Source organism: Nuphar pumila, chromosome 9 (assembly GCF_984573655.1).
Source record: "Nuphar pumila chromosome 9, dmNupPumi1.hap1.1, whole genome shotgun sequence".
In the NCBI taxonomy this organism is placed as follows: domain Eukaryota; kingdom Viridiplantae; phylum Streptophyta; class Magnoliopsida; order Nymphaeales; family Nymphaeaceae; genus Nuphar; species Nuphar pumila.
In genome coordinates this window covers 114,984,926-115,057,014 of record NC_143257.1, presented here as the reverse complement: position 1 = coordinate 115,057,014, position 72,089 = coordinate 114,984,926, and the positions used below count along the sequence as shown (strand labels likewise).

At 37.0% G+C, this 72,089-nt stretch overlaps 1 protein-coding gene and 1 long non-coding RNA gene across 2 annotated transcripts; both read left to right on the top strand.

Annotated features, from left to right (window-relative positions):
- Positions 1-1,741: 1,741 nt before the first annotated feature.
- On the top strand, positions 1,742-10,503 carry LOC149828958 (large ribosomal subunit protein eL31). The gene is made up of 2 exons (XM_090017821.1): positions 1,742-1,898; positions 9,969-10,503. Exons 1-2 carry the CDS (start codon positions 1,813-1,815, stop codon positions 10,246-10,248), a joined length of 366 nt encoding a protein of 121 aa, XP_089873947.1. The 5' UTR covers positions 1,742-1,812; the 3' UTR covers positions 10,249-10,503.
- A 7,040-nt stretch (positions 10,504-17,543) lies between these two features.
- On the top strand, positions 17,544-51,230 carry LOC149828957 (uncharacterized). Its single transcript, XR_016434095.1, has 3 exons — positions 17,544-17,785; positions 18,945-19,139; positions 50,919-51,230. It is a non-coding gene; the product is annotated as an uncharacterized LOC149828957 (long non-coding RNA).
- Positions 51,231-72,089: the final 20,859 nt, after the last annotated feature.

Genomic DNA, 72,089 nt, shown 5'->3' with positions numbered 1-72,089 from the left:
GATGGAGGGCTAGGGTGCTCCACACCCCCCTCCTAGATGTCCACGCCCAATGCATGTTGAGCTTTCAAATTCTTTTGGAAAGATTTACAAACATGCCATTTAAGAAAGCCTTTAATGTTTCTAAAATTTACAATGAGGTGCCCCAAGGTACCGCCCCCTATGCCCAACCGGTTTTCACTATTTGAAAAAGTTCAAAAACATTTCAAAATTGCCATGGAGCGTCATCCCCATTCTCCTTTTTATAAAAAGTCGCCCCTCATGATGGACTTTGAGCTCCATCATGAGGACTTTGAAAAGAACAAGGGTCAATCATGACCTTCTTTTTAAAACACCATGCAAAACATTTCAAAATCGCCACCCAACTGGTCAAACCTTGACCAGCTGGTCAACCATAGTCACATACGTCCTCTAGAGAGGACGCCCAATGGGTTTGGGTCCTCTACTAGTGATCCAGATCCAAATCCAAAATCGCCATGCATTATGTTTCAAAAAAATGCTTAAATAATACATTAAAATACTAAATTAATTCAAATAAATCATTTAGTTTTCTTTAAAACCTCAATTAACATGAAATGCTCAATGCCTTTCAAGAAAATTATCTTTCGTTTGCAAGAATTAAGCGTATTACGATTCGTGTCCAATCGTAGATCAAAACTCGTAATTCACATGCACTGACGAGGTTTTTACATCGTATAGGTCCAAAATTCATGGACAAACTATAAAAATATATTATAAATTAACCCTTAAAATTTCAAAGATTAACTCGTCCAGAATTAAGCACTTCTTACTTACACAGTGTATTTACGCGATTTTCGGGTCGTGCGTGTAAAGCTCAAACACAAGGCATAGTCAAAATATACTTAATTATGCGATATAACCTCGTAAATATACGAAAGCATACATATCAACACTAAGTATGCAGTAAATTCCTCAAAAAATTCGCGGGTGTTACAGTGCGCATGGAGTTGCAATACGCTTCATTACACGCAAGGCTAAAGCAAAGTTTGTGCCTCTTTCGAAAGTGATAGTTGGTATGAGACGACTATGCACTAAGCGGCATAGACTACATGAAATGCGCATTTGAAAATGCGTTTGATCAGCTTTCGTTAGTCAATTGTGCACGGGGTGGTGCACAGGGCCAATGAAAATGATTCAACACATGAAAACATGTTAGTATGCAGCATTTGGCCGTTAGGCTAGCTAGCTTGGTGCGTCGCGGGTTTGCGAAACATTCTATGCCAGTGATAGAGAGGCTTGCGACAGTAAGGAAGGATCATCGCGCCACACTGACTTATTGATAAAAGTAAGTGTGTGACAAATACAACCAAATACTTTAATACATCTGCGTTATACAGGCGCAAACCCCAATCCAACTCAAAAACCCATCCGATTACATTTTAATCCATATCCGATCAGGCTTTATAGCCCAATTGGATCATCCTTCCGGACCAAGTCCGTCTCTGAATCCTAATATTCCCGACCAGCATCCAACCCGAGTCCGATCCGTGTAGTTGCAAAGCTGAAATGGAGTTTTGCATATCCCGTGAATACCCTCGTGAATGTTTGTTATAGACGTATTTAAAACAATGAGAGACACGGCAAAGTAAAGTTAGGGCTAAACGTTGTTATATAACGCTAGGTATAGGGTATGAATGTACTCCGATAAAACAAGGACATTCCCGTTATATTACAGAAACCGTGGGACTAATGTTTAAGTACTGTCCCCTTTTTGTATAAGTTTGTTTGGGCGACGAATGGCAAACTTAGGGTTAGGGTTTTTGGAGAAGAGGAGGAGGAGCAGCCGCAGCAGCCATGGTGGAGAAGGGAGGGAAGGGAAGGAGGGAGGAGGTGGTTACCAGAGAGTACACCATTAACCTCCACAAGCGTCTCCATGGATGGTGCCCTCTCTCTCTCTCTCTGTCTTTAGAATGTCTGTCCAATTACATTAGGCGTAGAATTTTCCTGTGGCTGATCGAATGCAGTGTTGCTTGTTTTTCTTTGTTAAAGTGATTAACTTTTGCATTGTTTTGGTGAGAATGAATTTGGGGGAGAGTGATGAATTTGCGTAAATTTATGGTTGCCTCTGTTGTTCTGGTTCTCGATCATGTTGTAGCGAACACGGTTGTATTGCATCACATCTGTTTTTCTTGTGGGTGTATTTGGAAGCTAAGAAGCATCGGTTGGTTTTGGTGAGATTTTGTAAAAATGATTATTGGCGCTGCGAATGGAGTAAATAACCTGATTTAGAACTCAAAGAATGGTATGATGTATCTCAGATGAACCTTCTTGTGTGTTTTAAGATAGAATGGTAGGATGGATCTCAGGTGAACCTTCTCTTGTGGTTCAAGATGAGACCCTGTATTTTTGGTGGTTATCCTTGATTGCAGCCATGCCTCTTCGAGATGCCCTCTGGACTCTGGAGGCACCTCTTTTCATCAGGCAGTTGCCGTGATCGGTCATCTATCAGACGTATCTCTGCGGTGCATGTCAATACAGCTATCAACCTTCTAAGTATTGAGAAAGGATCATCCCTACCGGATGAGTTAAATGTGAGATCACCAAGAGAATAGGCTCGAGGCCTGGGAGGGAGAAAATCCCAATCATAGGAACTCCAATCTCTTTTTAAGACTCGTCAAGGGAATTAAGATGGAGGAGGGGTAATACCATTCCAACAGCCTGATCGTTAAGATCAATGCATGTCGCCCTCTGGCCCTTGTGTGTGTAGCATAACCAAAGCCCAGTTTCCCAAGTGTTGGAACCTAATCCTTCTTTATGTCATCTCTCTTACCCAATGTTTTTAGAACCAATTTTCTTAAAAAAATGTGCCAATGAGAGGAAGAATATCAAATCAAGTAAATTATTTGTGAAATTTGAGTTATGAGGTGATTTTATACTAAGTTGTGGCAAGAAGGCCTAAACGCTGGCCATGACTGACCACTGAGCCGAAACAACTTCTTAGCCTGGTCCTGTGTTATGGTATTCTAGTTACCATTCTTTAGATATGCAGACATTGGCTTTGGCATGCTATTCCCTTAATCTGGGTCGTGTTGCATGCCCAAAGTTAGATTCCAAGATTGTTTTTTAGCTTTAGGGCAACCTGTTCAAGTGGTAGACCTCTTAAATGTCTCCAGGAAGTTTTAATTGAAAATTTGTTTCTGAATGTTATGAATAAGATGCACTAGAGTCAAAAACTTTGTTAGTATATCTTTTTGAAGTTGACATCATGCTAGGACTACTTTTCTAGTTGGCAGGCAGTATTCTATAACTGCCTTATGGATTCCGTGGTGTCATAGTCATACAAGATGTACCAAGTCAAAGACATGTGAGTTAAGAACTATCAAGCTTGCTGGAGCCAATTCATAATGCGTCGACCACATGGGGGATCTACTTTTGAGATTTTACAACTTCTGGTGTTTTTGATGCATTTATATCTGGCTAGTAGCCTGTTTCTGTTTTGTCCCATGGATACCACGTTCACTGGTTGCTGATTGTAGCCACCACGGCTCAAACACCCCAGTATACCAGGGTAACAATGATTTTATGAAAAAGTGATTCTGGTAAACTTAAAACTTCATATCATTGGTCACAGATTACTGCCCAAAGTAGGGAACTTTGTAAATATGATTTTCCTTGTTTTCATGCATGTGTTTTCCTTGGCTAGAGTTGCTTAACCACTAGTGTAATATGAGTTTCCTAGTGCTATGATCTGGACCATGTGTGATCATCCTGATTGGAGGTTTTTCACTTTATAGGAGTTTATTATGACATGTTGATCTGTCGATTTTTTGCTGTACTGTTTGAAAAGCGCATAATTGTATGTCTGCCATACATTCTGAGGTTATCACTATTTTTGTGGGATAGCTTAACCATTTTGAAAAGATCATGCCTAGTAACAGGACAATTGGTCATTTTGATCATAATTGCATCAACCATGTTCTCATTCTTCTTTGCTATTCATCCTTAACCAGGTCAGCATCAACCTTGATGCTTTAGAGTTTAGACAGGATTTTTCTGGAAGTTATATTTTTTTGGGCAAGTCACAATAATCTTGTTCTGTGGTCATGCTGAACTTTATCACCTACTCCATGGGAAAGGTACATCTTTGTCAAAGGCTTGCTTATCTTCAAAGATTGTCATCCCCTCTCTGAGGAAGCTTTGTCTCATTGGTGTTTCAAAAATTTAAGCCTTTGGAGAAATGGGTCGTTCATAAACACATCTTGATGCATAGTTTTCTTTAGTTACTGCAGTCATGGTATGCTCTCACTGCATGAACAGCATTGTTGATTGTTGGAGGAGTTCAGGACATTCATAAGCATCACCTGAGATTTGAAAATGTCATGATGCTTTTGCTATATTTCAAAATACTTCTATTTTCATGTTTTAATTTTCAGTGACGTCAAGTTTTTATTTTTTATGCCTGTACATTGGAAGCTTTTCTTCCTTTTTCCATTAACTTCTTCTCAAGAAGAAAACCTAAAATCTTGGCCATTGATTTTCAAGCACCAAAAGACCTGCTTGTGGTCGTAATAGGACGATCTGATATCTCTCTCTCTCTCTCTATATATATATATATATATGTCAAGGTTGTCATATTAGGAAGCGGAAGCGGGAAACAATACGGGAAGTGAGAAGCGATGCATTTTTAAATGTATAGGAAGCGGGAATCGAGAAATAAAAAACATATAAGAATTGAATGGGAATCAAAATGAAGCACAAATAACAACTAAAATAAAAGTGACTAATATTAAATTTCATAATTTTTTAGTGTAAGAATTAAATTTTTAACAAAATTTAAAAATGATGACTACCAATTTGGAGAAAGCACATGAAAGTGAGTGAGAAGAGTGAGAGAAAACACATAAAAACATGAAAAGTTGAGTAAGAGAACATATAAGAAGAATGGATGAAGTGTTTGAAAAGTATAGGAGAAGCGTGGGGGAATCAAAGTTCTCATCAAGTTCTGCCCTTTCAAAGTGAGTTTCCAGGAACCCAGCTTCCCACCTATCTAATAAGCTTCTTAGAGTAATGGGTCGGTGCTAAACCCATTTGGTGCTTAACAACATGCTAAATAGGTTTTTTGGGCTTTTTTCATTTTATTTATAAATTCTGACCGTAAAGATGTGATCTATGTACTTGATTTTATAGGGATCAACTCTTGAAGCGTTTGATTCCAACACAGGTGGTTTTTTATAAAGTTCTAAAAATCAACTGTCCAAAATCTTTGTAAGTTTTTTAGGCTCCAAACATTTTTCATCGAAAAGACATGATTCAAGTGTGGAATCTTAGTAAATCGACTATGCCCAACACATTTATAAGGCCGAAACTGCATAAAAAGCACCAGACAGGCTGAAAAATCCATTTAGCATGCGGTTTAGCACCAAATTGGTTTAGCACAGACCCATTACTCTCTTGCTATATATATATGTGAGAGAGAGAGGTACTATTCAATTTATTATTTGCAGGTTTATAGTTGTATAGCACATTCATGAATGTGGTTAGTGGATGGTGAAAAACATAGAAGTTAAAGACTTTCTTGTGAAGAAAAACCCTACTTCACATATATATATATATATTATATATATACAACAAACAACAACAACAACTACGCCTTCATCCCAAAACAATTGGAGTCAGCGATATGAATCAAAAAAGAAAATCATTTTGGGTCTTCCACATGAATCCTTCTCCTCCAATCATTTTTATCCAATGCCATGTCCTTGGTGAGGTTCAAAGCATTCATATCCTTTCCTATCATCTTCATCCATGTCTTCCTAGGCCTACCCCGACCTCTTTTAACTAATATATTTTTCCATTTCTCCATCCTTCTAACTGGAGCATCATTAGGCCTTCATCGAATATGTCCAAACCACCGTAAACGATTCTCTCTCATCTTATTTTCAATGGGTGCAACACCTAACTTCTTATGTATCTCCTCGTTTCGAATCTTATCTTTTATTGTATTTTCACACATCCATCTAAGCATACGCATCTCAGCTACATTTATTTTTTTAATATGATGTCTCTTGGCAGCGCAACATTCCATACCATATAGTAAAGCGGGCCTAATAGTCGTCCTATAAAACTTTCCCTTCAACCGCAATGGCATTCTACGATCGCACAACACTCCAGTTGCACTTTTCCATTTCATCCACCCAACCTTTATCCTATGATTTACATCTCCATCTATTTCTCCATACTTTTGAAGGATATATCCCAAATATTTGAAACAATCATCCACCGGTATTTCTTGCTCACCAAGCTTCACTACACTCCTATCACTACTTCGTTGCTTACTAAACCGACATTCCATATATTCTGTCTTACTCTTACTCAACTTAAAACCTCTTGCTTTCAATGTCTGTCTCCATAATTCTAACTTAGCATTAACCCCAGCTCTAGACTCATCAATCAAAACAATATCATCAACAAACAACATACGCCACAACACATTTTCTTGAATTGATCTCTTAAGCTCATCCATCACTATAGCAAATAGGAAAGGGCTTAAAGCAGATCCTTGATGTAACCCAACCGTTATAGGAAAATTGGTTGTCACCCCTCCACAAGTGTGGACATTGGTTACTACTCCTTCATACATATCTTTAATTATACTAATGTACTTGAGAGAAACACCTTTCTTCATCATTGTCCACCAGAAAACGTCCCTAGGTACTCCATCGTATGTCTTCTCCAAATCAATAAAAACCATATGCAAATCTTTGTTCCTCTCTATTTTTCTCAATAAGTTGTCTAAGATGTATAGCTTCCATAGTTGATCTTCTAGGCATAAAACCAAATTGATTCTCCGATATCATGACAACCTTCCTCAACCTAGATTCAATCACCCTCTCCCAAAGTTTCATAGTATGACTCATGAGTTTTATACCACGATAGTTTGTGCAATCTTGTATATCACCCTTATTCTTATATAGAGGCACCAAAGTACTCTTCCTCCACTCATTAGGCATCTTATTTGTCTGCCAAATCTTGTTAAAAAGATTTGTCAACCATTCTAAACCTTTCTCTCCCAAGCATTTCCAAGACTCGATAGGTATACCATTTGGGCTAACTGCCCTTCTTGATTTAATTTTCTTCAAAGCCTTTGCAATTTCTTTCTTTTGAATCTTGCGCATGAAGTCACGATTCATCTCATGAAAAGGAATGGAGAAGTCTCCAAGATCCTGAGCATGGCTTCAATTAAATAGCTTATCAAAATAATATTTTCATCTTTCCTTAATCTCCTCATCTTTGACTAAAACCCTTTGCGTTTCATCTTTGATACATCTAACCATACCCAGATCCCTCGATTTCTTATCTCTCATCTTTGCAAGCCTATAAATATCCTTCTTGCCCTCTTTGGTATCCAACTTGTCATAAACCTCCTTATATACCTTATCCCTCGCGTTTCAAACTACTTTTTTAGCTTCCTTCTTTGCTATCATATACTTCTCCAAATTTTCATTATCATGACTCTTACTTAAATTTCTATAACACTCTCTTTTAACCTTAATAGCGAATTTGACATCCTCGTTCCACCATGATGTAACCTTACCTAGCGGTGCATTGCCTTTAGACTCACCCAATACCTCCTTAGCCACCTTTCTCATGCCACCCGCTATCTTATTCCACATTGATTCTGAATCCTCCTCGAGACACTAATCAGCTTCCTTAACTACCTGCTCTACAAACATTCCTTGTTTAGCTCTTTTCAGTGCCCACCACTTAATTTTAGGATCTATCCTATGTCTATCCTTTTTGCGACATTGTCTAATTCTAAGATTTAAAATTAAGGCTCTATGTTGTGTAACTACACTTTCTCCCGATATAACCTTACAATCGATGCAACAACCCCTATCTCTTTTTCTAAGTAGGAAAAAATCTATCTGACTCGTATTAACCTCACTTTTAAATGTTACTAGGTGAGACTCCATCGTTCTAAACCAAGTGTTTGCTAAGATCATATCATAGGACAAACCAAAATCTAAAATCCTTTCTCCACTTTCGTTTATTTCTCCTATACCATAGCCTTTATGGATACTCTCAAATCCATCCCTACTAATGCCTACATGTCCATTAAAGTCACCGCCGATGGAAATCTTTTCTCCATAAGATATCCCTTGTACTACTCCATCTAAATCTTCCCAAAATTGACGCTTAATGGAATCATCTAAACCTACATAAGGTGCATAAACACTAATAATATTAATAATATCTGTATCTAATACTAATTTAATAAGTAAAACGGACCTCAACTACATTATCTATAAACTCACGATTCATAACAATCTCTACTCCATTCCTATTCCTATTTATTCCTGTATACCAAATCTTATATCCCCAAGGTTCTATCGCTTTTGCTTTCTCACCTACCCATTGGGTCTCTTGTAGACATAAAATATCAATCTTTCTCCTGCACATAACATCTACTAACTCTACCAACTTACCAGTTAAAGACCCTATGTTTCAAGTGGCTAACCTAATTTTATGGTCTTGGACTAACTTCTTTGCCCCCACCCATCCAACAAAGTGAGGGAACCCTTGCCTATTTGACACTACACCCGGGCGCCGGTGTGACGCGTCGCTTCCGGGCGACGACCTAGCAACCCTTGCCCATTTATCACTGCCTCTGGGCCTATAGAGTACAGTGCGTCACTCAGTAGGGAACACCCCAATGAAATTCTCATATTGGTTCATATTCATAGGGTATGACTAAGTTTTTATGCTGGCTGTCACTGGCCTACCACAACCCTCCTCCTTTATCCGGGCTTGGGACTAGCAGTGTATAACTAAACAGTTATACACAAGCGGAGTTTTATATATGTATATATATATATATATATATATATATATAGAGAGAGAGAGAGAGAGAGAGAGAGAGAGAGAGAGAGAGAGAGAGAGAGAGAGAGAGAGAGAGTTTGAATATGAGAATCTGAGTTTGTTAATTTTGGAGAGAGAGAGAGTTTGAATATGAGAATCTGAGTTTGTTAATTTTGGTAAACTGGTTTGCTGATGACCTCAATCTGACATGCAAACAAGCTTGTGCTTTGCTGGCTGGTCCTGTAGACTGTGTGACCGTGAACTGTTTAGTGGAGCTTATTGGCATAATCCCTCCCATTGTCAAAACCTAGATTCCCTGTGTTTCATATGTCATCCGTCCATTGTTGTTATTATCCGCTTCTCTTCATGCTCTCAAATATGCTATGGGGAACTATGCACTGGAAATCTCCGTGCACAGATGGCCCTGTTGAAAAGTTAAGCTCTGGCTTTATGTGCATTTGATTGACACCCCTGATGTAAAACAGTTCCTAGGATCCTGTGAATCAATACCTATCAATGGCAACTTGCTCTGCTGTAGGCTGCCTCTGCCCTGCAAAGTTTTGATAACTTCTCTGTTTTACTGCGTCCCTTTTCATCCTCTAATCACTATAACTTGCATTTGAAGGACACGTATTTTCCTGTGTATGATTTGTTGTATTTCTTCTTTCCTGAGGCTCTGTTGAATGTTATTTTTCATTTTCATTTGAAGCGTTGAGAGTTTGGATTTTCATTCATAGGCTGCAATCTGTTACTCTACTCTGTATTAACTGAGCTTTTATAAGTGGTTTTTCAATAACCTGTGTATTACTATTTATTAAGTTGAAGATTTTAAATATGGAGATCAATAGGCAATATTGGAGTTTCCTTCAAGAAACGAAAAACTTACTGTTGGGATTTACAGAAGATCCTTTTCAATGATAATTTGACAGCCTTGTCCATCCCTCAGAAAGTGCAAGTTCCCTTTAGCTTTTAAATTTAACTTTTTCCTGCTTTCATATTTTTCTGCAACAATTGTTAAAATGGGTGTCACTTTTCCTTTTTATTCTTTTGTCTATTTTTTCATTTTTCTTTCCATGTATTTGATTTCATTATCAAGGAAAGGAGTATTTTGTTTTTTGGAATACCATAAATGACTCATGGTTTCTTAACAGCACTTTTAAGAAGATGGCTCCCAAAGCTATCAAAGAGATCAGGAAATTCGCACAGAAGGCAATGGGGACCACAGATGTGAGAGTGGATGTGAAGCTTAACAAGCACATATGGAGTCGTGGGATCCGAAGTGTGCCTAGGCGGGTGCGAGTGCAGATTTCACGCAAGAGGAACGACGAGGAAGATGCTAAAGAAGAGCTCTACTCACTGGTCACGGTGGCAGAGATCCCTCCTGAAGGATTGAGAGGGTTGGGGACCAAGGTTGTTGAGGAAGGCGATTGAACTCCACACTTTTCACTTAACTAGGTACTTCAGCATTACAGAAAAGCGGCAGTGTTTTGAGTCGTTCAGAAAAATTTCATAAGCACCATATTATTGGATATTTTAAACATTTAGTTATTTTGTTTATCAGAATTTTGCCTACATATAATCCTTAGTAGTTTGAACTTTGGGTTAATGTATGGTATTTTCCTTGTCTTAATGCATCTTTCGAACATAACCCAAATGTGATAACTTTTCTTGGGTCGTTGGCAACCATTTCTTGTTTGTTACATACACGCTCTTATACTGTTATCAACAGCCCACAAGGGTTGATAGGATGTCGCGGTTTCGAAACCTGAGGCAACTCTTTTTTTTATAGGCAAGCTGGTGTTAGGCAGACCATTGGGATTTGAACTTGCAAGGTCCAAACACAAGTTTACCTGCAGTAACAGCTCCTACCAAACAAGTGGAGCTGCTGTTTTTTTTTTCTGAAAGGCGAAGTCTGAGTTTTACATCACCAGGACAGCGACCGTATCTCTGGTCTCGGTTCAGGATATAAATAAAAAGAAAAACTGTATTTGGATCCAAACTTGCAAACCAGTTGGGATCGAATGTGTAAGCTCTTGACAAAACAAGAGTTTTAAACAGCAATGTAAGTATGACATTTAATCATCTTAGACTCCAAGCCACAGCTGCGGGCCTCTCTGCTAAAGTTTGTTTAGGTCAACGTGGATCTGCCAAACACACCACCATGCAGACAATAGCCACCATTTCGATGCAGCACACCACTTTTTAGTTCGATTAATTTTGTCCGAGCCTAAAACCAATTGTCTGAAGCTGGCCAACGGTTCTACCTTGAAAGAGAGATCCCGCCATGTGATACTGAAGAGAGGAAGAAAGTGCATGAGCAAAGCAAATGTGTAGCCATTTCCAAATCACATGTACAGATAGGGCAGCAATTGGCCAAGCGACATCCCATTTTTTGTATGTGATCTTAAAGAATTGATCCAGATTGCTAGGAGTAACCATGCAAAGAACGGGGTTCTGGGTGAAGGGCCCTACTCCATAAGGCATGTTTGGGAAACCATGAAGCACCTTCTTCTAAACAGGCATGTGTGGATTTGTTGTGGAAAATTGTGGGCAGAAGATTGAATAAATTGCATAAAAAGATCAAAAGATTTAGCAGTACCTTTCCACACTGCTGAACCTCTCTGCCATGAGTTGTTCTGTTGCCAATTATAAAAAATGCATGTTCCTTTCAACAAATATAACATATCAAGGAAATGGTGAACTATGTTATGTGAATTGGATTTATGAAGGAAACCCTTGGGACCATGAAAATCAGTTCCAGACAAGCAAAAAAGCTTAGGAAGTATAAGCATGTCAGCTAAGAAGACCCAACACACTGCTAGATACGTTCTTAAGCTAGCAACTACTCATAGTTGTGGAACAGTAGGGACTTTATAACTGGCAAAGTGGCAGTAGGTGTTATGGGATCTTATTGGTTATGGTTTGAGAATCTTGATTCTTTTAGCCATTCATTCTAATTTCAAGATAAGAGCTAGAAATGCTAATCAGTTGGAATTCTAGTCTGCTATGATGAAGATGATGACATTCCTGCCAAGTGGGTTTTTATTATTGAATCACAGATGGATCTCTTACTCGCAGATGGAAAGGAGGCATTTTTGTATCTACTGGGCTAGAAAGAGTTGATTTTTGCCACCACCTGTAAGGTTACATGTACTTTTTCAGAAGTTACATTATTCTTTTTGTTGATTTTCTTACTGCCATTTTATATTGTATGCATGCAAAATCCACGATGTGTGAATTGAATCTCTTGCATTTTTTAAGCCTAGAAATAAAAAAATATTAGATGACTGCCCTGTCATGTTGGAGGGAAATTGCAAATGTTTTTTTGTTAAAACATGTAAATTGTTGTACATTTTCTGATAGCTTTCTTCCCCTCTTTCGTGCAAGTACCAGAGCTCTCTCTTTGTCTGCTGATCATGATTCATGACCCAGTATCCGTTTGATCCAAGATGTACTGGGCCCCTCCAAGTGAGCATTATAATTTAACCAAGCATGAGTTTGCAATTTTTCAAACTCATTGCACAATAGATGAAACAAATTCGATGTAAATACAGTTTTCTCAAGTTAGAATTCAGAATAACCAAGATTTATGCAAATCAATAATGGCACTTCATGTAGGATCAAGACTGATGTGTGTGCAGATGAAGAAGCTGTTAGGGATGTATACGGTCTTCTTTAGGAGAGGATTTGCTTTCACAGGTTCGTTCTGAGTAAACCCTCTCTCCTTTTATATAAGGGAGATAAAGTTGCTGGAGATTTACACCCTCCTAGGTAGCCGATAACCCAGCGTAAAGTGGGACTTGCTGATTTTCTCTCTAAAGAGAAAAAATTGGCAATCGTTTAACAGTTCTGAGCTTATCCAAAATAAAGCACGCTTCATTTTGTATAAAGCTCTATTCTGGACGGTTTTACACGTTGGAGAGAAAGTGAGCCCACCTCTCTCCTCAATGCGAGAGACCCTCCATGAAACATGGCCACGGAGGTCACGTATGACCAACATCTCCCACTTGACCATAAGAAACTAATCATGATTCTGGATTTTACCTCACACTATTGGAGTATTTCATTTGCATTAACATTCCTGGAATGAGTTATATCCTTTAGTTTCTCATTCAGCTATATGTCTTTATTAGACATATCTTAATCCCATACAGGATACATGTTTCGAAAATATTTCATTTGATATGCCCTTTGTCAAGGGATCAACAATCATATCAGATGTATTAAGTAACTGGCTTTGATTTCATTCATATCATGAATATAATTATACTTTACTATTATATGTTTACTTTTAGAATTATCCGCTCCACTCTTCATAAGAGAGATGACAACCTGATTATCACAATAAATTTGGACTGGCCCATTGGTTATATCCCGCTTCAAATCATTAATGAAATGGCTTATCCAAATGGCAAATATAGCAGCTGCATTTTATGCAATATATTCAGCTTCTTGAGTATGTTGAGCTGCGCATCCTTGTTTCTTATAAGACCAAGAAACTGCACTTCCTTCGAGGAAAAAAATATATCTAGAACTTGATTTATTATCATCTCTGCTGCCTGCAAAGTCAACATCAGAATACCCAGTTAATTCTAAAGAATCAGCTTGAAAACATAATTTCAAGTTTATAATCCCTTTTAAATATCAAAATATTCTTTTTACTGCTTGCCAGTGAAGCCAACCAGGATTACTTTGGTAGCGACTAACGAGGCTAATAGCAAAGCTGATATCAGGCCTTGTGCATAACCTAACATACATCATGCTTCCAATAGCTTGTGCATAAAGGACATTAAGCCTTTCTTGTCCATCACCAGGACTATCATTCTTACTCATTTTGACACCTTTTACCACAAGTGTCCCAACATGCTTGCTATCATTCATTTTAAATTTTTTTAGTATATGATTTATATACCTTTTTTGACTCAAACTTAAAAGCTTTGAGTTCCTATCTCGAGTGATTTTAATTTCAAGAACATAGGATGCTTCTCCCATGTCTTTCATTTCGAACTGAAAATTCAACCATTACTTGGTTTTGACAACATATCATTATCGTTTTCAGTCAAAAAAATGTCATCTACATATAGTGAGAGAATAACAAATTTACTCTCACTTTTTCAGACATAAACACAGTGGTCAAATTTATTTGCCACAAACCCTAATGATGTAATTGCCTTATAAAACTTTAAGTATTACTAACGTGTTAATTGTTTGAGTCCGTATAGGGATTTTTTCAACCTATATACTTTATCTTCTTTGTCTTTTATTATATCACCTTCAGGTTGATTCATGTATATGGTTTTTTTAAGCTCACCATTAAGAAAGGTGGTTTTAACATCCATTTGATGCAAATCTAGATTAAAATGGGCTACAATAGCAAGTATTATTCTAATTGAGGAAAACTTTGCAACTGAGGAATATGTGTCAACATAATCTAATCCTTTTTTCTAAAAAAAACCTTTAGCAACTAATCTTGCTTTAAATTTATCAATACAACCATCAGACTTGAATTTTTTTTTTAAATCTATTTACATCCAATGGCTTTCCTTTTCTCAGGTAAATCAGTCAATTCTTAGACCTGGTTTTTCTCAATGAACTCAATTTTCTCGTTCATAGCTTTTACCCAGTCTATTGACTATCGTGAGTTTATTGCCTCATCATATAATAGGTTATCTTCCATATCATCTATATCTAAAGTATAACATAGTTTCTCCGATAGGTAGACATAATAGTCATCTAAGTAAGACGGAGGAGCTCTCGACCTTTTGTGCCCAACCTGAGACTGATTAGAAGAAGATGGAGAGTTTGCAGGGGGTTCATCATTACTTAAATGTTCTTACGTGTCATCATAGTCATAATAAACATCAAGAGGATCGTCTCTGCTTATTTCATGAATGATTTCTTCCATATTTTGATCTTACAAGAAGATAATATCTCTATTTTCGATTAAACTCTTATCTGGGTGGTAAAATCTATAGCTTTTGGATCCTTTAGGATATCCAATAAAGATACACTTTATAGATCTGATATCAAGTTTATTTCTAAATCGCTCTATAACCTTTATATGAGTTACTGAACCCCATCTACGAAGGTGGCTTGATTAGTTTTTTTTCTTGTCCATAATTTATAAGGTGTAGAGACAATAGCCTTACAATGAACCCTATTTAAAACATATGTTGTATATATTGCTTTTCTCCAAAATAATTTGGGTAATGAAGCATTAGATAACATACATCTAACCATATAAAAAAGAGTCATATTAAGTCTTTTAGCCACACTATTTTATTGAAGTGTGCCAGGAGTTGTAGTTTGCGGTCTGATCCCATTAGCTTTGCAATATACAACAAATTCATTTGAGGTGTATTTTCCTCTTCGATCAGGCCGTAAAACTTTAATTTTTATACTAAGTTGGTTTTCGACCTCTTGACCATAAATGTCAGTGTGTATGATTTCCAATAATTTAGATGTTCTAATAATATTATATGAGAAATATTTTCTTGTCATTTTTTCATAAATACAAGGTTCACATCTATGAAATGAAGATTCATTAAAGTCAGGTATTATTTTTAATTCAATAAGTTTCTTTATCTTCTTTAAGTTAATGTGTCCAAGTCTTTGATGTCACACATTTACATCCACATTAAAGACAACATCAATATAAATAGATATTGAAGAATTTTTATTCATATCAGAATCATCAATTTTGAACAATCCATGATGTTTATAAAAAATCTCATCAAATAGGACTCAACCATGTTTTCCCATAGTAACTTTCCCTGAAAGAAATCTAACTTCAAAACCTTTGGCATCCAGGGCCGGGACAGATACTAAATTATGCCTCATAGATGGTACAAACAGGACATTAGTCAACAATACATTGTTTCTAGAAGTTTCAATGCTATAAGTCTCAACACCCATAACATCAGAGTAGGCGTTATTGCCCATGTACACCCGATGTTCACCAGGCTTATACTCGACTATGTCTATCATCCTTTCCTTGCTCATTTCTATATGATGTGTCATCTTAGAGTCTACCCACCATCTAGAAAGTGCCTGGTCTACATAAGAGCATTCTGATATCACATAGATTATATCTCACCTCTCATTTTGTTGGCGATTCTTGTTATTTCTTTCATTATTGTTGTTTTTCTGACTCCATCAATCTTTCTTGAAGTGTCTAGGTTTTCCCCACTTGAAGCACTTGACCTGGGAGACAACTGCCTGCGGCTTGCAGAATGTTGGACCTTTCCTCTTATCAAATTTGCCATTACCTTTAAAAAAAATCTTCTTAAAAGGTGGACGTGAAGTAGGGATATGACTGTGATTGGGAGCATCCTTCGCGAAATGTAATTCACTTTTCGTATCTTGTTGCATATGTTGCTGCTCAATTTTCAATTGAGTTGAAAGCTCTTCTAGGGTTAGATTTTTTGAATTCAGTTTAAGGGCCGTTTGCACCATCTTTTATGAAGATGAGAGACTATACAAAATAATGGATATCTGCATACGATCAGGGATAATATTCTCAACTATCACCAGGTCCTTTGCCATTACAAATATTTTGTTTACATGATCAACAACATTAGTATTTTCTTGCATCCGACATAAATTATATTATTCTAGTAGTAATTGTATGTGTGTTTCAGAAGTAGTATCATATTTCTTGGACATGGCATCAAAAATTGACTTAGTTATAGGGTAATCTTTGAACACCCTAATAAGGTCATCATCCATATAAGTGAGAATGATGGTTCTAACCAACATGTTATCCTTTTTATATTTTTTAAAAGCTGATTTGACCTCTTCGGTAGCTTCGACACTAGAGTCTTTCATTTCAGTAGTGAGGGCATTCTCGATGCCCTTTAAAGTTAAAACAAGAGAGATCCTCCTATTCCAAATATAGAAATTGGTGCCATTAAGTTTGTCAATTTTGGCTAATTCGGTTGCATAAACTCTACTTATTATTTTTTAAAATTTAGATATTTTAAGATGGAAAAGTATGATAAAAGTAAATCCAACATTCAACAAGTAGATGAATAAGAGAACATTAGCCATAAACTCATGAAATATAGCAATTTCATGAAGAACTACTTTGCTATTTCATGCAAGTACTAAATAAATAAATAAATAAATAAATAAATAAATAAATATATATATATATATATACACACACACGATAATCAATTGCTTGATTTTCAAAGAAAATAAGCAAATATGTACTTTTTGAGCACTTTTCTGTAATTTTAGAAAAAAAATCAGAGAGTACTGCTAAAAATATTATCCGAAAGAAAAAAATAGGATTTAAAGAAAACAGAAGGTTTTCTGCAAAAAATAAAAAACCTAAGTCTGTTTTGGATAATATTTTAGAGTTCAGGCCCCTTTCTGGAATTACCAAAAAAACTGAGGACCTCTTTCATAATTTAGAGATATAGATGTCAAAAATAGAAAAGTGCAAGGCCAATGCAGTAAATTTATTACAGAAGGATAGAACAAATAATTAAATTAAATGCAGGGTCAAAGAAGTAATTTAACCAAGTAGGGGGGGACTTGACTGGTAATACAAGAAAAGACCAGGGGTAACAAGTAATTTTGCTTGGCAGGGATATGACTGGCATTACCAGAGAAGAGCAGGGGATTTTCTGTAATTTCGCCTATAAATGCATATAAAAGGGGCTCGATATTTCTGGAGAAAAATAGAAGCTTGATTTTTTTTTGAGTTAGTGTGTAAAAAAATGATAGATCTCCTAGTTCATTCGCTTGAAAAAGAGATCGATGTTTAATGCCCTATTACCAGAGGGCTTCGATGCTGCCAGAGGTCACCAGAGCGACCCTGCTCGTTGTTTCAGCGATAGAGGATCGAGAAAGAAAAAAAAATCTTAGTTTTCCCCTTTTTTTTATGATAAACCCCTTTGGGTTCGATCGCCTTGTCGAATGGGTCGCCGGAAGAGGAATGAACCGACAGAAAAAAAAATAGGTAACCCTCCCAGTTTTTGTTTTTCCCAATTTTCTATATTTTTTTGTGTTTTTTTTAGTAAGGTTGCCAGATGCCGACAACCTCTTACTAAATGTTTAATGAAGGGAGGTCGCTGGTAGCATAAGACTCCCCCATAAAAAACTTTGCTATTCCAAGGAGCAAAAAAAAAAGACGTTCATGTTTTTCTTTTATGATCTGATGGAAACAGACGTAGGCCCCGATTCGGGGTCTGTGATCTTCTTCCTCCTCTTATATTTCCCTCCTATTCCCCGATTCAGGGTCTCCTCTTTTTTTTTTATATTATGGTCGCCAAAAGGAAACTAAGAAGCGGAGGTTGCCGGTTATTGGCTACCTTCCAAAAAAAAATTTGATTTAGCCAAAACAAAAAAAAATCATTTTTGTTTTGTTTTGTGTGACCCTGTGATATCTGTTGCAGACCTCAGATGGGGTTCGAGCCTTATATCAGAGATCTTAAAAGAAAACCAAGTGAGGTTTTTTTTTATTATTTTATTTTAACTTGCAGGTAGGGGTGGCAATCGGGTCGGGTTGGCGGGTCAGCATACCTCAACCCGAACCCGACCCGTTTATTAAATGGGTCGACTGTGGCAAACACTAACCCGACCCATTTAATAAACAGGTAACCCGACATGACCCACCAACCCGTTTAATAAATGGGTTGGGTCGGGAAAACGGGTTGGTGGGTAGCGGGCGGGTTGGGTTGGTGGGCGGGTTGGCAGGTCGGTTTGGCGGGTTGACCCACCGGCCTAACCCGTTTATTAAACGGGTCAGCCGGGTTGGTGGGTTGGCATACCCCCAACCCGAACTCGACCTGTTTAATAAACGGGTTAGGCGGGTCGTCCCATTTATTAAACGGGTTGGCTTAAGCCCAACCCGAACCTGCCTAAGAGTAAGAGGTGGGTTGGCGGGTCGGGTTGGCGGGTCGTGTCAGGTTTAGCCACCCCTACTTGCAGGGGATGTTTTCGAATAATAAAAAAAATGATGGAAAAAAATCGTTAGGTAGACCCGATTCAGCACTGTTTCCTCTCTATTATATATAATGCTCAGAGCCACGAGACAGGGGTCGCTGGAATCCAACGACTTGTCTGATATGCCTAATCAACGAAGCACATTGACCTTTTCTATTGATTTTGTTTTTCAGTGACCGTTGATCGATGACTCGTGGCTCTAAGCATCAAACGACGATCCAGAGATGACACTGTACACACCACCAACTTGAAGCTCCGGTACCACTATAGGATCGAGACTGATGTGCGTGCATATGAAGAAGCTGATAGGGATGTATACAACCTTCTTCAGGAGGGGATTTGATTTCATAGGTTTGTTCTTTTTCTAAGTAAGCCCTCTCTCCCTTTATATAGGTCCATGGTTTATATTCACATGTTTCTCTTCCTTTACATACAATTGCATCATCTATTGTTTCACTTTGAAGTCAACATCAATTAAGGAGTTAGAAAATGGTGCAATGACCGTTGTGCTGCACTTGGAATATCTTTGAAGGACCATCAATTTTTTTTCTAGTGGAAGCAATACTTGCAAAGTGATGAGATATCACCCGACAAACAAAATAGAGGAAGAAACCATTGATCACTACAAGAATGAGGGTCAATAGCCGCTATTGCTCTCTTTGTCGTTGCTATAGGTCTATAACGGCGACAAAAAGTGATCGTCTAGTTTTGGCCTCTGTTGAGAAATAACAACAATATTTATAGGCCGTCGTTAAAGGGTACACCCCAATATTGGTGACTTATCCTATAATGGCAACACCCCTATAAGGGCGACTAACCTATAACGGCAACAATTAAGTCGTTGTTATAAAAGATAACAACAATAAATAACTAGTGGTTATATGATATTAAGTTGCCATTAATGGCCTATAGTGATGACTTATGGTTGTCGTTGTTGGCTTATAGCGGTGACTTAAGGTCGCTGTTATTGGCCTATAGTGGTGACATTTTTGTCGCTGCTATAGGCTTTAGTAGCAAAAATATATATATCTTATTGCCTTAGCAGTAGCACAAGAGAAAGAAAAAGATCATAAAGGCAAGAACCCCAAGTATTGCCTTTGACTTGTCAGTGGCTATAATTTAGATATTGTTGCTTCACAAAATAAGCTATTTAGCTAGCATTGATTGTTCTCTCCACCTATTCTTGTTCTCCAAATGGTTAGCCTTTTCACAACCACTACCATCATCTGAATCAGTTCCTTGCTTCTCGATTGACTACAAGTTGTTATCATCACGTGGACTTTCACAAAGCATATGTCCAGGCTACTGCCCAATTCGATGATTCTACACCATAAAAAGAATAACTGCAAACAAGTGCCAAGCGGTGCAAGACATCTTCGAACACCATATTTCTCCTTTCTTTCAATGATCAAACCAAGTGATACATAATTTATATATAAACTTTGGAAATGAAGTTTAGTTGGTGGATTGATTCTGGTGCTACGATGCACATTGCCAACTCTTTTCAAGCATTTTTTAACAAAAGGGAACCAACAAAGCATGAAAGATACATTTTCTCAGGAAATAAGATGTGTTCGCATGTCAAGAACGTTGGGATCTGTAGAGTTGTGTTGGAATCCGTATTTATTTTGGATTTGGTTGATACATTTTATGTTCTATTCTATAGTCGAAACCTGATTTCAATTTTGAAACTTGATAAGTTTAGTTTTATTTTCAAATTTGAAAACTCCAAGTTATTATTATTAAGAAATCTTATATTCTTAAGGTTCTTAAAAGATATGGGATGGAGAATTGTTCTCCTAGTTTGACACCCATAGTGAAAGGGGATAAATTGAGCCTAAAAGACTATCCTCAAGATGATAATGAAAAGGCTCAGATGGCAACTGTCCCATATGCTTCAGCGGTTGGAAGTTTGGAGTATGTGCAGACCTAATATTATATTTGTTGTGGGAATGCTTGGTATATATCAATCAAATCCAGGCATTACACACTAGAAGGCAACAAAGAAGGTCATACACTATTTGCAAGGAACGAAGGACTATATGTTGACTTACATAAAAGTTGACCACCTAGAGGTCATTGGATACTCTAATGCAAACTTAGAAGGATGTCTCGATAGTAGAAAGTCTACTACTGGATACATCTTTCTACTAACAGGTGGTGTTGTCTCATGAAGAAGTGGAATGCAGTCTATAATTGTTGCTCATACCATGGAGGCAAAATTTATTGCTCTATAGGAGACTTCATCTCAGGCCATTTGGATATGAAACTTCATTATGGGTCTTGGGATTGTGGACTCTATTGAGAGACCACTAAAGATCGTTTGTGATAATGAAGTAGTTGTGTCCTTCTCAAATAACAACAAGAGTTCAACCTCATGTCGACACATGGAGTTAAAGTACTTGTTGTTAAATAAAGGACTACAGATCCCCTTACTAAAGGGCTAGCACTGGGATTGTATTTCTAACATGTAAAGGGGATGGATTTGTTTGATTTCTTCTGATGTATGACAATACATTATAGTTATATGTGATCACATTTGTGAAACTGAATTGATTTTCTATGGCTTCGTGTATTATTGATTTTGCATAAAGGATCTCTCATTTGGTTAGAGAGAATAGCAGAATAACAATATTAAAAGGACTAATAGAATGGGTTAGAGACCAACCTATTAATAAAGGTAATCTTAACATGCTAAAACACTGAAAGTGAATTATACTGCAGTATATAAAAATGTGATATTTCATAAAGAGGTGATCATCTCCATGACTCATATGATTCATTCTTGTGATACAGGATAACATGTGAACCCACATAAAGAATTAAGTCGAGATAATAATATAAACTTCGCTTTAGTACCCTTTTAGTGTCAATGGGTCAAGTGGGAGAATGTTGAACATTTGGGTTTGGGTCCAACCCATAGTGTGATCCGATTTGACACTAATGAGACAATTAGTGGGATTTAGTGGGGTAGGGGTTATGTAAATGTGAAGGGGTTCACATCCTGTAACCCCCTTATCCTCTATTATAAATATGAGGCTTGGCTGCATGATGAGAGTAGCTCAAGCCTGTGTTCTCATAATTCTCATTTGGGTTCAGGGTCCTGCTCACCATCGACTTGAATGCATGGGCTCATCGTGGGCATCGATAGGCTGAGGAGAATGTCGAGCACCCACACATCGCATCGACCATGGTGTCTGCTGGTATGTGTTGAATTAGCATTCCGGTTCTGTTTTAAAGATGTATGAACACTAACATCACATATGCACAGTTGAATGTTGAGCACAATTATACATTAATCATACAGATAAAACAAAGGCGAATGCTTTCGGAGAATGACCATACACAGTAATTATGGAAACTGAAGATGAATATGATAAACAGAATAAAAAATTAACAATTATGGAAACTGAAGATGAATATGATAAACAAAATAAAAAATTAACAATTATGGAAACTTTGGGATTCCATTGCTTATCTACCAATATATTACTCGACTTAACATCACGATGAAAAAACAACCTTAGGCTCCAATTCCTCATGCAGATAAGTGAGCCTGCATTTTGTGTGAAATTTCACCATTATAAAAACAACGTGGCAAGCAAAGGAATACAAACATGTATTTCAAGAAGATAAAACCATTGTACCCTTTTGCTATTCAAGTATAATATTCATCCTAATTTCCCATGTTAAAGGGCTATAGTCTCCTACATTCCCATGAAGCCATCTTTCCAAATTCTTGTTGTCCACGTATTCGTAAACAAGCAACCTGATAATTATCCACATACATCACAACAATTAGGAAAAATTAATGAAAACTAGACCATATATCCAAAATAGGTGAAAATTGAAAATGAGATTTAGTGACAAGAAGAAATGATTGATCACCTATGAGCTCCTTCAGCACAATAGCCCAACAACCTCACTAGATTCTTATGTCGACCCGCCCGATAGCCTCAACTTCAACTTTAAACTCATTTTCTGCTTGGCCCCTAATTATTTTTTTCCCTGCAGAAACACTAATGAATATTCTAGTTCAGATTCTTACAAGAAAGATAGAAATTCCATCACATACAAGTTTTTCTTTTTTCCTTCTTTAAATTATCTGATATCAAAACCATTAAGATAGGAATTTCATCACATATATCTTGATCAGTCTTGCACTTTCTCCAAGTGTTCAAAATCTCAAAGAAAGTAGAGAAGTGATTGAATTCCCTATTTCAAAAATTTATTTGGCATGGGTCTTTGGAAGGAAAATCTAAGGCCATAATTAATTGGACTTCTATCTCTCAACCTTTGGATGTGGGTGGTTTGAGAATTCATAACTTGGAGAGATTCAATAAAGCTTTACTAGCCAAATGGATTTGGAGAATTTGTAGGAGAGAAAGTTCTATTAGTATTATTTTTTCAAAAAAATATGGTTTGGTAGGGTGGTCATGGCGATAGGTGGAGAACAATAGGTAGGTTAAAGGTTCCAACATTTGGAAGGAACAGATCTCAGTTTTGGATTCATTCAATGAGGTGGTGAGGGTGAAAGTTGAAAATGGTGAAAATACTTTGTTTTGGCAAGATGTATGGTGCAGTGACATAAAGCTAAGAGACTCTTATCCCTTTGTGTATTTTCTTGCTAGAGACAAATATGGAAGGGTTTGTGACTTTTGGTCTATCATGGGGGTATGTAGGACATTGTTTTGCATAGAGAGCCATCTAATTTGGCTTCTCAACAATGGACTGCACTCATGGCTTCCTTATCAAGTATCTCTCTCTCACACCATGAAGACATAGTGTCTTGGTATCTTACTAGGGACGAGTTTTTTTCTTTGTTCTCCATGTACATTTTCCTCGGGCCACCCTCTATCCCTCGGCTTCCCAAGCATACTTTATAGGGTGCAAGGTTGCCCCGTCGTGGGTCTTTCATGGGCTGGTTGATCCTTCTTGACGTGGTGAACTCAGACTCTAAACTCAAGAAATGTAGTTTTCATCTTGCTAGTCGGTGTCCGCTATGCTTTGGTGAGAAAGAGTCCACACCCCATCTTTTTTAAGAATGTAATTTTTTTTGCACTCTTTTATGCCGCGTTTGGAGCGATGTTTTCTTCAATTGGGATACTTATCCTTCTCTAGGGAAGTTCTTACTACTCCTCACGTCAGGCCCATGAGCATGTGGTGGCAATTCCTTTGGCAAGTTTGGGTATTGACAGCTTGGAGGCTTCTATGGTTAGAGTGAAACAACCGTATGTTTCATGGTAAAGCTTGTGACATTGAGGGCATTTATAATCAGCTGCGATGAGAACTTGGTGTGAGGGCTCATCTCAAATGGCTATTGAATTCATTAGACTGGATTGGGGTGTGCAGAGTTGAAACTGCAATCCTCTCTTAATGTCTTCCTTTTTTATGGTTTTTAGTTTTTTTTTGTCTTCTTGTAAAACCCATAATTTTTTTATATTAGAAATAAATATAGAGAATAGCTTTATTCCCAAGTCAAAAATGTGTTTCTATCTTCTAATTGTCAATTATAAGTATTTTACATGCTTAATTATTCATTTTGACCAATAAGGGAAAAATAGTTATTCCAAGAATTATTTCAGACAAAATATTGTTAAAATAATTAAAATGTCATGAAAACTAATTGTTTTAGAGAGTCACAAACTCATCAGAGTGTTTTTGAGGTATTTTGAACATAACTAGATGCATTATAACGATTTTCAAAAAAATAAAATAAAAAAGGGTATTTGGTCATAAAATAATGTCTGCAAAAGATTTTAATCAAATAAATTATTATTTTAGAAGGTATCAAAACTATGAACTAGTTAGAGTTAGTATAGTTAAATTGTGATAGAAGTGAAAAGAAATAAATTTTAGAAAAATAAATAAAATAAAATAAAATTTGTAGATTTTAAAATGGACTCGAACTCTATACGGGTTGGACCCAAATGAATCAACTCGAACATAAAGTTTTAGAGATTTTAAACAACTAAATAAACATTACCTTTAATCCTAATTGGAATGCCTAAGCAAATATTATTTAAATGTAACATTTATATGTATTTTAGTTTTGAATTTTTATTTAAGATCAATTGTTTGTGCTTATTTGTTTTTGAGGTTATTTGTATCCAAATAGGATCCAATCTTTGGATTTGCGCCCATAGGGGAGAAAGGGTAAAGAGTGGGCTCACCTAGGGCACCCGACTTCTCCCTCTTTCTTTACCATTTTTACTTAGTCGGCCCTCTTTCTCACTTCTCGTTTGCCCAACGGACATCCCCATCGTTGACCTCTCTCTCCACTCTCTTCTTTCCTTTTCAAAACCCAATCGAACACCCCTTCTTCCTCATTTTACCTAAGTCGCTGCCACTTGCCTCTGCCTTTCCTCTCTCTCTTATTTTTGTCGTTCACGACCATCGTCCAACTGTCCGATGTTCAAGACCCATCAGTGCCACCCTTGATAGCTAGAGGACTCGCCGGAGCTCCCTGAGCCATCCCCCTCGCTCCTCCTCTCTCGTTCTTCATCACCGGAGGCCATCCTTCTTCAGCATGAAGTCAACCCCCTTACCTAATCAAGGCTAAGATGAGTCAATTACTTTCCCATCACCTTCTTCATCTTCCCCATTTTTATTTTTATTTTTATCCTCTTCTTAATGGATTCTCAATAGTCGATTACTCTGTTTGTTCTTGTTTCTTTCGAACCGAGCATATGCTCGGGTGTCGTTGCGTAGGGAAGAGGGCCCTTGTTTTTCATCTCTTCTTGGTTTTGGAAGAGCCAAACCACTTCGACAGGTAATGGCCGGATTTTTTCCTTTTTTTTTCCTTTCTTATGATATTCCTACCCTATCCCCTATTTCTTCTAAAATTCTTGCATTTTGGGTATTTCTACACTAGCCGATCTACCCTGACAAGGTTTCTTTCATTTTTTTACGTTGTTTCCTATATTGGGATGTGTGCCTAATAGATTAGGCTCATTTCCATCTCACCAGCATGCAGAGGTACGTGTTGTTCACTGTGTAGTTATTGCCACCTTTGTCATCAGCACAAATCTAGTTTTCATCAGTATCACCTCCTCCTCTCTCATTTTTTTTTCATTTTCGGGGCAGTTTTCTAAGAAATTTTGATATTCCTTGGAAATCATGTGCCTCAATTTTTGTACGACCATTGCAGGTGTGCATTGGACAGTGTGCAGACTAGTGGAGACGCCCAGCACAGCCATCCAACTTTATTTCAGATTTGTGGTGTATTACTTTGTTGTTTCTCGTCAATCGGGTTATGGATTCGTTTTGTAATTTTTGTCATTTTGTGCGGAAGCCTATTTTGACAAGTTTATCATAATGTGTGCAGTGTTATAGTGCTTTCCAATGTAAGAGGATGCTCAGCTGACCCTTTTTGTTGTTCTTTACTTGGTGTTACGTGTCACACATCAAGTGTTTGATGGTTTGCCTAAGCGACAAATTCATTGCAGTTTTTGGGAGCCTTTGATTTTTTGGGTTTCACTATATATTTTCAGCGAATCACAAAGGTTGGATCCTTGAACTAAGTTTGTAGAATACACTTTCTTTTTGTTTGGTATTAATCTAGTAGGTGGTGTGAGTTTTATGAAAATAATTTTTAAAACAATATTTTTATATAAAAACAATGTGAAAGCCAAAACACCAAAGAATAAAAACTGGTTCGCACGAGTGGTGGAGTCTGGGTCAATCTCAGGGAACGAAAAATACTTTGTATTCAAACACACAATCTAAACTACGCTTTAATGTCTTAAAAAATAAAAGATTAATTGACCAAATAAATAAGAGAGTGTTGCCTCTGTAGAGGGCTTAAACAAATAATTAAATGGCCTTATTACAACTCAATTGAATTAAATAAATGAAATCCTAATTTAAAAAATAAAGGAAAAAGGTCTTCAGTGTTTGAGTCTTGTAGTCCTTTTGAATTGATTTGCTTCCCTTTGTCCTTCTCTCTTTGTATGGTTTGATAAATCAGAGGGAGAGTGTTGTTCTGAGGAGCTGGAAGGGCCTTTCTGAGGGCCTGAAGGGACCTCAGAGGGTACTTCAAGGGCACAAAAAGTTGCACGTTCGATCGCTTTCCTACAAAAATAAAAAACAAAACAAAGCAGTACGAATAGAACTAAACGAAAAAAATATAATAGCTAATGACTAAAAAAATTCAACAAAAACAAGAATTAAACTAACTAAAAACAAACTAAAAACAAGAACTAACTATGAATCAACTACTATAACAACCTAACACAGACAAACTAGTAAAACAACCTAACTAACTAATCAAGAAACTAATTACTAACAAACTATGATTAACTAATTCAAGAAACTAACACCAAATTACTAAAAGACAAAACTAAAAGCAACTAAATGAATTTTAACAACCTATATGTTGTACGGGTTTTCAAAATTAACAAATAAACTGAATTAAAAATTTAACCCAAGCTATTCAATGATCAACTACAATAATAAGAGTAAAAGCTGGTTATCTATTCAACTTAACTTCACCTAAGTAACGAGGTACACAAACTGACGTTAAAAATCAAGGGACGTTATGCAAGGAATAGCTACAGAAAAGACGACTAACTCTAATCTACACTAAACGTTAATTTGCTGAACTAAATCAAACTATATAATAGATGATATTATAATAGGTAGACCGTAACACTCAACAAACGAAAACAAAAAAGCTAACTGATCCTTTAATAAATTAATCAAAACTATTATATTATCTACCTATGAAATCATTAAGTCAAGAAATAAAAAAGAAATTGTAATACGCTACCTACAAAGGTGCACAACTAACCCTAAGCTAAACAACATAGGTACTAACTAATTAATAAAAAAAACTCAAATGACGTGAACTATTTAACCTAATGGAGTATGACAAAAGAAAAAAAATGCTTATGAAATATGCAGCTTGAATCAACTGATTGAGTATGAGTAATAGTAAAATAAAACTTACTACCTGAAGGACGTATTGAATATTGCAACTATCGGCTAATAGAAACAAAGAAACAAAAAAAGCGTTGTATGCAAAACCAAACCGGCTGAACACAAATTTATCGTGCAATAAAAAAATAAGGCATAAACGATATTAACTATGCTACGACTAATGCATAAAAGAAAACAATGCAAAAATGAATTTACGTTACGTGGTTGAGTAAAATAAAAACAAAACATTAATCTATGTTTTATCAATTTTTCCTAATCTAACAATTAATCTAACAAAAACTAATTTATCACTAATAAAAGATCCGGTGTGCTTGCATGGAACAGTAAACAACTAACCTAATACTGAATTTAGGAAAAAAAAATCAGATTTACTTAACGCAAATAAAGAAAATCCATATTACACTAGATGCAATGAAGATGCAAAAATCAAAGACACTACATGCAATGCTATGATTCTAAACTACGGAGATGGGGGAGAAAAAACAAACCGTTGGATTCACTTCCGATGGAGGGGTTGAGAAGAAGAAGATGATCTCCTCTCTGGCTGCACGTACCTCCGACGATGGAGTGTTCACAGTCTGACTTCTAAAAATAAATAATGAGTGGTCCAACATGGAACGTGAAAAACCATGTTTCTGAATCTCTAGCGAGAAGCTATCAAACCATGAGCGAGATACTTTCTTCAGACCATAGATAGCTCTTTTTAACCTGCACACATGAGTTTTACAATTTTGTTCTTGATACCCAGGGGGTTGCTCCATGTATACTTCCTCCTTTAAATCCCCATGCAAGAATGCATTTTTTACATCGAGCTGACTCAACTTCCATCCATGTTCAACAGCCAGTGAAATAATAATTCGGATTGTTCCCATTCTTACAACCGGACTGAAGGTCTCATCATAGTCTTGCCCTGCTTCTTGAGTGAATCCTTTTGCCACAAGTCGTGCCTTGTATCGTTCAATGGTTCCATCTGGCTTGTACTTTATTTTGTAGACCCATTTACATCCGACGACATTTTTGTCAGGTGGTCTGGAAACAACTTCCCAGGTTCCACATTCATGCAAGGCTTGCATTTCATCATTCATGGCTTCTACCCATTTGGTAGAAGTGGCTGCCTGGTAGTACATGATGGGCTCATTTTCCTTATTGAGAGCAGTTAAGAAGAGTTGAAGATCCAATGAGAAATTGTTATAGCTAACCCACCTGTCAATGGGATGTCGTATGCGATTTGATTTTTTGACCTCAAGAGTATGAGAAGTAGTTGGATTGCCGTCTGAGACATAGTCTAAATGGCTTGATGCTGTCGGTCTCTGTCTAGAGTAGACAATGCCTTTGTATCTGCCTGGTACTTCTTCTGTATTCTGTGATCTCGACATCCCAGTGTCTTCAAAACTCTTTTCTTCTTGCTGCACGCAATCTGAGGAGCATGCTTCATTCGAGTTAACAAAAAGTTCTGAACTCAACCAAGGATAGTAAACTTCAGTTGGCATATTCGTTGCATCAGCTTCGTCATCAAAGTTTTGTTCATCAAAGACAACATTTCTTGAGATTCTGATACGTTTGTTGGTAGGATCATAACACCTATATCTTTTGTAGTCATCTGCATATCCCACAAACCTACATTTCTGGGCTTTGTCCTAAAACTTGTTTCTCAGAGACTGATCAATATGCACATAGCCAACACAACCAAAAACACGCAAATCATGATAACTAGGATGGACTCCAAAAAGACAGTGATAAGAAGACTTATTTTCCAGAACAACAATGGGCAGTCTATTTATCACATGCACAGCAGAATGAAAGGCTTATGTCCATAGGTTGATAGGAAGATTGCTGTCATGAAGCATACTCATGGCACTTTCAACAATATGTCTATGTTTTCGTTCAGCAATCCCATTTTGTTGAGGAGTATGGGGGCAGGACACCATTCTTCCTATTCCATTATTTCGAAGAAAAGAAACAAAATCACGGGATGAGAATTCCCCACCTCCATCACATTGGAAAAATTGAATGGACTCAGAAAATTGATTTTTGACCAAGGAAAGAAAATTTTGAAACAAAGAGAAGACTTCCGACTTATTCTTTATGAAATATATCCAAGTGTATCAAGAATAACTATCAACAAAGATTAGATAGTATTTGCTCCCAGATCCAGAGACAATTGGGGCGGGTCCCCATACATCAGAACAAATGATCTCAAAAGGTTTTGAAGCTCTCTTATTAATGGAATGGAAAGGCAATACATGACTCTTACATGAAAGACAACTGGAACACTTATGACTGCTCGCATTCCCATTAAGACTTTCTTTTGGAATGAGATTATTAGAGACAAGTTTCTCAATAAAATGACTCCCACAATGCCCTAACCGACTATGCCATAAGAATGGCTTATTACATTCAGAAATACTAAAAACATTAGCAGAAGAAGATGAACACGACTATAACGAAGACCTCGAATTCAGGTGAGCAGGGCGGACAACATGACATGGAGCTTCTTCAAAGACATACATATTGCCTCGTCTTTTTCCTTCAGCGAATGTTTCCCTCGTGCGTAGGTCCTTGACCTGCACAGAGAAGGGAGTAAATTCAACTGAAGCATTATTATCATCAATAAGCTTAGAGACAAAGACAATGTTTTTCTTAATATCAGGAGCATGAAGAACGTCAGAGAGAGTAAGAGTGGAATGTGACATGGGAATGACAGTTTTTCCAACATGAGAAATAGGATGGTGGGATCCATCTCCAGTAACAATCTTACTTTTTCCAAAATAAGGAATAGGATTAGAAATCTTACTTGCATCACCTGTCACATGAGTCGCTGCTCCTGAGTCCACAAACCAAGTGCCTTCATCATTCTGCTTCAATTTCAACTCTGATAAGGCAGATATTAGTAGATCTTTGATCTCTCCACTATCTCTGGTATTGGTGAACTTTCTTTTTGTTTCTGTCTGTGGACCCTTTCCTTTATTCTCTGGATTGTGCCAACAATTCGCCTTGATATGCCCCTTTTTGTTACAAAAGAAGCAAGTGGGAATGAATCTTGATCCCTGCGCATGAGCAGACATATTTGGAGTGGGGAGCAGACCACGCCCTCCGTATCCACTTTGCCCTTGTCCTCCTCGTCCTCGTCCTCTACCATAAGTCACTCCTGTGGCAAAAACTTCTTGAGAATTTGTGTGGATGTGAGTTTCTTCAGAGAATCCCTTCAGAGTCATTTCATACTGAATCAATTTCGCTCGTAACGCATCGAAGGAAGGAAGAGTAGGGAGACACAATAGTGAAGTGACTATCATATTGTAGTCAGATCCCAATCCACTCAGAGTTTGTTGCACCATGTCATTGTCGCTTACGGCACATCCTATAACTGCAAGCTGATCTGTGATGGTCTTTATCTTGTTCAAATATTCCATGAAGGTCATCGATTCTTTTCTTAACAACTGAAACTCCCTTTTTAGGAAAACCATCCTTGCTTGAGAAACCTGCGAGTACGTCTGAACCAGTCGCTCCCAGAGTTGTAGCGCTGTACAATTGTCGGGAATGGCAACTAGAACTTCTTGAGATAGGGTTGAGGTGATGTATGCGACAACTGATTGATCTTTCCTTTCCCAATTGAGAAATTCTACATTTTTGACATACACGATCGAACTCACCCCTTGATCATCTTTCTCTTCTCTCGGGACAAATTCTGGTGGAACGAGAGTGGTTCCATCCAGGTGACCTAAGAGACCTTGACTACTTATAAAAGGAATAATTTGTCTCTTCCAAATCAAGAAATTTGAAGTATTCAACTTTTCAGAAACGAGTTGGTTGAGAAAGCTTGAAGAAAGATTTGATTGAGAGATGTAAGGGTCCATTTGAGAATGAAAAACAGTAAGAATGTCAACCAGAGTGTTCACAAAAAGTTCAGCCCGTTTCCCTCTTTTTTTTTTTTTGACAAGAATAGAAATAAATACTCAAGGAATAAGATTCACGGCATAGCAGTAAAGAGAAAAAAAATATACGAATATGTAAAGACAGACTTAGAGGAGATTAGGTAAAGAAAAAAATATAGGGGAAGATTCGTGAAACACAGTCACCCACAGTCTGTGTTCACGTAAATATGGTGCACATGAATCGCAGATTCACCAAATGTGAAACCCACGTGAATAGAGTTCACGTGGATCACAGTTTCTCAAAGAAAAGAAACCCACGTGAGGTGTGGGTACACAGGAGATTTCAAAAAGGGCTACTGTGATTTTCTGACCGAGGAAATGCTGTTGAAGGCTGTGGAGCTTGGACAGGGAGCAATTTGAACAATATGTGAGGGGATGGAGGATTTGGTCAAGAGGCGTGGAAATGGATTTTCAAAAAAAAAAGGGAACGAATGAGCAAAGAGGGGAGGAAATGGAGATAAACAGAAGAAAAGGGAGAGGGAGACAAAAAAACCTTGATTTTCCGATCTGTGCTCTTGTCGGAATCCTTGAACTCGATTCTGTGCTCTTGCCGGAATCCTTGAACTCGATTTTCCGAACTTGGATTTTGCCGGAATCCTTATCAGCCTTAGCCGAACCTGGCTCTGATACCATGAAAGTTTTTTTACCTGTACAGAAAAGAGAGAGAGGAAGGGAGAGAGAGACGAAGAGGAAAAAACACAAGGCTTTCGGCTGTTACGATCTTTTCTTTTCTTTTTCGTGACCTAAAAGGTGTGCTTTATAATGTTACAACACAGGTATGGATCCGGGTCTGGTGTATCCAGACCCGACAGCCAAAGTGAGTTACAATGTATCAGTATGGAGGATCGGATCGGATCCAGATCCTTTTTCAGGGGACAAGGAGAAGCTGGTGACAGCAGGGATTAGAAACACGATGAATAAAAGGGAAAAAAGAAGAACCGAGGAAGGAACCGACCAAGAGTGAAACGGGGGAAGAAGAGAAGAGGGAGGGAGGTAGAGGACATTTTTTACAAGAGAGAAGACAATGGCTGCTGCTGAAAAAATCCTATTTATAAACAAAAATTAGGTTAAAACACATTTTCTATAAAAGTCTAAAATATTTTTAAAAATTCTAAAACAGGTCTTCCTCAAAAACATGTTTTTCGAAAGAGATTTTTTTCTAAAACTAATTCAAAATAATTCATTAATTCCTAATCTAACTAAACTGTGGATTATAAAAATTCTAACTAATAAAAATACCAAAAAATGCAAGGTCGAATCGAAAAATAAAATTTTTCTCAGAAATTCAATTTCGAAGCGGATTCTCGAAAACAATGATAAAGATGAGTTTTTAATGCAATTTTATCATGGATCATGCATAAATAAAGATAAATAAAATGTGAATATTATGCATGATCAATAGGTTTAGCACTGTGTTGCTTAAACCGATCACACATTCTCTTTTTTAGGTATAGACAAATCATTGCTTTGTGCCCATATTTAGAAAATTAGTTTTTGAATTGCCTAATTAGATAATCTTTGTTTGAAATAAATTAATTAATACATTGATTTTTTTATTAGCATGATTAGTTTAGCATATTAACACTATAAGCAAGTTTTATAATTCTGGAATTTAGATTATGCCTTGGAAATTTCGTCGCATGAGAAGTGTTCGGTGAAATGCCTAAGTGATACCATATTTCAGCTTTGAACATGGTTTTCGATTAAGGTTTCAAAAGTGTTTTCAAAAGTTAGACATGCATGTTTGAAACTTCATTCAAAATGAGTTTTATACAAGTTATAAATATGCTTTTGATTTCCCAGTTTTGCGTCATAAACATACACTTGAGTGTGCGAGAATGTGTGTAGTTAACCATGTTAACACGCACATCGCTAGTGCGATCTTCGCACATACATATGCATAGTTTGTGTTCGCAAATAAAATATGTTTAGAAATACTTATCAGTTTAGTTATAATAGTATAAATGCTTATAATTTTATATATTGCTATGTGCTAATTGATTTATAGGTATAAAAATAAAATAAAATGATACTTATTGCTAAGTATCGCTTGCGATTAGAAAAGTCATGTGCATTGAATGTAATACAAAATGCAAATCGGGTAAATACATGTGGTAAGTATATATGGTGCAAAGGTATCATATAATGAGTTTATTTTTATTGTATGCAACACCTCCATGCTCACACACCACTAAGTTATAGATACCTAGGAATGTTATGATTATAGTTTAGAGATCATGCTGAGCATAATTTAAATGTGTGAGAATAAAAGTGCTTTTCTTGTATGGTTCAGGAGATCATGCTTGTCATGATTTCAGATATAAAGTGTGTTTATTGTAGGTACATGTTTGAGCATGAATTTGTATGAAATAAATATTATATGATTAATGTAATTGACATGACTATTATAAATGATTGTATGAAATAATGATTTTATAAAGCATGTCATGTATGTAAAGTATGTATCATGAATAAATCATGTGTATGAACATGAATGTTCTAACATGTATCCAGTTTGTGTGTTGAATTATGATGTGATATATATCATGCATGAGAAATTGAATCACTTGTGGCATGTTTCATGCATAAAAACATATATAGTTGAATTATGCATAAGGCATGTTGTGGAATCATGCATGAAAGTATGTTATAGTTGAATTATGTGTGAGAGCATGTTTAGATGAATCATAACATGATAGGATCATGCATGAAAGCAAAACTGAAGATGTCATGTAGTATGCATGAGGGTATAGTTTCAAGATGACATATAACATGTAAGATTAAGTCATACATATAGCATGGACTATTGATATCATGCATATGGGCATGAAAGGGTTATCTTATGAGATAATGGTATGAGAATGTAACCTATAATTTAATAATAAAAATAACCTTGGATCAAGGGTCCATTTGAGGGGCCGATGAAGCCGAGCTCTCAAAGATAACTGGGTTATATCCTGATCTCATGAGATGGTTGATTTTGTCCCGATCTCTTTATCCTTTCGAGAGAGAGGGAAGAGTGATATAAGCCTCATGAGACATATTGAGTATTAGAAGCCTAAAAGCGCATCTTGTCCCTGCCCCACGGAAGTTAAGGCACAGGTCTATCAATAAGTCATATATGGTAGTACCACAACTCTAAAGAGTTAGGGATGCATGCCCGGTTTTAGCCGACGATTTTGGTTTGACATAGGCCAAAACTTAGGACCATGGGTCCGTTCTTCCAATCACTGCATTGCAGGGTTGAATTATTTGAAATGAAACTATTTAAGCCATAGAACGGCAAATAAAATACATAGAATAACAAATGCTCCTATGGTTGTTCTGGATGTCTATACTATCTTTTATATCAGATGAATTTGAATAAATAAGAGAACCAATGAATTAGATTTTTAAAATCACTATTATCATATACATAAACATATAGATGTGAATATGTAGAGACTACTAAGGTTTGCATATATCATTGCATATGAATTTCACATGAGAATAAAAAAGATATGATTATGGTCATGTGTGACCTATTGATGCAAGTCACAAACTTGTCTAATGCATGTGAGATGCTTGTGTGTGTGTGTGAGACACATGAGAAAGGTCGAGTTAGGGCCTATTCCTTATATCACTTGAAATGCAAGAGTACATTAATGTCCTCAAAATGGACCTGAGATTTTAATAATTGAAAAAACACATATCATAGTCATGCGTTTGGATATGGGCATGCACTTTTGAGAAAAAAGAATATGAAAGTTTACATTTTCATAGACTGTTATGCCTTGTTGCACTTGAAAGCATGCATGTACTAAGTATGCTAACATGGTTGAATGGGACTTTGACCTATTGGTCATATGCGTTCTTCTAAAAGCATATACTATGTTGTAAGGGATTTTGGTGTCTTAAACTCTTTGAGAAGCATGTGCGTGTGTTTCATGTTAGACATAATAAAATGGGATTTAGCCTAATTATATTTATGCAAATATGTATTAATTGTGTATTGTTATTCATTTTTGAGAATTTATGCCATGAATATGAATGAATATAATATAAATTGTCATGGATGTGAATGAATGCAAATTTGAATGTTATGGATGTGAATTACGTAATTATGAATGTCATGGAATGAATTGTTATAAACAGTGTTTTAAAACTCGCCGAGTCAACTCGTTGACTCGGCTGACTCGGCTCGGCTCGCCTCTCCAGCGAGTCAACCCGGCAAGGCAAACTCGGTTTGCCAAAACTCGGGCTTGACTCGGCTTGACTCGGCCTGACTCGGCTTGACTCGGGCGAGTTTTGTGATGTTTGAAATTTGTTTTTTGAGTTCCAAATTACAGTTTTTTGAGTTTTGGATGCCTATGGGAAGTCACATTTAGGTTTCATCATCCATTTGTTATGTGAACAAGCATTGTACATATTCAAATATTAGTAGTCTTTTTATAGTTGTGCCATTAATATATTTCCTGCATAGTTTTATACATGAGAAAATTGCTTATTTATGTTGATATTGGGCATTTTGTAAACTTTCAATATGCACATATATCCCTGTTTTACATTTATGGATTTGTTAGAGAGGGAATTAAAACTTTTAAAACAAGCTAGCATATATGATTGGCCATTTTAGGAACCTTAGGTAGTAGCAGACTGAACTCATGGTGACCAAATCCTCTAATTCAAGTCATGAATTAGTCAAAGTGCTTGTATAGATATCAAATTCAATTATTCAAGCAAACCTCTATAGCTCTTTGCAGTTGTTTTTATATTCTTATAGACATTTGGAGACTATGTTTACTAAAAAACATGGTTTTAGACAAATTATATATTGTTTTTCTTTCAAAATCAAAAGTTAACAAAACCCGGTCCGAGTCACCGAGTTGACCCGCCGAGTCACGAGTCAATAAAGAACGAGTCGAGTTCCGAGTCACGGGTTTTAAAACCTTGGTTATAAATATGAATGAATGTTATGCGAATGTTTGGATGTAGATTCCCTTGACCCTCATTTTACAAATGATGGGAATCACACTCTAATTGTACCATTACAAACTTGATATATTCTTCAAGTTTAGTTTTAGGTTCTCTACAAGCAAGTGGTTGATGCCCTACAACATTACAGATAACCTCCTAGAGAATTGAGGCGAAATGCTGGTTGCTGCGTGGCTGAAGGCTCCACTCTTACCTACTATGATCCCTAAAGATCCAAATAGTTTTGATGGTTATAAACTTGTAAATGAATTAACCTTTTTATTTATGGATCTTTAGGTTTAAAGATTTATAATATTTTGGAATGAGAATACTTGTGAATTCTGTCTTTTCATTTATGCAATGATTGTGTATATGATTTTAAAATATAAATCTTTACATAACTCTTCAATTGTCTTAAATCTTAAATGAATTTTGTCTTCCATATTTTTTTACGTGTGAGGATCCTTAGAATAATAACCTCAACCGAGATGTATTTATAGATGATTTTGTACTTATCTAATATTGAGAGGCTAATATACGCTTGTGCTTGCGCTTAGGTGGGTCGTCCAATATTTGGAATGGTTGGAATATGGTCATAAATAAACTTGTTAACACATTACTCTCGAGAATCATACAAAACTTTATAACAAATAAAAACTTTTAAATTTTTCTCAAAATTTTGAGTTTGAAAAAGTTTTAAAAATGTTGAATTTTTTAGAAACATTTATAACACCTGCAATTGTGCTTTCGTTTAACTTTTAAATTCATGTTAAAATCAGTTTTTAATTCACGCAAAATTCGAGAGTTTAAGTTGATTAAGCAATATTTTGGACTCAAACCAGGGTCCATGAGAGGCTCATAGGGGTCAGTGGGGTTTCAAGTATGGTTAAGGTGGCCCACAGGGGTTCAGGGATGACTCAGGGTTATTTGGATCTTGGATGGGTAAGCTTCGAATCTAAACCTTTATTTGGATCCGGTATTGTTTTGGATCTTATGTTTGGATGTGGATCTTTAATTTGATTTTAGATTTGGATCTTTTTGTTTTGTTTCTAGATCCAACCCAAATGAAGATTGGATCTGGATCGAGTTTTGGATCTAGATCAGGGTTTTGAATCTGGATTCAAGTGGGATCGACTCCAGGTTCTAGAGACCTCATCAAGAGGGTCTTTAAAACAATAGATGACTCTAGAGAGGGTGAGACCCCCTAGTGGACCCCATAACTAATTTGGTTAATTAGTGATTAATTAAGATATAAATATTAGTTAATTAAATTAATTACTTAATTAATTAAGAAGTTAGTTAGGGTATTTTTGAATAGGACTCTTAGGGATCAGCTTAGTTAGTTTAGCTTTGGATTTGGACTCCAAGAACATTCCCCCCTTGGTGGGTTTTTCTAATATAAAAAGAAAAAAAAGAGAGAGGAGTCTCTCTTATCTTCTTCTTTCTTATTCTTCTTCTTCTTCTTTTTTCTTTCTTTCTTATTGGAGCTTTTCCAGCAGCCATTGAAATTCCTCTAAGGTTTGAAGATGGGAGACGAAGGCCTATCTACATTTGAGAACTCGATTAAGGTAGATACATCAATCACGTAGGCATAGATTTTTTCAAACGCATGAATTATGCGTGAGACGATTTTCAGATCTGAACCAAGGAGGATCATACCTTAAAACACCTCTCTAAGATTGATTTTCAATCTGGAGAACATGTTTTTAAGGATCTATGTTACCATGAAATAAAAAAGAAAAACAATTTTTGAAACAGGACGATTTTCAGACTTCTAATGTAAAAAATGATTTGAGAAAAGATAGTTTCTTGTTATTTGTTAGATCTTATTTGTTTCAGCATGTCTAAGATGTTAATATTATGTTATATTGATGAAATATAAGTTCTAAAAATTTGATATATGCTTGAATCCATGTTTTTGTATGCGAAAAACTATTTTGAAGAAGGTTTTGGCAAAAATGTTTTTAGGGTTTTGATGTTTTTGATAAAGAAAGATGATCTGAGCATATAGGGTAGATTATTTCATGTTTAGCATGATTAGATAACATGTTATTGTATAAAGAAATCATGTTTTTATGATTTTTTAGGGTTTCTTATGATTCTTGCATAAATGAAATCATATTTGAGATATTTCATAAAGGTTTTGTAATTCTTGGATGATGTATGTTATTGTTTTAGCAAGATTAGCATGAATTTGAACAAATATGTGTTATATGATAATAAAAATATGTTTAGAACATAAAAAATCCTGATTGTAGGGATTTTTACCTTAAATCTTGTTCCTACTTAATGGATCTTGCATGAGTTTGAATATTGGCTTTTCTGTCCTTATTTTTTTATCTCGACCCATTTCAGAAAAAAAAAGATATCTTTATGAAAATGAAGTCAATAAATTAAAATAAAAATACTAAAGTGTTCTATACATCTAGGGCATGAATTTAGAATCTTTTTTGGCTTCGTTTGGATCCATTTTGAGGCTGAAATGTCCATTGCAACACAACACAAGTTTTCTACCCTGTCTGCAAGACTGTTTCGACCAACAATTTTGATGGTTCTAAATACCCAACAAAAACTAATAAAAATAAATTTAAAAAAATCTTGGCGAAAGTTAACTTGTATAAGATGATACTGTAAAAAGGGTTTTGCCAAAAGATTTTTTTGTAGGTTTGGATAAATTCCCCAAATTGGGATGAATTTATGTAGTTGACGGGATATGTCTTATATTTTTCCTGAACAAGGTTTTGTCACAGATTTTTTTTTATTTTATTATAACGATTTTTTCAGTTATATTTCTTGGACTGTATTCCTGAGATATGAGGGCCGTCCTAGTAAACTTGGGAGAGTGTAAATCAGTTCCTGTGATGTTTGGTTGGTTTTCCAAAAATGGTTTAACAGGGATCCGAATTTACACATATTGACATGTAAGGATGCCTAATTGTATTTTATATTATGCAACATGGTTATGGATGTTTATTTTTAAATTTGAGCTAATATGCATGCAAAATGAATATATTACATGTTATTTTTGATTTATAACCATTCATATGACATGCATGTTATGAACGTTGAATATTAAAAGGCATGATCAGTGTAAAATAAATTGCTACACATGTTTGTTTGTTTAAGCATGATCATGATTGCATGTGGTTGCAACCTTTATGTATGTATGTGGATATATAACATGATGATAATGACATGTGATATGAGCATGTGTGTGGCTCAGGTGTGAACTTGGGTTCAGTGGAACCTATGGGTGCCTATGGTGCACCAGAGACAGAAAAGATACCCATGCACATAATCACATAATTGCTTCGTGGAGGATGAGCTCACAGTGTGAACTGTGAGTATTTGAATGGGTCAAAACAGACTTGCTTATGAAATCTTCAGTGAGGAGATTCAGCTTGTGAGCTCGGGTGTGTGTGCTCTGAGAATATGTGATTTAATTTATGAGCCTAATAATTACATAACACCCATGACCCATTTAGACCAAGTCTTTTGGACTGAGTCCCACTTTGGAGAGAGTGGGGGTACACACGCTCAATTGACTGTTGTTTGGTTTGTGGAGGGCAATGGCGTCTTCTTGGTCCCTTGTCTCCGATCGTAGGGGAGCCAAACTACCAGTGTCCTAGGTGGTATGTCTAAAATCTATGCAGAGTAGGAATCGATTGCGTGCTAGACCATTGAGAGTTTTTCTTGGTCATAAACCGCTCCAGTGAAACCTCGGTGTGAGGTTGCAGATTCATCAATTCAGTGAGGTTAATAAAATATGTGGCATAATAAACCTCTCATTGGATTGGTTGAATCAAAGTTAGGAACTTGGGAGTGTACCTTCAGAAGGAAGAAAAAATGGAACATAAGAACTCAGAATGGAATCATTTAAATATTTCAGTTTGTGTATAAATTGTTATTTTATTGGCGTAATGCATTGTAGCATGTTTATTCTAAAATATGAATGCACGCATAATTAGTTGTATAAATAAGAATTATGCTATTGTGATATTGCATGATTTAGATGTTATCTGAAAAAGTTGTCAATGCTTATTTCTGTGATTGGAATATATTTGTGTTCACGTATTTTGGTGATTATCTACTGAGGTTGTAGACTTATGCCTCTACTTATAATATTTCAGGTAATGAGTAGACTAGAAGATGATGACTTACCTCGAATATGAATGTTGCACTCTGATCGCAATCGAGTCTCAAGAGGCTCTAACAACAGAATTTGATCATCATACAAGCATGTTCATATTAATACACATACTTTCTTTATACTTTAAAAAAATGATCAAAATACTCTTCCTCAGTTGACTCGTCAAACCTTGATTTTTTTGCCCTTGATTTGACCAGAACAAGAGGACAAGGCGATTTCTCTCTATGATATGAGTCAAACGCACCAAACCTTACTCAATTCTAAGTTCGGAGTGCAAAGTTATTTATATTTTACTTAATCGGATATTGGGTACACAACGATAATTTGGTTATTTTAACTCTTATGATTTGACCTGACTCATCCTAGGTCAAAACAGGTTCGGTTTGAGTTTAAAATACTAAATTTACTGAACCTAGTCTCGACCCATTCGGGTTTGATTTAAAAACTTAATTGGATTCTCAAAATTCATAACTAATCACAAACTGGATCCATATCTAGTTCTGATATGGATCCAAAACTGTCAGACTGGATCTAGACCCAATTATAATCTAGATCCAGAACTGTCAAACTGGATCCAGACCTAGTTCTGATATAGATCCAAAATTGATTCATCTAGCTATGAGTTGGATCTGGATCTAGTTTTGATTCAGATCTAGAACTATTAGACTGGATCCAGACCTAGTTTTGATCTAGATCCAGAACTAATTCATCTAGTTGGATCCAGTTTCAGTTCTAATATGGATCCAACACTCATCCAAATCAGATCCAGTTCAGATCTAGATCCAACACTGATATGAACCATATCCAGTTTTTATCTGGATCCAGATTTGTTACACAGGATCCAAACTCAAATTTGTCTGGATCCAATTCAATTTGGATCGGTCCAAACTAACTGGATCAAATTAGACCCAGATTCGGTCTGGTCCAGATCCAAACAGAGAACCGAGACCCAATTAGACCTGACTCGGTCTGGTTCACACCTAGACCGGTTCAGTCCAATTGAGTCAGTCTGATTCGGTAAGACAGAGTCAGATCGGTTAAGTCCCGTACATCTGAATTTTTTTTTCATTACTTGGTTCGGTCTTGGGGAAACCCAAACTGCCTGGTTTTAGTTTAGGTCGCATCCAAATCGACCTAAGTCGACCTGCTAGTTGAAAAATGGTGAAAGGGGCACGACCCCTTCTTGAGTTTCCTTCTACAGCTGAGCCTCTCTCTCTCTCTCTCTCTCTCTCTCTCTCTCTCTCTCTCTCTCTCTCTCTCTCTCTCTACAATGAGGTCGGTAGCCATGGCTGGCGGCTTGTTGTCTGTTTTTTTTTTTTCTGCAACTCGCTGGCATCCATGGCTATTGGCCCTCTGATCAACTGGAAAAAGAAAGAAGGGGAAGAAGCATACATGTCGGTCGCCGATGACGATTCCTGGTAAGTCCCTCCCCCTTTGCCACTCTTTCTCATTATTTTTTTTCTTCTCTCCTCACGCTCTCACTATTGCTCTGCGTATCGATGGGGTGGAGGGCTTTTTATGGGGCCCTTACGGTGGGTGAGGATAAATCTCACCCCACCCATCGATCGTGGGGGAACAAGGTTCATCCTCATCCCCCCCGTGCGATGAAATGGGGAAGGCGGTTCCATAAATGGGGGAATTGTCTTCACCTTATCCTTTTTTTTCACCTCCCACACCTGAGGATCTCGTCGGGTGGTTTTGCATTTAAAGTTTGCACTTCGAACCAAGGTACTTTATCAGGGGACCTGAGACCCTCGCCAAATCCATTGAGGTGGTTGTTGTGCTTGAGGAGGATTGGGCGCCAATTCGAAGGTCCAAGGTAAGGCAATGGGGCAATAGTCTCAGGGAGGACAATATCATCAGAAGAGAAAGTTTCATGTTTCATGTCAGACCAAGGTTTACACTGCCTGTAAAGAAGGCTTTTGTTAGAGTTGGAGGTAAGTAGCAACAACAACAACAGACTCAGGGGCAGCCTGCTAGTAACAAAAGGCGCACGAGGTGCTTTCGTATTCATGTGGGCAAGTCGTGCCCCACAACTTCAACCACTTGCCATTACTATGGCAAGGGTGGTTATTTCAATCAAAATTGTTTTAAGAAGCAGAACGATGAAAGGATAGCAGCGGAACAGGTAGCAAAAGGTAATCAGCCTCAGCATCAAGGAGAGCAGAAGAAGGCAACTGCCCGTATTTACACAGCTTCTGGGAGTGCCCAACAAGACAACGATATGATCCAAGGTAGTATTTTGGTTGCGGGTCAAGCCACCCTTGTATTGTTTGATAGTGGAGTTACACATTCTTTTATTTTTGTTCATTTTGCTAGTCAATTACAGTTGCCTGTAGAATCTCTGAATAATGTACTAGATGTTAGCAATCCGGTAGGCGATAATTGTATCTATACTTATTATTTACCAATTTTGTCTGTTGAGTTGGGTAGGAAAATTTTGCTTGCCAATCTTGTTGTGCTTGAGATGACTAAGTTCGATGTCATCATCGACATGGATTGGCTCTATGAGCACTATGTCATTATTTGTTATTATGAGGGCACAGTGGTCTTATCACAACCCAATTGTCCCGAGATTGCTTATCGTATATTTAAACCTTCTCTGGAACATTGTGTTGTTTTATCTCTAAAGGCTCAAAAGTATGTGAGCAGAGGAGATATTGCTTGTCTTGTGAGTTTGACTTCTGTGGAGCCTAATGTCTCATCTTTGGAGGAGTTGGTGGTAGTGTGTGACTACCCAGATGCTTTTTCAAACGAATTATCGAGACTCCCTCTACTTTGTGCCATTGAGCTTTTGTCGGTGACTGCTCCAGTTTCTAAAGTTTTGTATCGTATGGTGCCTACTGAGTTAGAGAAGCTAAAGAAACAACTTCAAGAGCTTATGAAGCATGGATTTACTTGACTAAGCATATTACTGTGGGAAACACTCATTCTCTTTGTAAATAAGAAAGATAGATCTATGAGGTTATGCATCGATTATTGAATGTTTAACCAGATCACCATTAAGAATAAGTATCCATTACCTCGTATCAAAGACCTCTTCAATCAGTTGCAAAGGACTAAGGTAAAGTTTCACTTTAGACCTTCCTGTGTGTATTTTTGCGAGTTATGGTTGCTTGTGTAACCTTGTTGTGATATATGTTTTGTTTGTGATCCTTTAAGGTCTTCTCGAATATGGATTTGAGATTTGGGTATCATCAGTTGCAAATTATGGCAGATGATACATCCAGAATTGTGTTTCACACTCGTTATGGGCACTATGAGTTCATGGTGATGCCATTTGGACTCACGAATGCACCAACTGCATTTATGGATATGATGAATCAAAATTTTTAGTCATTCTTGGACTCTTTTTTTATTGTGTTTATCGACAATATATTGATCTATTTAGATAATGAGTCAGCATTAAGATCATCTGCATGTTGTTTTGGAGATTCTTAAGGATCACCAACTCTATGCTAAGTTCTTTAGATGCGAGTTTTGGCTCAAGAAAGTTTCTTTTCTTAGCCATGTGATTTTAGCAGAGGGTGTGGTCATGGATCTTGCCAAGGTTGAGGCAGTGTTAGATTGGCAGCAACCATAGAATATCTATGATATTAGGAGTTTTCTTGGACTGGCTGGTTATTATCAACGAGTTATTTAGGACTTCTCTTGTATTGCTTTGTCTATGATGAAGCTTCTGAGAAAGGGAGTCAAGTTTGAGTGGTCATATAAGTGTGAAGATTACTTCCAAATGCTTAAGTAGAAGCTCACATCAGCTCTAGTGTCGTCTTTATCGTCAGGCAGTGGTAGTTTTATGGTCTATTTAGATACTTCAGGCACAAGTTTGGGTTGTGTTCTGATGCAAAATGGTAAGGTTATAGGTTACGCATCGCGTCAGTTGAAGGTTCACGAGTATAACTACCTAACTCATGATCTCGAGTTGGTTGTTGTAGTCTTTACGTTGAAGATACGCTGACATTATTTATATAGTGAGCAGTTCGAAGTATTTACGAATCACAAGAGCTTGAAGTATTTGTTTTCCCAGAAAGAGCTGAATATGCGGCAACGTAGATGATTGTAATTCATTAAGGATTACAACTTTTTTTTGTCTTACCATCTGGGTAAGGCAAATGTTGTAGTTGATGCTCTTAACATAAATACTAGTGGTGTTCTATCTAGTTGCCTTAGTGGAGGATGAAAACTGCTAGAGGATTTCATTGCGTGGAGGCCCTTTATTATGGGTCAAACCACAATCAAGCTAGATGGCCTAGTCATGTAACTTGATATCTTCAACAGAATCATCGCATCATAATAGAAGGACCCTCAGTTTGAGAAACTGAAGGCCCCAACCTAGGTGAGCGACACCTCTTTCTACCTTGGAGAGGACAAAGGTATCCGTATGAAGGATTATATTTAGGTGCCTAGCAACCTCAAGTTGAGGCATGAGCTCCTTGATGAGGCTCACAAATCTCAATATACCATCTACCCTGGTACTACTAAGATATTCAAGGACTTCCAAAACTGGTATTGGTAGAATGAAATGAAGAGAGATGTTGCAGTTTATGTTTTGAAGTGTCTGACTTGCCAGCAAGTCAAGATCGAGCATCAAAGACTTGCTGGTCTATTATAGCATATAAAGATTTCGCAGTGAAAATGAGAAGAGATCACTATGGATTTTGTTGTGGAACTACCCAAGACTCATCGTGAGCACAATGTCATTTGGGTAATCGTGGATAGATTGATCAAGTCAGTGCATTTCTTGTCTATTCGTGTGGCTTCGACTCTTGAGAGCCTTGCAGATCTTTACATCAAGGAAGTAGTTCATCTCTATAGCATACCTATATTGATTATATCTAATCGTGACACCCGCTTTACTTCGCATTTTTTAGGTCAGTTTCAACTGGCCTTGGGTACAAGGTTAAAGTTTAGCATAATTTTTTACTCTCAAACAAATGGTCAATCTGAGAGGACCATTTAAACCCTCAAGAATATGCTTCGAGCATGCGCCTTAGATTGGAGAGACGACTGGGATAGTCACATAATTCTCACAGAGTTTGCATATAACAACAGTTATCATGCGAGCATTGTCATGACACCATATGAGGCACTCTATGGGAGGCCATGTAGATCGCCTATTTACTGAGATGATGTTGAAAATCATAGTGTTGAGTCACCTATAGCAGTTCAGCATTATAAAGATCAAGTGTGAATTATTCATGATCGTTTGCGCACAACACAGAGCCCTCAGAAGATCTATGCATATCATTGTCGTAGGGAGCTTACCATCAAGGTAGATGACTTTGTGTTCATCAAGATCTCCCCTACCAAGAGTGTATTTTATTTTGGCAAGAAGGGCAAACTTAGTCCAAGGTATGTTGGTCCTTTCAGAGTTAGAAAGAATTGGCAAGATAATCTATCACGTGGAGTTACCACCGCAGTACTCACAAATTCATGATGTATTTCATGTATCCATGCTGAAAAAGTATGTTCATGATCCTTCCCACATCATTCAATATAAGGATGCGAATATTCAAGAGGATTTGTACATTATCGAGAGGCTGATTCAGATTGTTGATAGGAAGGAGTAGGTTCTGCGAACCGAGACTATCCCTTTTGTCAAGGTCCTTTAGCAGCATCACGGTACCGAGGAGTGCATATGCGAACCCAAAGCGGGTATGCGAGAAAAGTACCCTCAATTATTTGTATCCGAGTAAAAATTTTGAGGACAAAATTTCTTTTAAGAATAGTAGGATATAAAACTTGTAAATTTTTTATATTACAAATAAATATAGAGACTAACTTTATTCCTAAGTCAGAAATGTGTTTTTATCTTCTAATTGTCAATTATGGGTATTTTACAAGCTTAATTATTCATTTCTAACCAATAAGAGTAAAATAGTAATTTTAAGAATTATTTTAGACAAAATATTGTTAAAATAATTAAAGTGTCATTAAAACTAATTGTTTTAGTCAGTCAAAAACTCATCTGAGTGTTTTCGAGGTGTTTTGAATGTAACCAGATGCATTATGATGGTTTTCAGAAAAATTTCTCAAAAAGGGCATTTTGGTCATAAAATAATAGCCAGGAAAGATTTTAATCAAATAAAATTATTATTTTGGAAAGTATCAAAACTATGAACTAGTTAGAGTTAGTATAATTAAATTGTGATAGTAGTGGAAAGAAATAAATTTTAGAAAAAAATAAAAATAAAATAAAATAAAATTTGTGAATTTTAAAATAGACCCAAACTCTATATGGGTTGGACCCAAATGGATCGATCCGAACCTAAAGTTTTAAGGATTTTAAACAACTAAACGAATATTACCTTTAATCCTAATTGGAATGTATAAGCAAATATTATTTAAATATGACATTTATATGTATTTTAGTTTCAAAATTTTATTTAAGATCGATTATTTGTGTTTGTTTGTTTTTGGGGTTATTTGGATCAAAATTGGATCCAAATAGTATCCAATTTTTGGAGTTGCGCCCATAGGGGAGAAACGGGAAAGAGTGGAGCCCACCTAGGGCATCCAACTCACTGAAAATTTCAAAATTTTGAAATAGCTTGTACGTCCCTTTGTTCCAGTCATGCTCGTTTTCTTTTTTTTTTTCAGTTTCTGAAGTTGTGCTTTGAAGGAAGGGTATATTTAGATTCAATGGTCCATCTTTGGTTTTTGTGGTGATCCAACTTAGCATTTGCATGATTATCTGTTTATTTTTATGCTTTAAATTGGTTTTCTAGTTTTTTTTATGCTTTAAAATGTGCAACCATGAGGGCAGGTAAGAGAGTGGACCATGTTTACAATGGAGTGGGTCATGCATTCCAAGTACTTCACAATTCTCCCTTCTCTCGCATGAGAACTATTGAGTTGCTATCCCACATTTCAGATTTCACCAACAAATAACAATCCATCGTAACCTTGATTGACTTTGTGATGAGAGCTTGTTTACTAGATTAATCAATGTTTTCTACTTATTCTCCTCCAGCTATTTGACCTAAGAGTTCACTCATGGGCTCAATTCCACTCAAAACCTTGCAGATTATAAGTTATCTTGGGCTCAATTCCACTCAAAACCTTGCACCAAATCAACATCTGTGACATTTTTAGATGATAACACACAGTTTGACTTTTGAGTTTTTTGGTTAATTCTGTGAGCAAATGGATAAATATTTCATTTCATGTTACTTTATTTTGTTTTACCTGTATTCCTGAGGTTGTTTGATTGGATTTTTTTGATTGGTGATGCAAATTTGTTTTTATTTCTCTCTTTTTTTTAAATGGATGTCTTTTTAATTGTTTAAATTTTTTGTTTACAAATTTTGTCCATTTAAAAGGTTGAAAAAGAGAGAAGATATGGATATAAGCTGTTCTCCTAATTTTAATGTGTCAAGGAAGCTAGACATGCCCGTAAGACTAAATATGTGTGAGGATGTAGAGAAATGTGATAATGTAGATATGTTGTTGGTTGACAATGCGGGGAATTGTGATAACGTAGACATGTATTTAGATGTAAATGGCGATAAAAATTTTGTTATAAAATTAGATAAAGAAGATTATGTTGGTCTTCTGCATGAAATTTGAGAATGATGTTGATGCACGAATTCTAAAAAAAACACATACTTCTAAAAGAAAAGAAAAGTAGTAGTTGTTTGGAAACAATTTTAATGCAAAAAGGAAGGCTTTAAGAAACCAACAGGAGAGTTAAAGAAATAAAGGGTTATAATGAGATCCGGTTGTAAAGCAAGAATGACCATTGAATGTGCATTGCTTTTAGACAAAAAAAAAAAAACATTTGTTTGGCTTTTTCAATAATGATTGTGTGCAATGAGTGACCGACCTTCAATATCGATTATCACTGATTTAAATTTAACAATGTTGGCAACAATAAAAGCGGTATTTTCAAATACATTACTTAGATTGTACATGTGGCATATAATGCGAAAGGTTTCAGGATATATGAAAAATTTGTATAAAAGTTATCCAAATTTTAAAAAGCAATGGGATGCATGGTTTTACAATTCAAAAACAAGTGAAGAATTTGATGCTAGATTGTATGAGATGATATCCTTGTATCCTGGATGAAAAATAGTAAGTAAATTATGGATCTTTGAAAAGATCGTGTTTTATGAGATTCAGCATATTGTAATGATACATTTATGGTAGGAATGTCTACTTCTCAACGCAGTGAGAGTATGAATAACTTATTTAAGAAGTGGGTTGATGCACATACTCTGATACGCTTGTTTGTAGAAAAGTATGATATTGTACTAAAAAGACGTCGCCACAAAGAAAAAAATGAATTTCTAATGATACAAGGAGATGCACCCATTCAGACATGTACCATAATAGAGTTTCAGCTGCAAATAGCCTTCACTCCAATAATATTTTCAAAGGATGAATATTTTAGAGCAAATGATTGTTTTGGAAATCTTGAAAGTACAATTGATGTTAAAATATATAAATGGATAGAGGTGATAAAAGATGAGATGAAATCTCGTGTAATTGAAAAAGAATATATTGTTACATATGAGGAAAGCACAGAAGAATTAAGTTGTCAATGTCATTTATGGGAATCAAGGCATTGTATGTTGTCACATGTTTAGAATTTTTAACATGGAATGTATTTGTGAACTACCTTCTAAGTACATTCTAAAAAGATGGACCAAAAATGCAAACCATGGTGCTATAGATCAATTAGGTGGTTCATGAGTACCGAGCCAATCATTCACAATTATAAAAAAATATGGGATTTTTTTAAAGGCAAACAAATGTATAAATGATGCAATAGAGTTTGATAATGATTACAACTATTTTTAAGATCTTTTGGACAATGCTTCAAACAACTTGGCCCAAATGAAGATTGAGTTTCATGCTAGTGATGAAAATGTTAGTGGTAATAATGAAAACACATGTAGCAAAGGTGAAAATATGAAGGTGTTGTATTCCACTGATGATCTCGTTGATAATCACATTGTTTTGAGGGATCGTGAATCAGTGTGTACTAAAAAATGTGGTAAAAGAATCCCATAAAAAATCCATCAAAGTAAGCATGCTAGAAAATGCTCAACTTGTGGTTCGCATGATCATAATGCACAAACTGTGCGACCTCAACATACAATCAAGGTAATCAATTGCTAATTTATTTGTTGTTATTTATTTATTTATATGATAACTTGTTATTACATGTGAATGCAAGTTAATTTTGGTAAAAGTTTTATATTTTATATGTTAATTGATATAGTTTATACAAATTTTTTTTATAGAAACACTACTGCAGATGTTGCTGGTAAACCATGACTATGTCATATTTGTAAGTAGACAAGGCATACAACAAACAACAACAACAACAACAACTACACCTTCATCCCAAAACAATTGGGGTCGGCGATATGAACCAAAAAAGAAAATCATTCTGGGTCTTTCACATGAATCCTTCTCCTCCAATCATTTCTATCCAATGCCATGTCCTCGGTGAGGTTCAAAGCATTTATATCCTTTCCTATCACCTCCATCCATGTCTTCCTAGGCCTACCCCGACCTCTTTTAACTAATATATTTTCTCATTTCTCCATCCTTCTAACTGGAGCATCATTAGGCCTTCGCCGAATATGTCCAAACCACCATAAACGATTCTCTCTCATCTTATTTTCAATCGGTGCAACACCTACCTTCTTACGTATCTCTTTGTAAGTAGACCGGGCATGATAAAAGGAATTGTCCAACATTTAAAAAGCAAGTCATTAATTATAAATCTTAAATAATTCTAACTTTACTTATAAAGCTAGGTTTTCTCTTGTTTGAATGACAATTTTTTTTTTTACGTAGAATGCATCAAATGAATAAGTTGGACTGGGATCTCGTGGACATCCATAATGTCCAATAGAAATAACATTGCAACATAGTAAGGTATGTGACAAACTTTTATTTGTTGGATCATGTTTTTTGTTGTAACACAATGCAATGAGCATCTTTGTGTTTCTTGCTTAGAACATTTTAATCCTTTACAGGAACAAAGCACTAGCTCCAACATTCTTCATGTTATTTGCCTCCTTTGGACAATCTTCATCTATTACCAAGGTGAGATTGTGCTGATAACATGAATGAACATAATAGTATTGCATGTATATACATGTGTGTGCTTTCAGTTCTACTTGTTGAAACTAACACTGTTTATGGTTTTATAGGTACTTATTAATTGTCAGAACAACAAGAAGCTTCTTTAGGTCCTCACTCGTTGGAATTTGAATAGGCAGGAACAGCAGCAAGGGATCTGCCTTTAGGTCCTCACTCACTGGAATTTCAAAATTTTGATGAAGGTTATTGAAAGGAGCGAATAACAAGCATATAGAGAATAACATTCAGATGGATCCTTTAATAGTATTTCATGTATATACATGTGTGTTGTAGGCTGATGTAAAATTAGGTTGAATATGAATGGATGCAGGTGGTTGTAGGTTGAATGTGAATGGATGATAGTGGTTGGCAATTCAAATCATCGGTCTAAACATGCATCTTTCTTAACACGTATAACTCTGTTTTTTCCTTTTTGAATTTGCCATAACAATACAGCTGAAAGATTGTTTTAAAGACAAGGAATACTTAAAAACTGGTTGTGGATGCTGTTACAAGGCTTAAGTTTCGGTTTTCTGAATTTCAAGGCATTGCAACCGAGTGGACATGTAATTGATCAACTTATAAAGATAGATTTTACTAGCATTATTGAAAGGTAAAAGTGTAACCATCAAGCTAGATTTTACTAGCATTATTGCAACCTCATAATCCAAATAAGTGGGAACAAACCACACCTTTTGCAATTTAGAAATCTATGCAATCGTGTACACAGTGGGAACAAACCACACCTTTTGCAATTTAGAAATCTATGCAATCGTGTACACATTGAGAACAAACCACACCTTTCGCAAGCTAAAAGTGTACAAACCTTTTGCAAGCTCCCTCGCTTCACATAGACTTATGCAGGTCAGTTTTATTTCATCTGAATCAACCCATGAATGGCCTTCTTCGTGTATGCACCTGTCAATAGTCTGCATAATTGCACATCTGAATTAAAAGGGACACAAATCTCATTCCTGAATGCACTGTTTTAGCTAAATATTCCATTAGAACGATTGGATACAATTCTAAATCCCATTCCCTCCAACCCAACTTAACAAACTAAAACCATTTGGATCAAGGTCCAGTTCAAAACACCCATGTTCATCAAGGACAGGAACAGTTTCCTTGGGCCATATCAGTCCAGTATGCAGACCTTTTGTAGGTTCCAAAGAGAAATCAAGTGACTAAAAACATATGAATCATCTCAAAGCTTGAGAAATCAATTGTTGCATTGGGTCTGATAAACAGTTTGGTTGCACAACAAGCAAACAATGGTTGTGCGCTTAATACTCATCTCATGTTAAAATAGAGTACATGTGCACGTGTAGAGGGCATTCATACATAAATGGTGCAACAAAAGCATGGTTCAAGACATTGTCTATCATACCAATCCATGGATAGATCGAGGAATGCAATATAAACAAGAAAAGAACAGAATATAAATGCATGATATGTGAAACACGATTCATGAAAACCCCAAAAGATTTTTTTTTATGGCAGTCGAAATATGAAGGTGTTGAGTGGTGGTTAGGTATCCCTGAGGACAGAAGAGAGCTTCTCCACCTAAAGATGTTCATTCCCCAACTTATCAAAAACACACACACACGCCATGCCTTAATCGAGCCACGAGAACTCGATCGAATCGTGAGGTGAGACCAAGAGAAAGAAAGAGTGAACGATTGGGGTGAAGAAGACAGAGTGAACCAGGGAATCGATGAGCTTGCCGTTCTTGACCCTCTCCCTCATGACCACCACCTTCGATCACAGGGCAAGCACACAGCAGCAACGATAAGATGAAGAAGAAGAAAAGAGGAGGAGGAGGAAGAAGGGAGGAACGAAGGGACGCCGGCGAGCAAGGCGCCTCTGGTCACTGGGATGGCTGCTGCGAGATAGAGGGAAAGAACGAGAGAGATGGGGTGGAGCTGCATCAGGCGACGATCAAGAGAGGGAAAGAGCGAGACAGATGGGGGTCGAGCTGCGTCGGCCCTGGTGGCGACTGGGGTTCTGGTGCTGCGAGAGAGAGTGAAAGAGCGACTCAGCCGAGGGTTTGAGAGCGCCGTGTTCTGAAGAATGAGAGAGAGAGAGAGACCGGGGTGAGCCGGGAAGGTGGGAGTGGGAGGGGATCCGGCGGTGATCAGCTCAGGGGAGGATCAGGCCGCTGATGATGATGGTCCGATGCTGAGGGGGCTTTGGCGTGGTGGGAGGGAAGGCGAGGGAGAGGGGAGCGTGCAGAAACGGGGGAGGAAGGGTAAAAAGTGGGTTTAAGTAAGATTATTGCTGGCCATTGGATCCGAATCAAATCCAACGGTCAAAAGGGTTAGGTCCTGGTGTATATATATATATATATATATATATATATATATATATATATATATATATATATATATATATATATAGAGAGAGAGAGAGAGAGAGAGAGAGAGAGAGAGAGAGAGAGAAATGATACGTGCTAAAAGTCTGATGCAGGTCGAACGCTTTTGTGTTGTTGATAGCTCATGACCAGCAGAACAAAAAAAAATTATGCAAAAAGAGCTCTTTATCCGTGGTTAGTGAGTACTGAGCACTAAAGAGTTATTTCTTACACTTAGAGTGCAATAGTGCATTCAAATGTTTGAGCATGATTTCTTGTTATATATATATATATATATATATATATGAGAGGAATTGGTAGGTGTGCAAGGGATAATATGTGCACTCATTGTGCACTAGGGGCCAAAAACAACTGTTTTTACTCCATCCGACCTTGTGGATATGTTTAGTGCCAACAAGTTTTGGATCATATGGTTGCAATGTCTGATTCTTAAAGGTTTCAAAAATCAAAAGCCTTAAATTGAGTCTTTCCATTACAATTAATTAAGATTAGATAATAAAAGAGTCATCTTGTCTTATTTTCTCTGCTTCATCTCTCCTCGAATCCAAAAAACTGCAAGTTATTTCCTAGGAAGTTCCCACCCAGCCAGATGAAAAAATGCTTTTATTGGTATCTGCTAGTGTTAGGCCTCGAGGTTTTACAGCTTTTCAGTTAGATAGCAAGTAGGTTTTCTTCTTCCTCCCTACCAACAACAGTAGTGGCTCATTAACCTTTAGGTGTACCAATGAAAATGTGGGTTATACTGACACTAGATATGTTGCGCCAGTATAAAAACTTTTTCTAACGCACATAAAATGCACGCTAGTAAAACTATTTTTTTTTGTGCAAAAAAGAATTGTGCCAGAAAATAAAGCTTTTCTGTAAAATAAAAATGCATTTAAAGAAATCTAGCCCTTTCCACTCATTCATGGGCTCTCTCTCTACCACCAATGTTGGCCACCACTGCCGGCATCCCCTCTCTCTTCATGTCTGCCTGTGTTCCCTCTCTGTCTCTCCCTACTACCACCATTACCATTGGCATCCCCTCTCTCTTTATGTCTATGTTTTTTATTTCTCTTTGCCACCAACATGTCTATTTGCTTGCCACCATCAGCGGCATCCACTTTGGTGTCTTTCGCTTTCGGTGACATCTTCATCGAATGTATGCTAAATCTGATTTTTTTTTATGGGTTTTGAATTATAATTTATTTTTTTATAATTTATTGAGTTAATGTATGCTAAATCTAAGTTTTTTTTTCACATGTATGCTTTAGATTTTAGGGGTTTTGGATTAATTTTGTAATTTATTGACTAAATACATGCTTAATCCGATTTTATTTTCAAGTATGATTTAAATTTAAGAGTTTTGTATTTTAATTACTAATTTAAAATTTTATATAGTGAATGCATACTTAATCTGATTTTATTTATAATTATGAATTAGATTTTAAGGGTTTTGTATTTTAATTGCTAATTTAGAAATTTATTTAGTGAATGCATGCTTAATATGATTTTATTTTTAAGTATGATTTAGATTTTAAGAATTTTATATTTTAATTACTAACTTAGAAATTTATTTAGTAAATGTATGCTTAATCAAATTTAATTTTTAAATATAATTTAGATTTTAGGGTTTTATATTTTAATTACTAATTTAGAAATTTATTTAGTGATTACATGTTAAATCTGATTTTTTTAAGTATGATTTTGATTTTAAGGATTTCATATTTTAATTATTAATTTTATAATTTATTGGGTGGATGCATGCCAAATTTGATTTTTATTCTCATGTATACTTTAGATTTTGAGGGTTTTATATTTAATTATTAACTTTGTAATTTATTTAGTGAATGCATGTTTAACTCGATTTTATTTGCAAGTATGATTTAGATGGTAGGAGTTTTGTATTTTAATTGCTAATTTAGAAATTTATTTAGTGAATGCATGCTTAATTTGATTTTATTTTTAAGTATGATTTAGAATTTAGGAATTTTATATTTTAATCACTTTAGAAATTTATTTAGTGAATGCATGCTTAATCCAATTTTTTTCAGGTATGATTTAGATTTTAGGGGTTTTGCATTTTAATTGTTAATTTTGTAAAGTGTTGAAGAATATAAAAGTTTGAGATGGCTATTTAACAAACATGTCATAATGTACACGCACGAAAGAACGTAGGATTTTAGGCCTGAAAAGTCATGTATGTCATGTTTTATTGCATCAATTACTTGTTTTGGTGCTAAAATGGTCATTACCGAAGAAGGTCACTGCAATGCTTATTGAATTATGTGAGTTTTTCAAAGACTTGTACTCGAAGGTTATAAATGAGGATGAGTTGTAGCAATTGGAAGAGCATGTTGTCTTGATATTATGTCATCTAAAAAAGATTTTTTTACCCACATTTTTTGATATCACAGTGCATTTACGAGTTCATCTAACATGGAAGGTTAGGTTGGGTGGGTCAGTTGCATACCAATGGATGTATCCTATCGAAAGATACAAACAACAATACTTCATAAATGCAATACTATTGTGATTTTTTAACCAATCGTGTATTATCAATGATTACGATTGATGTGTACATGTTTCAGGTTCTTAGATAAGCTAAAAGTACATGTGCAATGTGTCTCATTGATGTGATATATGCTTTTGGAAGAAAGAGTATTATTAGGGATTACAATTGATGTGAATATATCATATATGCTTTTGCAAGGTTAGTCTTAAAAATCATGTTGCACTTCTTGATCAATGTCATTGAGTCCACCAGCTCGTGGGAAATTAAAGTTTTTATCATGAATCATCCTTCCCTTCAAAAATGGCATTTGATTTTGAGATACAATACATTGCAGGATCCCAATCATACGTGTAACTATAATTTTGGTATAAATTAAATTACATAAGCTTATTTGTCTATACTAGGAAAGTGTAATTGAGTCTGCTGCCTTTGGAATTAGCACAATATGAGTGGGATTTATCTGCCGAAGGATCCTTTTACTAGTGAAAAATTTTCCAACCACCAAGCAAACATCCTCCCAAAAGGCCCAATAGAAATTTCCGGGGAAACCATCTGGGCCTGGCTTGTTTTTGTGGTCTAACTCGAAAACAACACGTTTAATTTCTTCATTTGTCACTGGAGAATTGAGCTTTTGATTCTACTCCACCATGACAGTTGGGTCTACTCTTCTAACAAAACTGTTCCTGTCCATCTGAGCCCTTGTAAAGAGGCTCTTACATAAAGAAGTGGCTTCAGCAAAGATGTCTGTTTTAGGCTTGCAAAGTCCATATTCCTTTGGAAGAAATTGAATAGTTTTGTGCATTATGTTGTGGTTTGCCAAATTGTAGCAGAATGATGTATTCTTATTTCCTTCATGCAACCATAGACATCTTGCCTTTTGCTTCTGCAAAACTTCCTCTATGGAGAGTATAGCCTTTAGCTCATCATGGAGGTATATGTCCCATAATATTGCCTCATATTGCCCTCTATCGACCTCTTGTCGAATGTCTGCTAGCTCTTTTTCAATGTATGCAATTCTCTACTAAATTTGTCAATGTTAGATCTATTCCTTTCACTCAGCTTCCTTCTGACTTCAACAAGGCGACTTGAGAGAAGAAACATTAGGCAGCCACGCACTCTAGTTGCCCATGCCTCGGCTATTATCTCCTTGCACTCTGAACTCTATGCCACATCAAAATATTTTAAAGTGGATCTATGATGTCTTTCTGGTTGGGATACTAAGCATATCGCATTGTGGTCGGATATTGATTTGGTATCTATGATGTCTTGCTGGTTTTGATATGAAGCATATCGCCTGATATTGATTTTTTTTAAAGATATATAATCCATTATATATAGAAAGAATTTAGCATAATAGTGCTACAGCAGGTGATGAGATATCACTTGCTGCAAGAGAAGATAGAGAACAGAAAAAACACAGTTACAGCCCACTGATTCCAATACAGGTGCTGCAGAAAGCATGATAGGATATTGATTTGGCGAGCGCATCCAGCATTTATTTGGGAAAACTGGCCATCCATAAATTGTTGACCATTGCTCTATCCAAAAGGCTAGCTCGCAAATTAGTTGCACCCTGATTGTTGTGCCATGTAAACCGAGTGGTATAGTTCTAAACTTCAAAGAGCTCGCACGCTTCGATCGTCAAAATGAATTCATCTATGTCATTCTTCAATGAATGTTATGGCTTCTTCCCTCTTCCTTTTTTTCTTTGAATTCATCTATGCCAGTCTTCAATGAATTTTATGGCTTCTTACCTCTTCCTTTTTCTTCTTTTTTATGGGTTTGCCCAATTGTAAAGATTTGAAAACCAATCTGTACAATTGTAATAGTATGTCAATTGTTGTAGGACAGGACATAAAGGCTGCATGGATAGGCTTCTCACTTGGAATCTTCTCTATACAAGTTGGGCTCCTTTGGGTGGAATGCTTGAGCTTGGTGTCAATGCTAAGTGACAGCCTATTAAATCAGTTGTTGAAAGGGATAGGCTCCCTCTTCTTGGCTTTAAATTGGTTGGCAAAGCTAGTGGTGTCCTGAGTAAGGATAGGCTTCCCACTTGTGTTTGTCTTCAAAATGCAAGTGGTACTAAAGTGCATGAGCTCTAAATGGAACTCCAAGCCTAGGTTCTAGCCTCCCTGTTAGGGCTAGTAAATGAGCTGAACGAACTAATATTCAAGCTTGGCTCCTTCATGGGGTGAGTCAAGCCAAGTGGGATTCATGGCAATCTCAAGTTAAACAAGCTGAGCTTGAATATATATAGTAACCTGTATCATCAAACAGGTAAAATGTTCGATGAAAATCAGATGTTTTATACACCGTTGATCGCAAGTCAGCGGCGAAAACAAATTTGTTTTAACACTTTCTAAGGGCAGTCTTGACCGCTGCTAAGAGGTCATTTTTGAAAACCCATTCTATGATAAGGGTTTTAGGGTGTATATATATGCACTCAAATCTGGACTTTAAACCAATTGAGCCAAGCTCAAGCCTGCCCATTTTACAAAATACATGCATTGTTTTAAAGTTGTAAGCAATAAGATTTAAACGTATTGCTTGCATGCCAAACACTTCAACCATCTTTATTCCATGATACATAATATATATAAACTATATTGAGTCGCTAGAATATGTTTGCCAGAGCTGAACTGAGATTTTTGTGGGTTTTTTTTTCTTAAATTTCACTGTACAGATGCGATCTATATACTCAGGTATATGGAGACCAGCTCTCAAATCTGCTGATTACGACACATAAGCAGGATTTCTTAAAGCTTGAAGTTCAATGGCTCAGAATTCTCATAAATATTCTAGCTTCTAAAAATCATAGTTTTCCATCCAAAATACATTATCCAACAGTCTATTCCTAGCAAATGGACCATACCAAATGCATCTACAGAGTCGGATTCATGAAAAAAAAAACACATACAGACACCGAAAATACCTAGTTCACACTCCGATAAACATATTTCTAATAAACATATATACCCTAGTGACTCTATATACTACTATTCAATGAGCTTACATGAATCAAGCAGAGCCGAGCACCTACACTTTGTGTTAGCCTTGCGAGCTTATTTCACAATATTCAACAATAATCACTTTTACGAACAGTTCATAAGCCAAGCCATGAGAAGCTTGTCTCATTTCCGAGCCCTACTCTGCTGTTTTACATGGGTATACCGGTTGTGAAGGTAGGGGTCGCCTTGTTATTCAGTGGCTCCCATAATGGACCCCAAAGCTTGGGCCTACTTCACTATATATGCAAGTGGGCCTATTGGGTTTGCTGGACAGCATGTGCTTTGATGGGATTTTAGTGGCACTGCACACTTGACTCGGACCCAGTAAATGTGACATTGGATCCTGCTTTTCTTTAGCTTTTACATGGAAGAAAAGTGTGAGGGGATGTGACATCCTTTCTATAATTCTTAAATGATTACAAAAGCTGACAATTTTTTAATCAGTGATACCAAGTTCAGGTGGTCCTAGACCTTGACATTATGGACGCATCGTAGGGAAAAGATAATGTAGAACAATAGCCTCTTCCCTATTGGTCCCTATTGGAAATCTGCGTAGATTTCATGAATTGACATGGTATAAGCTCTTGGAGTCAAGAGATATAGGGCATCTCTTTTGGGTTATGGGAATGTTAAGCATAAGAAAGCCAAAAGAATGGCTGTTTTTTTTTCTGTTGGGAAGTCTTCTATTTCCATTTTTCGTTATGGATCGAGGGTGTGTGTTTGAATCGCGGACAGCATGTACTGTCCATGGACGTTCCAGGATGCACTGTCCTGCTGCATATATCCACACACCAAACAGTGGTGGACGCTGTTTCTGTGGTCGCGCAGATGCAAGTGGGGCTCGCGCTCGGTGTGTCCCACCAACGGGCATGGACAGAGATTCAGATGCCGGCCCCACAGGCCCAACCCACATCCTGGCCCGAGTCAGTTATAATCGAGCTTGAGTGTGTCTCGGGCTGGGCCCTATGTATTTTATGTATGGGCCAGCTAGAATAGAATATAAATAGCTCGGCCCAGCCCGCATGATCTGTATTTTTTGCAGCCTCAGTCCAACACTTTTTGGGCGATGGTCACGTCTCTCTCTCTCAAAATAACCTTTGTTTTTTTTGTATACTCCCTCTTTATAAGGAAAGCATTTAGGGTCATATAGTATATAACTAAATCACTGGTTATATACCATCAGTTAACCAATGCCAATTTTAGAGATGGCAGTGGACTGGGGCGGGCGTGGGGGGTCAAGGTCTCTACCCTCGCCCCGTCTCAAAATCCTGCCCTTCATTCCTGCCTCTACCCCCAAAGGGGTTTTGATTTTGACCTCCATCCCTGCCTCTATCCCCATTTCATGTCCTCTACCCTTGTGGGGCAGTGCGGGGAAAAGCGTAAGTCCATACTCGCCTCCATCCAGTGGCGTAGCTAGGATTCATGTGAGGGGAGGGCAAACAGGGGTGTAGCAAAAAAAAAAAATTGGTGTGACAGTCGGGGTTCGGGGGCAGTGCCCTCAAAAAAAAAATTGAGATAAAATAAAAAATGGCTACAATTATTAATAAAAATCTATTTCATATGGACAAATCAAACTATTTGCTGCAGTCAGGGCTGGGCTAGAACTGGACTGGGCTAAAAAAAATGGATAAAAATCTATTTCATATGGAATCAGGGCTGGGCTAGGAACCCCCCCCCCCCCCACCACCACCACCACCACCACCACAGCTCCGCCTCTGCCTCCATCCCCGCATGGGTTTTGATTTTAATCTCCATCTCTGCCTCCATTTCATGTCCTTCATCTTCAGTCCAAACAAGGCAAGGCAGGGCGGCCCGTTTTCCCCAGATCCACTGCCATCCTACTGCCAATCCTTTGATGGAGGTGTGCATGGATCCCACTCTTTCATATCCCAAGTGAGCGGTACAGTTCCCAAGGGATATGTGTGGCGTGGATTGGATATAATGCAATATGACAGTAACACTCTGGTAATTTTGTACGGTCATCCAAACTACTTGCGAGAAAAACTGCTTTTACTGGGACAAGATATATCTTGAGACCTATAAAAATGTGAATGCCTAAACCGTTCTTTATCCAAACTTGTTCAAAAAGTACTCCCCGTTGAGCAGGAAGGACCACAAGGATTTTACCAACCGGAGGTCTGCCAATGTGTGGTCGATGACGGGGGGCTTTTCCCTTGAATTATCCAAAAAAAAAAAGTAAGCAACAAAAAAAATCTAATCCAGAACCTTGAACCAGACAGTACAGTTGAGGTTATCTAACTGAACTCCTGCATAATACCTAGAGAAATTATTTTCCTGCAGACCATTTGTCCAAGTTCTGTAGGAACACATGCAAGGAGGACCGATGATTTTTCTACAGTCATGGTTTTAGCCTTATTGTATTGAAGCATAGGATACCAAAATAAACAATGTCCCACCATAGTTCGATTTACTTGGAGAGGAAACAAAATCAAGAAAATAAAGGCCGTATTATCGTCAGAGGTGCCTTGGATGCTTTATGACCGGCAACCCAAACACCATTATTTTTCCTTGTTTTTCAGAGGATCATTTTTTGTGTGCTTTAGATGCTGTTCATCTACAAGATCAATGGCTCAGAAAATTGTAGTGGGAACCATCTGAGAGGTAAACTATCCAACCATGTTGTTTGGGTTGCCGTTCATCAAGGGATGAATGTCATCTAAGGCACCTTCTGACCTGATCCTGTCAAGAAAATATCGCCTAATAAATGATGTTCATCACCTGTCTGGGCATTTGTCAAATCAAGAATGGTGTTCACTTGGGTGGGGCTTTAAGGTGAATTTCCGGAGAGATGGATGGGACTGGCAACTTTATGCATCAGTACTCGCCGGCAGCCGGGGCCGCGGTCCAGGTGATACCTCTGGGCCTGTAACAGAACATCTAAACCATAACAGTGGTTTCTTTTTTTTTCGACAGAGAAAGTTGGGGTTAGGACAACCTTACCATTGGGATTCGAACTTGCAACGTCCCAACACAAGGTGACCTGCACTAACTGCTCCTGCCAGACAAGCAGAACCCCGTTAATCAAAACGGTGGTTTCTCGTTATAAAAAAAGAAAAAGAAAAATTATATGAAGTTGACGTGAAATTTTGAGAAAAGGACATGCGATCACAATGTCGATATCACAGTCTCACAGATATAATGCAATTGCTCATGCAACTTGCAGTTACCCATTTCTTGGTTTTCTGGTGAGAAAAGCCAAGCAAATTCATGGATTCTCAACTTTATGTGAAGTTGACATGAATTCGAGAAAACAAAACTAGAAATTGACATTTCTTTGAGATGTCACGAGTATGTCTGCAACCATTTACACAATCCCCGCCCAATGTACGATGCCACATCCCACAAGGGCTTTCCTACTTTCTTTGAGTGACAGGGATATAGTTTGGATAAGTATTGGAGAAATTTTAATGATCTACAGATTTTATCCCAATGAGATTAAAATGTAAAAAAAGAATGACAGCTTAGAATAAAAAATTAATCTTGTCGTTTGATGCTTGTTACAAGCTTCTTCATTTTCTTCACTTTGAATTATCAATGTAACAATACTTCCAAATCTTTAATATATTTTCAGTTAATTAACTTTCTTTACAAAAAATGAATTACTAATGTAATAATGATAAGGTAAGGTGGTCGTGGGCCCCACCCAGGGTTTGCCTCATTGGGGGTGGGTCCATTAAGTGGCCCAGTTCTTGGCGAGGGTTCCTCGTCATAAAAAATTACTAAATGTAACTTCAAGGAGTGAACTACTAACGGGAGCACCCTCTGTTTGGTAAGAGCCTTTTGTGCAAGTCACTAGAGGTGGCAATCTTGTCGGGTTGGCGGGTCGACCCGACGGGTTGGCGGGTCAGCATACCTCAACCCGAACCCAACCCGTTTATTAAACGGGTCGGCTGTGGCAAACACGAACTCGGCCCGTTTAATAAACGGGTAACCCGACACGACCCACCAACCCATTTGATAAATGGGTTGGGTCAGGTAAACGGGTTCTTAGGTTCGCGGGTTGACGGGTCGGGTTGGCGGGTTGGCAGATGGGTTGGCGGGTTGACCCACCCGCCTAATCCGTTTATTAAACGGGTCAGCCGGGTTGGTGGGTTGGCATACCCCTAACATGAACCCGACCCGTTTAATAAACGGGTTAGGCGGGTCGATCCATTTATTAAACGGGTTTGTTTTTAACAAACCCGAACCCGCCTAAGAGGCAGGTTGGCGGGTCAGGTTGGCAGGTCATGTCAGGTTTTGCCACCCCTACAAGTCACCATGTGATGGGACGTTGTAAGTTCAAACCCTACTGGTATGAGTGGTTCACGGTTGAATAACTGTCTGGTTGTATAGTCACCGGTAAGGGCTTGTCCACTAGAAAGGAGGGTGGCCTTAGTTTGCCAGATTGACTATAATAAAAAAGACTTCATGTAGTGAACTGCCCAAATTTGATGACTCATGTTAGCTACAGGTGGTTATCTGATCAAGTTGCTCAAGCCTGGCTTAGAGTCTTACTGTTTGAAAGCTTATTTCTTATTTTTTTTTCCAAAAGTGCCAATAATCAGGCCGAAGGTCAAGCAACATAAATTTTGCCTGATGTTGAGATTTTAAGGCCTCAAGATCTACTAGGTCAGATATGATATCAATGTGATTATGAAATGCTTACAATTACAATAAAACCAATAAAGAAGAAAGAAACCCCCATATGGTTCCTATTTCTCTTATCATATGAGATTCTAAACAACAGTCCAAAAAGAACTTCTTTATTTGGCAAGGTGAGTCCTGGTACTCATTCAAGCCACAATCAACATATAATGTTGGTTTATGTTCCAACCAAGGTTAGATGAAATACTTTCAATCAATGATAACCATTGTCGATTTTATCTCTTAAATGGGACATTTTGCATCTGATTATTATGATTTGATTTTTTAGTCATGTTACAAGCTTTTATTTCAAGTTGTTTTTATTATTGATACTTAGGTCCAGTGGATCCAAAACTGGTAGATCCACTTTCTAGAAGCCTCCAACGATAAGAGCATGATAAGGATAGCGTCCGAAGGTAAATCAGTTCAAGAAAGGAAAGTTATCTTCTTATCATTTGATAGATAATAAAGAATCATCTAGAAACGAAGATCTTGAAGATTGGGAGGAGAATGAAAATTTGGATAAAACTTTATCTGATAAATCTTGTTACCAAAGAAACCGATGTCACTTGGAAAAACTTCTATATAATTGTAATTGCTTGGTGAAAGAGAAATAAGCAACTTACTCTGTTTTCCTATGGATGTAGGCACACAAGCCAAACCATGTGTCTCATTTGTCCCTTTCTTAATATTTTCTTTTGATTTATGGTATCAGAGTATTGGTCGTGCTCTCTTAGGGTCTTTTATTTATGGCATCCTCAACTAGCACTCCATCTACCAAATTCTCATACCTTGTGACCTTGAATGACACTAATTATGTGTCCATTAAGCTTACCCACACAAACTATCTTCTATAGAGGACACATATCCTTGGGCTCCTCGAGTCCCAAAACTTTCAAGGCTTTATTGATGGTAACACACCTATGCCCAACCAGCATGTTACTGACAGCAATGGAATAAGGAGCTTGAATGAAGATTTCTTATCATGGAGAAAATCAAATAGACTTTAAGAGGTTGGATCACATAAACTCTCTCTAAGGAGGTTCTTGATTTTGTTGTGGGTCTCGACACTACCATGCAAGTGTAGACCTTTCTTGGAGAGGCAATCATGCTTAACTCTCAAGAAAATGAGTGTTGCCTGCTCCAAAAGCTTCAAGCTTTAGATTCATTGCAAGATGAACCAATTTGTCAGTGAGTATGCCAATTCTTTTAATATCACATGCAATGAACTCGCAACTATCAGGATAGGGATGACAGTGGACCGGGGGGGCCCGCCCCGCCTTGCCCCATTTGGATCAGGGATGGAGGACATGAAACGGGGAATGAACTGGGGATGAAGGTTAAAATCAAAACCCATGTAGGGATGGAGGTGAGGATGGACTTACCCTTGCCCCCGCCCCATCCCTGATGCCCATTAAGAAAATTACTATTATACCTTTATACATATTATAAAATTATATATATATATATATGTGTGTGTGTGTGTGTGTGCGCGTGTGTATTTCTAACCCTAACATAAAACCCTTTCTTGAATCACTCCTCTCTCCTTCCTATAACGAGTTGCGTGAGCTCTCATTTCTCTTCTCTCCTTTCTCTAATGGTAGAAGGCGAAAGCCGACAATGGTGAAAGAACTAGAAAAATAGGGCCCCACTCTGCCTCTCCTCGTTTGGACTGGGGATGGAGGACCACTACAAGAATTCTGTGGATTAGCGATGGAAGTTATCCGACACTAATCCGTCGTTGAACTGTTTAGCGATGGATAGAGTCCATCGCAATTTTCTGGTTGCTAATTAGCGACAGAACTGATATGTCACTACTTTCATTGCTAATTTGTGATGGATTAGCGAATGTCATGATTTGTCGCTAATCCATCGCAAAATAAAGATTGTTTTGGTTTTGCGACATATACATATCCATCGATAATCTGTCGCTAAATTTTGTCACCAATTTATCGATGGATTCACGATGGATTATATTTCACACCCAAAACATCGACCGATTCAATTTTTGAGACAGATAGATATCCGTCCCTAATCTGTCACTAAATTCATGATGGATATTAGCGACAGAATATCCGTCGCTAATCTGTCATAAATTTTTTTTAAAAAAATTATTTGAAATATAAATATTGAGAAAACATTTCTCGCTATATAATTATTTACAAGTGAACATAAACAAAGAGTTTCGTTTGAAACAACAAAAAGGTGCAAAAAATTCAACACATGAATCTAATCATCGCCAATATTCAGAGCATCATCCTCTTCATTGTCTCGATCTGCATCTTCATCCATGCCTCCATCAGCTCCTCTACGCTGATTATCTCCAGCATCCTACAGGAGAACCAAAAGGTTAGTATTAATAAACAAAATATAATTAAATAAATTATATGCAATGCACCTAATCTAAGGCAATCAAAGTAACATGGATGAATGACACATAGACTAGCAATAAAGTGAAGGACACTAATAGAATTCAGATATGTGTTCTAAGGCTGACAAAAAAAATTCATAGTGATTCAATCATGCAGATATGTATACTAAGGTTGTCAAAAAAATGTCATAGTGATTTAAGCATGCATATATGGTTTATAACAATGTCAAATAAATGTGTTATGTATCACAATCATGCATATATATGTTATAAGGTAATCAAAAAACTTTCATAGTGATGAAATCATGCTTATATATGTTCTAAGGTTGTCAAAAAACTTTCATAGTGATTCAATCATGCTTATATATATTCTAAGGTTGTCAAAAAAACTTTCATAGTGATTCAATTATGCACATATGTGTTATAAGGCGGTCAAAAAACTTTCACATTGATGAAATCATGCTCATATGTGTTCTAAGGTTGTCAAAAAACTCTCATAGTGATTCAATCATGCATATATGTGTTATAAGACAGTCAAACAATTTCATAGTGATGAAATCATGCATATATATATGTTCTAAGGTTGTCAAAAAACTTTCATAGTGATTCAATCATGCATATATGTGTTATAAGGCAGTAAAAAAACTTTCATATTGATGACATCATGCTCATATGTGTTCTAAAGTTATCAAAAAGCTTTCATAGTGATTCAATCATGTATATATGTGTTCTAAGGTTGTCAAAAAACTTTCTTAGTGATGAAATCATGCTTATATGTGTTCTAAGGTTATCAAAAAACTTTCATAGTGATTCAATCATGCATATATGTGTTATAAGGTAGTCAAAAAACTTTCATAGTGCTGAAATCATGTTCATATGTGTTCTAAGGTTCTCAAAAAACTTTCATAGTAATTCAATCATGCATATATGTGTTATAAGGCAGTCAAAAAACTTTCATAGTGATGAAATCATGCTCATATGTGTTCTAAGGTTGTCAAAAAACTTTCATAGTGATTTAATCATGCATATATGTGTTCTAAGGTTGACAAAAAACTTTTATAGTGATGAAATCATGCTTATATATGTGTTCTAAAGTTGTCCAAAAACTTTCATAGTGATTCAATCATGCATATACTAGCTTGAAATCTAACGACATGAAACTTTTATACCTGACGGGCACCTGCAGACAAAGTTTCCTTGTCCCGAAAAAAGTTGCACAACTCATTGTGGACAACGTCGGAAATGACTTTATGTAAAAAGTCACGCATTGTGTCCTTAACAAGCTGGCAGACACCATCCCAAGAATTAGCAGGGTCAATCGGACGCTAAGAGTTGATGCTGGTAGGAGAACTCTAAGAGCCCTGGCTGGAGGAGGCAAGGACTAGTGTGGTGTTCATATTACTCCCAAACTCGAACACATGACTCTTTTTGGGTTCACCGGTTGCAGTCACTCATACTGCAAGATCAAAAGGCGGATGCTGAGTGGAGTCATCGCCATATCGCTCTACCATCTGTTGCTCATATGATTCCTACAAAGTAATGATTATAGTATGGATTAATAATTAAAAATTATAATTTTTATGATAATATAATTTATGGTAACTTATCTATTATAATGTTTATTAATACAATAAATACATACCAATGTCGCTCTCGTCTTTTCTGATACGAACTCTCTCGTGCTCTTACGTTTATGTGTTTCAACAAACACATTCTTGTAAGGCATAATGTCTCCTTTTTCTACTTCCTACAAGGTTAAATGATAAAAAAATCAATTAAAAAGTATGCAACAATACTTATAAATTTGATAATATATATTGATGAGTTACCATTTTTTTCTGGTGGCTCCCAAAAATCCTAGATCCACCTGTGTGTAGATGGGCATCGGGCATCTTCGCTCGGTTTTGTGCAGCCTTTGTTGAACGGTTTCGAAATTCATAATTTGCCCACTTGTCGTACATTGCATCCCAATAATCTGACCTGATAGTAGGCGGGTAATGGCCCTTCCGCTGCAGTGGATCATCTATCCCACCAGATGCTTTTATTATTGCAATCTTCATATTGTGCAGCATGTCAGCAAATTGACTGACAGCCACCTTCTGCCATACCCGCCTCACGTCTTGCTCCTCCTTCGCAATAACGAAGAGATTCGAAGCCTACAAATAATTTTATAAAGTTAGTACACATGACTATAACAAAAAATTAAATATAAAACACATTAGCTATGATAAACGATTGTATATTACGAATGAGGACCACAATCTGTCCAACACCTCCTTCGGGTACTCTTCCCATTGAAGGACCAGTCTTGGAAGATGCTGAACTAGTGACTGCTTAATTTCTCCTATTACTTTTTATAGCTCGAACCTCATGTTGCACATCAATTGGTACACATTAACAATCGACTGTCGATATACACTATTTATAAGATAAGTATTGGATAAGTAAAAATGAAATACTTACGATCGACTATCGATATACACTATTTGAATGAGTCATCGTGTGTCAGACTGAGAAGACCATGCATCTGGCGTTATCTCATGATGTGTATGAATAGCTGGTATAGGTGGGTCATATGCAGGTAAAACACCATCTATAAAAAAAATGAGTTAGAAATTCACATAATGCACATTTAAACTAATCAAGTATACAATTATTTAAATGATATATCTATCGAAGCATTACTTGAAGACGAAGGTTGAGACTGGCTATCACAGCCTTCACTTGATCATCGACCACTGGGTACTCGACCACTGTAAAATTTTATGGCATGATAGGAATTTTGTGGCAATTTCTCATCTTTGGGCAACATACTTTTCACAATAGAACACAGACGGTCAAAACATGATTAGGTCAAATTATACTCAAACTTTAAATTTAGTAGTTGAAGAACTGCAGACAAGATAATGTGACTCTCGCAACCATTCCAAAGTGGCTTATCAGTATCTCTAAGTAAGTCATAAAATCTACTAGTTGCATCGTTTGTTACTTCTTCCTCTACCCCAGTTGGTACATCACTAGGACCCATAGCAGAACCCAGTTCTGGTTTTGCGACATCAAATATCAAATCAACATATGAATTATTGTGCACTACATCCACCTGTGCATCAAAATTATTCCAAAATTATTCACCATGAAGCGTTTAATTCTGATAATCACTCACAAAACCCTTCTTGTATAGGTGATGTCTAACATCATGAGGTTTTACAAATCGATTGTTCTTACACATCATGCATGGGCATCTGATTCGACCTGTGGGATCCACTATACTGACACTTGCCGTTGCAAATTCAATAAAACTGTCAACCCCATCCATATATTCAAGCGATACCTCATTGTCAACTATCCTACGGTACATCCATTCACGGTTTGTAGCCATTTTGTCCTATGATATTACGGATATTATCCTAACCAGTTAAAAGAGAATCATAAGAATGCTATGTGGTTTGCAAATCTTTTAGAAATTTTTGTTTGGTGATTGTTGGTGAGCATTTTTTTGTTTCAGTTAATGCACAAATTTTCTTCCTCTCTCTACCACAAACGTGTTTAATATGAAATGCAATTTCATGAACTATTATGCATGCATTGATAATTCAATATTTTTGTGTATAACACCATCACATCATATTTATATAAATTACAAGGATATTTAGAAAGATGAAATCACATTCACAAACGTGATACATTCAATTTAAGCATGTTTTCATGATATAATTTCACATGGAATACATAATCAAATCCAAAATAACTTCATGCAAGCATGCATACACTCACATCAAACATTGCAATACATTCAATTATTTATATCACAACAATGTCAAACATGTACCTGCAGCAAACACACTCCAATATCCCGCTAACTACTACCATGCCTAGCATGGAATCCAAACTCGAGTAAAATAGTCCTAGATATCCACAACTAAGTGAGTGTATGAGCAGAAAAGTGTTACATCCAAGAAAGTAAATAACTTGTTATGCATTTGCATCACTTACTCACCACAGGTATTTACCTGATTTGCATGCTTTTGCAGTTTTTTTTCTTTTCATATGGCATTTTAAACTGCATGTGATGCTTAGCATTAAGCATCACGTATTTTGCTCTGCTATGCACCTATAATGACAAAAACTGCCAGCCAAAGAAAAAGGCAAAGGCAGTAAGCTTCGCCACGCTCTGCCTGACGAAAGAGAAACACGATAGGGGGTGGAGCCCCCTCCCCCTATCGGCAGAAAAACCACTCAGGTAGGGGCTTCGCCCTCCTTGCCCAGTGAGAAAAGACAACAACCGATCAGAGAAACAAAGTGGACAGGAGGCGGAGGGGCTTCGTACCCTGCCAACTGAAAAAACCAAGGACAGAAGGCTTTGCCCCCTGCCGACCGAATGAAAACAAAGAAGGTATGGAGGAGGGGTTGAACCCCTCTCTCGTAACTCAAGCAATAGGGAGGGGGTCTCGGCCCCTCCCTTACCAAGAAGGAGAAACGGGAAGGGGCTGAGCTCCTCCCTCAAAACCAAGAAAAATGATGTAGGGGACCAAAGTCCCTGTTGAAAATTTTTTCATAGGCGGTAGGGGGTGTCTACCCTGCCGACCTGTTGAAAAAATTGGAAGGACCTTAAACCCCTACGGGCCGACCATGGTTTGCAGGCATAGAAGAACGACAGACCTTTGTCGGTCGACAAAAAAGAAATAAAAGGAGAAGAAGAAGAAGAAGACATAGAAGAAAGAGAGAGGGGTGAGAGGTTACCTAGAGAGGTGAATGAGGGTTCGACTATGATAGTCGAGCGAGGGAGAGGGTTCGACAATGTCAGTGAGGGAAGAAGTAACATGACGGTCCTTGGTCGGCGGTGGCACACAGCTGTCGGTGGTCGGCGGTGGCACATGGTGGTCGTTGGTCGACGATGGCACACGACGATCAACGAAAGGAGAGAGGGTTTGGGGAAGGTGAGTGAGGGTTCAAGGTCGGTGGTTGGCGGCAGCACACGGTGGCAACAGAGATGGAGTGAGGGAAGAAGTAACACGGTGGTCGACGGTCGGTGGTCGGCGGTGGCACACAGTGATCGGCGGAAGGAGAGAGGTTTCTGGGAAGGTGAGTGAGGGTTCGGGGTCGGTGGTCAGTGGCGGCACACGACGGTGAGAGAAACAGAGTGAGGGAAGAAGTTACTCGGGCGGCGGGTGGCGGAAGGAAAGAACTCGGCTGGCGGGCGACGAGAGGCGATTGCGTACGAGGAATGAAAAAGAAAGGGAAAGAAAGGGGATCACATTAGGGATTTGTGGGGAAATTAGCAACGGATTAGCGACGGAAAAAATTTGACTGGTCTGTTTTTTCATTGGTCCAGCCCTTGCTGGACCTTTTTAGACCATTCTAGGGTTGGCCCATTCTTAGGGGCCCTTGTTTTACAACAAGGCAAGTTTTGACTTTTTTCAAAGCCTGCCTTGTTTTTTGGTAAGTTTTATTTTAACTTTATTTTCAAGTTTATTTTTGTTTTTTATTAATTTAAACTTTAAATTAGGATACCACATATGATGGGAGGGCTCACCTATAAACTCCTACCATTTCATATATTCTAATTAATTTTTGAAATTCATTCCATGAAATTCAAGTCATTAAGTTGATTAGCTAGTGAATTTAACTAATGATATTTAAATCAAACTTAATTAAGTTAAATATAACTCAGAATATTTAGATTAATTAAAGTATAGATTATATGGGATATAACTCAGGATATCTTAAATCGTATATCATTTGATTTGACCCATAGAGTTGGACGCTTTAAAAAAATGTTATTATTCTTTCGATAGAAATTTTGGCCAATCAGTGGCTCGTCTATTAAATCGGAGTTGACCTTGATGTTCCTCATTTCAAGAGCATCAAAATCGACTATCTACATGCCCAAATTGGTATTGATTTGAGCATTTTATCATTGACCGAAATTCATGCCTAATTATAAGTCAAAAATTAACGTTTTTCCATATCGACTAAATTTTCTTGTCAATCTTATGTGTACAATTAAATCTAAAACTACCACGATGATTTATATTTTAAGGGTTATCAAATCAACTATTTAAATATCCAATTTTAATGAGTCTTTGGGTATGTAGGCCTCCCAAAAGGTTACCATATCACTAGAGCCCAAGCCAAAGTAAAAAGTCCCTACTTTTCTTTTATATCTTAAGTAATTTTGAAATTTAATTAATTAGGTTTCATAATTTATTTTTTTAATAAATTTTTTTAATAAATATTAACTTCTTGTAATAGAGATGGGACTCTTGTCTAAGCTCATATATAAATAGAAGCTCTCATGAGGAGGATTAACAAGGTTAGTTCTTTTTTTCTCTCTCCTCTCTTTTCTATGCCCCT

Bases quoted from the DNA above. Each gene is read 5' to 3' on its own strand.
- LOC149828958 (XM_090017821.1), top strand. From the start codon at position 1,813: ATGGTGGAGAAGGGAGGGAAGGGAAGGAGGGAGGAGGTGGTTACCAGA. The intron at 1,899-9,968 runs GTGCCCTCTCTC...GTTTCTTAACAG, and splicing joins CACAAGCGTCTCCATGGATG to CACTTTTAAGAAGATGGCTC.